The sequence below is a fragment of the Beta vulgaris genome, chromosome 3 (genome assembly GCF_026745355.1).
Source record: "Beta vulgaris subsp. vulgaris cultivar EL10 chromosome 3, EL10.2, whole genome shotgun sequence".
Classification (NCBI taxonomy): Eukaryota; Viridiplantae; Streptophyta; class Magnoliopsida; order Caryophyllales; family Amaranthaceae; genus Beta; species Beta vulgaris.
The window spans coordinates 16,738,054-16,810,142 of NC_079204.1; the positions used below are offsets into that span (position 1 = coordinate 16,738,054).

At 33.9% G+C, this 72,089-nt stretch overlaps 3 protein-coding genes across 5 annotated transcripts; 1 reads left to right on the forward strand and 2 right to left on the reverse strand.

Moving 5' to 3' along the window:
- Positions 1 to 22,149: 22,149 nt before the first annotated feature.
- On the reverse strand, positions 22,150 to 27,913 carry LOC104889011 (stearoyl-[acyl-carrier-protein] 9-desaturase, chloroplastic). Its single transcript, XM_010674137.4, has 3 exons — positions 27,585 to 27,913; positions 24,088 to 24,592; positions 22,150 to 23,048 (listed from the first exon to the last, which is right to left on the reverse strand). Exons 1-3 carry the CDS (start codon positions 27,716 to 27,718, stop codon positions 22,488 to 22,490), a joined length of 1,200 nt encoding a protein of 399 aa, XP_010672439.2. The 5' UTR covers positions 27,719 to 27,913; the 3' UTR covers positions 22,150 to 22,487.
- An 8,723-nt stretch (positions 27,914 to 36,636) lies between these two features.
- On the forward strand, positions 36,637 to 40,187 carry LOC104889012 (uncharacterized). The gene is made up of 3 exons (XM_010674138.3): positions 36,637 to 36,839; positions 36,942 to 37,079; positions 39,654 to 40,187. Exons 1-3 carry the CDS (start codon positions 36,711 to 36,713, stop codon positions 39,840 to 39,842), a joined length of 456 nt encoding a protein of 151 aa, XP_010672440.2. The 5' UTR covers positions 36,637 to 36,710; the 3' UTR covers positions 39,843 to 40,187.
- Positions 40,188 to 41,096: 909 nt separating this feature from the next.
- LOC104889013 (hypothetical protein) lies at positions 41,097 to 45,037 on the reverse strand. Of its 3 annotated transcripts, none has more exons than XM_048641201.2 (2): positions 44,700 to 45,037; positions 41,097 to 41,558 (listed from the first exon to the last, which is right to left on the reverse strand). In XM_048641201.2, exon 2 carries the CDS (start codon positions 41,512 to 41,514, stop codon positions 41,323 to 41,325), a length of 192 nt encoding a protein of 63 aa, XP_048497158.1. In that variant the 5' UTR covers positions 41,515 to 41,558; positions 44,700 to 45,037; the 3' UTR covers positions 41,097 to 41,322. The 3 variants fall into 3 exon arrangements, with proteins under 3 accessions (XP_048497158.1, XP_048497159.1, XP_010672443.2); XM_048641202.2 differs by having other exon boundaries at positions 41,097 to 41,553; positions 44,675 to 45,037; XM_010674141.4 differs by having other exon boundaries at positions 41,097 to 41,553; positions 44,700 to 45,034.
- Positions 45,038 to 72,089: the final 27,052 nt, after the last annotated feature.

Genomic DNA, 72,089 nt, shown 5'->3' on the forward strand with positions numbered 1-72,089 from the left:
CACGACAAGAGACAGGCTCTTGTCGCGAGTCGAGACATAGCTCGCGAGTCGCGAGCTGGCCTGTCGCGACGAGCATTGCGAGTCGCGATGCTGCTCGCCTGTGCGCTGCGATGCTGCTCGCTGCCTGTGCGCTGCTTGTGCCCCATTCTTTTGTCGCGAGCCACACTTATGCTGTGCTACTGCTCGTGTGTTTTTGCTGCAGCATGGTTGGCTTTAACCACCAAGACATAATATGTAATACATATATTCTTTCAAGTAATATCTTGTACTTGTTGCTAGCGAGCATTCCGCGAGCATTGCTCACCTTGCGGTTTAGTTATTACTTCAATACTTATTGTTTACTACACCATAAACAATCTACGTGAATAGTTAACGTAACTTGAACAACGACACCATAACCAAGTTATACAAGTGATACGTTACATGAACTCAATCAACCAAATACTCTAAATTATCCAACAATCCTCCCCCATTTAGAGTATTCTAATAGATAATAAGCACTAAACATCATCAAAACAAACATCTTATGCATAAATGAAAGTGTATAAAACTTGAACTTTCATATAGTAAAGTACACATTCCAAGTATCCGTATCCAATTGGTGTCGATAACGATTGAACCAATTTCAATACATAATGGAAACCCGAAGATACAATACACACAAGATAAATTTACTTAAACTCATTATAAACCGACACATAAAGCCTTGTGTCCATATCTATTCATAAGTGTATCAAAGCTATGCCCCAATAGCTCCTTGAAGCGGCTAAACTTCACACTTACATAGGTAGATCTCTAAAATACATGCTACTGTGAAAAGCACAACAAGAGACCTATTAAGATTTACAACCTCCTTATACAACACAGTTATAGAACTATAAACTTAGGATGATAAAAGTTCTACAATCATCTAAATGAAGAAATTAATCTTATTGAACTTAAGACCCAACGTCATATTGGGCGTTAAGTTAAGATTCCCTCATTCGTGATTCTCGAGGGGCTCCAATCCTAAACCGATTGCCATCCTCTTTACATTATCTCTAGCCAAGGCCTTTGTAAAACAATCCGCTAGATTATACGTTGTACGTACATAGTCAACAGTGATTACACTATCTTTGATAAGTCCTTGGATATAGCTATGCCGCACACCAATTGTCTTGACTTACCATTATAGACTTGACTATATGCTCTTGCCAAAGCAGCATCGTTATCACAATGAATCGCTATGGCGATATCGGTTTTGGCAACAAAGGAATCTCAATCATGAGATTCTTCAACCACTCCGCCTCTTTGCTTGCGGAAGATAAAGCAATGAATTCCGAAGTCATGGAGGAATCCGCTATGCAAGTTTGTTTCTTGGAAGCCCAAGATATAGCACCTCCCCCAAGTAGAAATACCCATCCACTTGTAGAAGATGATCTTCTTTTGTGAGATCCAACTTGCATCCGAATACCCTTCTAAAACCGAAGGATACCACTGTAGGATAAACCATAGTCCTTGGTTTTCCTAATACCTTAAACACGACGAATAGCTTGCCAATGTTGTACACTAGGATTACTAGTATACCTACTGAGTTTGCCTACCGCAAATGCGATATCCGGCCTAGTACTCGTCATTGCATACATCAAACATCCAATCACCCTTGAATACTCAAGTTGAGATACAGCACTACCTACATTAGGTAGTAATTTCTCACTAGGGTCCATTGGAGTTGACACAAAAGAGCAACCACTAACATCGAATTTCTTAAGAACCTTTTCGATGTAGTGAGATTGAGACAAACTCAATTTACCTTTGCTTCTTTTAATTCTAATTCCTAGAATGACATCCGCCTCCCCCAAATCTTTCATTGAGAACTTAGACGATAGAAAAGATTTAGTCCACTCAACTTGGGATAAATCAGTTCCAAAAATTAGCATGTCATCTACATATAAGCAAATCATCACCATGACCATTGTCATCAAATTTGCTATATACACACTTTCTGAATTGTTCAATTTGAATCCATTAGACAACACTACCTCATCAAATTTTTGATGCCATTGCTTAGGTGCTTGTTTTAGCCCATACAAAGATCTAATTAGTTTGCAAACTTTTTGTTCTTGACCTTTGACAACAAATCCAACCGGTTGTCTCATGTAAACCTCCTCATCTAATTCTCCATACAAGAACGCAGTCTTGACATCCATTTGATGGATCACAAGATTATGAATTGCTGCAAGAGAATCAATAATCTTATAGTGGAGATTCGAGCTACAGGTGCATATGTATCGAAATAATCGATACCCGGCTTTTGAGAAAAGCCTTGTGCCACTAACCGGGCTTTGAACTTGTCAATAGTTCCATCGATTTTCATTTTCTTCTTGAAAATCCATTTGCACCCTATTGGTTTACATTTAGGAGGTAGGTCCGCTAAAACCCATGTGTTATTCCCCATGATTGAGTCCATTTCATCATCAATAGCTTCTTTCCAAAATGAAGCATCTTGAGATTGCATGGCCTCATCATATGTTAAAGGATCCCCTTCCACATTATAGACATATGGAAATTTAGTCAAAACACTATCTCTTGATCCTTCAACCAAATATACATGAAAATCCGGGCCAAAAGATTTCTCTTTCCTAACCCGTTTACTTCTCCTTGGTTGAGTTGATGTAGATGCAACATTTTCATCTAGAATTTGTTCATCTAACTCTTGATCATTAGTTTGATCAATTTCTTGAATTTCGGTACTTGGAGTTATTCCTTTGGTCTAGGAACCGATGAATATCTATTTTCATCAAAAATTGCATCCCTTGACTCCACAATAGTGTGAACCGACCAAAAGTCGTTTTGTTCTATAACATAGAACCTATAGGATTTGCTATGAGAAGCATATCCTATAAAGATGCATTCAACTCCTCTTTCACCTAACTTTTTACGTTTAGGTTCCGGCACTTTCACTATTGCCCTACATCCCCAAACTCTAATGTAACTTAGATTTGGTTTTCTTTTGTACCATAATTCATAAGGGGTACTTTGTTCTTTTTCATAGGAACACGATTAAGATGTAACAAGCGGTTAAAACCGCTTCACCCCAAAAACCATCACTCAAACCCGAGTAGGATAACATAGAATTTACCATTTCTTGTAAAGTTCTATTTTTTCTTTCCGCTACACCATTTTGTTGTGGTGTATAAGCCGCGGTTGTTTCATGTATTATTCCTAAAGCTTGGAAATAACTAGGATTATGAAATTCACCACCTCATCGGTTCTAAACCGTTTAACCTTGTCACTTAGTTGCAATTCTACTTCATTTTTATAGATCTCAAATTTTTCTAGGGCTTCATCTTTAGTAGACAATAGATATACATAACAAAATCGTGAATGATCATCAATAAATGTTACTATATATTTTTGTTTCCTAAAGAAGGTGTACTATGAAAATCACAAAGATCACTATGTACCAAATCAAGCAATTTAGTATCTCTTTCCACATTATTAGGGAAAGAACACCTAGTTATTTTGGTAAGCATGCATGTTTACACTTCTCAATACTTGGATCAAAAGCAGGAATTAAATCATCCTTAGCCATAGAATATAATTTTCTATAATTAACATGACCAAGTCTTAAATGCCAAAGAGAAGAATTATCATTAATAACACACACATTGTTCACTAAAGCATTTGAAATGCTAAGTTTAAACATACCATTACACAAATAACCAAGTCCAACAAACAAACCACCCTTAGATAATATAAATTTGTCCGACTCAAAAACCATTTTAAAACCTATTCGATTCAAGATAGCTCCTGACACTAGATTACGCCTAAGTTCCGGAGCAAATACAACATCTCTTAACACTAGAGATTTGCCGGAACTAAAGACCAACTCTACTTGTCCTACACCGAGAACTTGAGCTGTAGAGTCATTCCCCATGTATAGAACTTCTCCATTGTCCACCTCCTTGAAGGTTTTGAATGAAGACCGCTCCTTGCACACATTCTTGAAGCTCCTGAATCGATATACCATGAACAATCATCCTGTACACAAAAGATTTCAGAAATCATACACATATAATTCAAACTCGAATTACATGAAAGTTGTGTACAAGTACCTTGTTTGGCTTGGGATTGGCTAGACTCGCCTTTCCCTCCACCTTGCTCATTCTTTTTGTTCATTTTCCTCTTCCATAGGAAGCAATCCTTTTTGAAGTGTCCGGGCTTGCCACACTCCCAACAACCACGTTGTTGAACACCTCCACCATTCTTAGGCTTCTTAAATTGTTGCCTTTGGTGAAATTATTAGCCCTCTTCTTAGGATTTGAGTCTTTGAACTTTCCATCCTCCACCATGTTAATGGTAGAAGAATTAGGATTTACCTCCTTTTGTCCATCTTGAACCCGAATGCCCTCTTCAATCCGAAGATGAGCACCCAATTGTTCCACATTTATATCATCTTTCCTATGTTTAAGAGTATTTCTAACATCCTTCCAACTTGGTGGTAATTTGTCTATTATTGAAGATACAATAAAAGTTTCATCCATACTAATATTGTGTTGTTTAAAACTTCCTAAAATCCTTTGAATTTCATGGAATTGTTCCATCACAGGCCTTGTTTCATTCATCTTAAAGTTATTGAAATTACTAACTAAGAACTTCTTACTAGATGCATCTTCGGCCATGTACTTTGACTCAAGGTCATCCCAAAGCATTTTAGCGGATTCATAAAATTGATAAACATCAAATAAAGTGTCAGACATACCGTTTAAAATGTGACCACGACATATATAATCGTCATTCTCCCACTTGTTCCTTCTCCTTGAGGCCTCCAAAGTTTCTCTTCCACAAACTCGGGTTTTGGAGTACTCAAAACATATGCCACCGAAAGAGAAGTGAGAAGAAAATGCATCTTCTTTTGCCATCTACGGAATCCCACACCCTCAAACTTTTCAAGTTTCTGAAAATTCGCAGTCATTTCACGTACCGTAGCCATCTTCGAAAAATATCACTTTTGGATTGTTAGAACTAGAAAAAGGGTGAAGAAGATGAATACAATGAACTACGAATCTTCTAGGCGTGTGTAGACACTTTCCCAAAAGTGATATTCCGACCCTATACGAAGCACGGGTTGCACGGAATTCAATTTCGAGATACAAAGAAGAACAACAAGAGTCACGCTCGTATGAATCTTGTAAAATGAGAATAAGTTTTATGATTTTGTGTTTGATGATCAATGTTCTCAAACTTGAGAGAGAGTGCTTGTTTTTGAGAGAAATATTCTGAAAAACTATCCTTCATCTGTGGTACCAAACCACTATTATACACGCAAAATAACAAAACCGTCAAAAACCGCACAAAATGCACAAAGCCACGACAAGAGACAGGCTCTTGTCGCGAGCTGGCCTGTCGCGAGTCGCGACAATGCTCGTCGCGATGCTGCTCGCCTGTGCGCTGCGATGCTGCTCGCTGCCTGTGCGCTGCTTGTGCCCCATTCTTTTGTCGCGAGCCACACTTATGCTGTGCTACTGCTCGTGTGTTTTTGCTGCAGCATGGTTGGCTTTAACCACCAAGACATAATATGTAATACATATATTCTTTCAAGTAATATCTTGTACTTGTTGCTAGCGAGCATTCCGCGAGCATTGCTCACCTTGCGGTTTAGTTATTACTTCAATACTTATTGTTTACTACACCATAAACAATCTACGTGAATAGTTAACGTAACTTGAACAACGACACCATAACCAAGTTATACAAGTGATACGTTACATGAACTCAATCAACCAAATACTCTAAATTATCCAACAGATAATTTGTGAAAGAGCATTAATTGTAACATTTTGGTTGAATAAACAAAGGAAAAAACAAAATTCAAGAAGCAAATAAATGATGGGACACGATTTTTCTAGACAAATTACAGAAAAATGTGGAACTAAATATGGAAATGGGAACTATATTTTGGGACATCCAAAATGAAAATGGAAACTATATTTTGGGACGGTGGAAGTATAATACAACTTATTTTAGCATTCATTTATCTAGAAAACTGGTTTTTTTTTATGGGAAAATAAACGGGTTTGTGGGTCAATAAAACGTGATCCTGACTATCTAAGTAAATGGAGTAGATGAGTTGTATATATAATCAAACAGTTGAATTGGGTCCACCTATTTAATACAGGTTTGAAAGTTTCAACCCAACATGTTATTATTGGGTTGGATGGATTTTTGCCAGTTCTAATTTATTACGCTCCACACACTTCTAGAAACAGCCCCACTAGGAACCTTCCTGCATTGGGATGCCCTCGCTAGTAAGCATCAGCCAGCATGTAAACACTAAACAGCCTAGTCCAACCTAACTGAAGCTACTGTCAAGGCATTGCCCCCTTCCAAGGGTTTTACAGTACTGCTTACATATACTTCATGAGTAAAAAAAGAGAGGAGATAATATTATCTCTGTTTTACCTAGCTATTTTTTACCCTTTCTAATTTTAGTAACTTTTCCTCCAATACACAACAAGATTATGCGAGAGTAACACGTGTTGAGTAAAAAAACTAATATGAATCCGGTACACACTAATTAGTGTACACTCGATCCATATCACATGAGTTTAGGATAGTGTATGTTAAAATGATATAGTGTATATTAAAATAATATAATATATGTTAAAATGATATAGTGTATGTTAAAATAATATAGTATATGTTAAAATGATATAGTATACCTATGAGTATATCTATTTTCATATAGTGTACCTATGTAATATAGTATATCTATTTTTGATATAGTGTATGTGTCTGTAATGCGTTTAAGTAAATATTTTCCTATAGGATATAGTGTACCTAGTTATGATATAGTGTACCTTTGTATGATATACTGTATCTATTTTTTATATAGTGTATCTATTTTTGATATAGTGTATGTTTCTGTAATGCGTTTTCGATCACGTGTCTGGGCCTGGTCCACACTATTTTTAGTGTGAACCGAGTCCATGCAAGACGGATTGCGTGTGAGATCCTCTAGAGTTTTAAAATAACTCTACACTGTAGAGTTGGTTAAATATCAGTCGTTGATTAAGAAATCAAAGACTTGTATTTTCTTTCCCGAAAATTCCCCCTATTTTTCCCTCGAATATCCTGTCCATATCTTTTCCTTTCCCACTAATCATGAACCCTTAATTTTATAATATATGGTTAGGATTCAACTCTACTTTGTAGAGTTTTCATAAAACTCTAGAAGGTCCGGACCCAAGTAACACATATAACAACCACCTGGTGTTAATTACTCTAGCAGGAGAAATTTTCAAGTTCAAATATTCTAACCATTAAACTTCTGATTCACATGATACCTAAACCACTCCCAATCATCATAAGAGATCATTAGTTCTATAATTAACCATAATTCCTCCAAATAAATCCTTTCAACTAAAAACTCAAAGATTGACTTCTATCATAAACCCGACTGAAACGAATAGAAGGTGCTTCTTTTACCCTCTTTAGTGCCCTCTCTTTTACACTTCTAATTCTTCGTGGTAAAGTGCATACAAATTGCGGAGCTTTACGCCCATCAGAAGAGAGGTCAGTGAGCTTCTCAACTTGCCAATAGCCCACCAAAACCTGAATGACATCTGCATAATCTCTAGCCGCGTAAACTCCAAGCCGCGCAGCAACCGCAACAAAATGATCAAACAGATTGTAATCATGACCATGAAAGTATTTTGTCCTCGACTTTAATGCAATTACTAAATAAAACATGGATCATATTATGGAGATAATAAATTCATTAAATTGGATCGTTTATACGTCTTGCCAGAGAATACTATAGAACTTCAAGTTAGTAAATAGTAAACCCGAAGCTCAATTAAATTGATCCTACAAGGTCACACTTAAACAATCTGGGTCAACAAAAGAAAGACCTAGAACCTATGAAGGACTCAAGGGGTGGCCGGCCAAAGAGAAGTATAGTGAGAGGATTCCTAACCTAATTTGTTCCTAAGTGGGGGAATTATAAAATAGTGCAGTAAGTTTATTTTCTCTTATTATTTTCTCTCTTTCTTCAAAAAGTCACGAAATATTTCTCCAAGAAATAGAAGAGTTCCTCTCCCTTCCACCTAGCATTGCTGCAACATTGATCTGGATTGGTGAACCTAATAAAGGAATTCCAATTACGGTTCTATCTCCGGATCTCGAAGAGCTTTGTGGAAATCACGCACCTAAGGTTAATTCTTAACATTATGTGATCCTTGAATATATATCCATGAGATTCTGTTTTAAGTTCTTATCAATGTGATTCATGAAATACCACATATATTACTTATATCCTACAGTGGTATCAGCTTTAGCCTCTTGCATATAATATTTGGTGATAATAATTAGATTTATTTTGATGTGTATGACTAATTATAATTTGATTAATGGGAGAAATTGAATTATGTAATAATTTATTTAATTAAATTAATTAAATGGAGATTTAATTTTCTTAAATTATGCTAATAATGGCCAAAAGTTTTTTAATTAATTCGACCTAAAAAACTTTTGCAATTTGAAAATAGATTTGGTTTGGGCGATTTTTTTTTATAAAATCTAAAAACCTAATTTTTGAATTTGAAAAATAAAATAAAATGGATTGGCCGAAATTTTTAAAAATCTAAAACCCTAATTTTTGAAATTCAAATTTAAATTTAGATCTCAAAATTCTAAAAATTTCGTGAATAATATTCATGTTGCTAATCTAATCTTTCATATTTAGATATTTTATGTATGAAAAGTAATTCATGTAAAAAGAAGTTTTATGTGAATTAGAGATTAATTTATGTGAATAATGCTAAAATTAATTAAAATGAAGATTTTATGTAAATTTTGAAAATTATATTCATATAATTAATCTGATTTTTCATATTTAAATTATTTATGTATAACAAATTAATTCATGTAAAAGGATTTTTATGTGAATTTAAGATTAATTGATATGAATAGCCCTAAAATTAATTAAAATGAAGATTTAAATTAATTTTAAGAATTAGGCATAAAGGAGTGTATGTTTAATTTATTTGGATCACTAAATCAATTTACAAGAAGTTGTAATTTAATTTAACTCCCACAAAAACAAAAACAAAAAGGAGGGAGGAGGAGCAGCCACGGCTGGGTGGCGCAACCATCGGCTGGTGGGGCCACGGTGGCTGCTCCAGGTGGTCGAGGGTGGGAAGTAGCAATGTTTTTTTCCAAAAATTAAATTGGGAAAATAATTAAAACAGATTTTCAGAAGATTAAGTAGATTTTCAGCTAAATAATTTCATAATTTATTCTTTAATCTAATTAAAATTAGTAGGCTAGATTTTCTAGCATAGAATCTTTAGGTGGTTAGGTTTTACTTAAATATTTTATCCTCTTGCTTTGATTAAGAATATTTGAATGCCTAGTGTAGGCATAAAAAATGTTATTATATGCCACATCACGCATTAAAGTCAAATGTTGACTTTTGTTAATAAATGATCATCTAAATTAATGAATTTGGGCTCACTATTATACTTGCCCTATTTTAATTAAATCATTTATTATCAGGTCTTGGACTCATTAAATCAAAGTTGGACTATGTAATAAAGTTATGTCTATGAGGCCCAAGAGGCAGGACAAGTGGAAACCCTAGGGTTCCCCTAACTCTATATATATAGAGCTCATCCTCATTTGTCAAGAGAAAAAACAGAAGACTAGAAAGAGAGAAGAGAGAGAAAGCTGCTCCAGAGTTCAGAAACTCTCGCAGTCTACACATCAGAATCAAATCATTCAACCTAGAAGAAGAACAACAATCATCAAAGTCGTTATGTTCTATAAACCATATTTGAAGGAGATCAAGCCCGGAGACCCTCATTCAAGAAACTCAAATCATTCTTGGAGATCGAATTAGTGGATATATATATTAGAGATTGTACTCAAATTTTATATTAATAAAAGGGAAAATTTCAAAAAACTACCTTTTATACTCAAAAAATTTCAAAAAACTACCTTTTAAAAATTTTCTTTCAAAAAACTACCTTATATAACAAATTTGTTTCAATGTACTACCATTTTGTCATAAATGAGGTTTGATCACCAATGATTAAGTCATCGTAAATTGCTTTACTTTCTTCCCCTCTCGTTTCTCTCTTCTTTTCTCGCTGCCCCGTTGGCAACAGCACCTACGGTGACTGTCATTTATTGATCAGTATTAAATATAAACATAAAGTGGTAGTATATTGAAAGGAATTTGTTATATAAGGTAGTTTTTTGAAAGAAAATTTTTAAAAGGTAGTTTTTTGAAAAAAGTTGGTTATAAAAGGTAGTTTTTTGAAATTTTCCCTTAATAAAATTATCATTTATTCACATCTTTTAATTCTATTTTGCACACATATAAAATTTGTGTTTACAAATTTTTGGCACGCTCCGTGGAACAATCTCTACCACTCATCTCTTTCTCCAAACAAAGTTCAAATCTTTTCCAAGCAATGACACCAAAGAAAAACAACTCGCATCCTGATGTGGAGAACACTGATCAAATCCAACGGAGATCCCTGACTCTGGGTGATTTTATTGATGATGTAACCCTTGGTTTCCGTATTAGGGGTACGAAGAAGGCTGCTATCAGGAGTGATGCTTCCAACTTCCGAGCGGCATCTATACGACTATACCTACCAAATTGCACACTAAACCAGGTGTTTCATCCACTTCAAAATCATCAATGGCGCCACTTTTCCTTGGAGCGCGTAAAGTTGATGTACTCAATGCAAACCCTTTCACACATGAAAAGCCAGATGATGCTCTGTTTGAAGGGTTCTCCTCGAATCCCCTCTTTCAACCATTCAACGTGGCCGACGATAATTATAGTAAACAATGGTTCCTCCTCTACATCACATCCGTCAATTCTACATTTGTTCAAAGCAATTCAAGAACCCAACGTTGCTACCGTCATGGTACATGAAGCCAAAATACTTGAAGAACAATTGGTCGAAATGAAGAATCTCATCCAAGGATGATGAAGGATGGAGAAGAAAAAGATGCCTAGATTGTTGCCTTGTAGAAGAAGCTTGAAAAACACTATAGTGAAAGTGATGCGGATGCCGACAGCAATCGAAGCCGCGGATCCAAACATAGCTCAAAGGGTGAAAATTCAGAAGGTGATGCATTAAGTGTTCAAAGAATCCGTGATATGGTAGCCAGTGCGCTCAAAATGCAATTGGTTGGAGATTCTCATGGCAATCATCGTTATATAAATCCATATACCAAGAGGATTGACAAGATGAAAATGCCAAGTAATATCAAAATAGGTTTAAATGATACAAGTTTGTTCTATAATAACATATAAATGTGTAATAATGACACAGAAATAAGGCGTTGACAAATAGTATCATAATAGGTTTCAATGATATAAACTTCCTCTATAATGATAAAAAGACGATAATTAATAGCACCGAAATGAGATATAATGACATCGAAATAAGGAGTTGATAAATAATATCAAAATATGTTTAAATAACATAAAAACACAAATGAGATATAATGGCATAAAAATGAGCATTAATAGCACCCAACTGAGATATAATGACACTGAAATTAGCAGTTGATGTTACCAGATGCAACAAAACAACGTAGGTGCATTAAAACAAGAATTTGGTCATACTAGATGCATTAAAACAATGCATGGTGTTTCCCAGTTACCAGATGAAACAAAACAACGTAGGTTGTTTATATTCCTTTGAAATTTACGAATGCAAATCTATATCGGAAGAGATCAACACATGTTGTTTATCAACGCAAAGTAAAAGCCCAAAATGCATCTGGCCCAACAAAAAAAGACCAATAATTTGGTCTTACTAGATGAACCTAAACAACGCATGGTGTTTATCTCGACTGGGTGTATGGAGAACATACCATTAAAAAGAAGTAACAATGATGTATAATCGCGATATATTGACACAAAAATATGAAGTTAACAAATAAGATCAAAAGTAGATTTAAATGATACAAGTTTGATCTATAATAACACGAAAACGCGTAATAATGACACACAATTGAGTAATAATCACAGGAAAATAAGGAGTTGAAAAATAATATTAAAATAGCTTAGATGATATAAGTTTGATCTAGGTTTCAGTGATAACCACTTGCTCTATAATGGCAAAAATATAAGTAGTAATGACACCGAAATGATAATAATGACATGGAAATAAAGTAAAAGCTCATAATGCATATGGCCTCGATAATTTTGGTCATACTAGAAGAACTGTAACAACGCACGGTGTTTATATTCCTTGGAATTTTTCAAGTTTGCTCTTTAATGATATGAAAATGAGTAATCATGACAAATAATAATATCAAAATAAGTTTACATTATATAACAGAATGAAAGTGATGGGTTGTTTAATTTGGGGCTAAAATTAGAGGAGGTTCAGTCAAATCCTAGGGTTTCGGTTGAGAAAAATGAATCTTCAACAATCACTACCTGCATTTCAATTAATATCAACATAGGTTTCAATGATATACACTCGCTCTATAATGGCATGAAATTGACTAATAATGGGACAGAAGTGAGATATAATAACACCATAATACGGAGTTGACAAATAATATCAAAATAGGTTTAAATGATACAAGTTTGTTCTGTAATAACATAGAAATGTGTAATAATGATACAGAAATAAGGCGTTGACAAATAGTATCATAATAGGTTTCAATGATATAAACTTCCTCTATAATGACAAAAGGACGAGAACTAATAGTACCGAAATGAGATATAATGACACCGAAATAAGGAGTTGATAAATAATATGAAAATAGGTTTAAATAACATAAAAACACAAATGAGATATAATGGAATAAAAATGAGCATTAGTAGGACCGAACTGAGATATAATGACACTGAAATCAGCAGTTGACAAATAATATCAAAATAGGTTTCAGTGATATACACTTGCTCTATAATGGCATGAATATGTCTAATAATGAACCGGAAATGATATATAATGAAATAGTTTACAAATAATATTAACATAGGTTTAATGATACATAAATGATAGATAATGACAACGAAATAAAGAGTTGACAAATAATATTAACATAGGTTTAATGATACATAAATGATAGATAATGACAACGAAATAAAGAGTTGACAAATAATATTAACATAGGTTTAAATATTACAATTGATCTCTAAAATACTATTAAAAAGAAGTAATAATGATGTATAATCGCGATATAATGACACAAAAATATGATGTTAACAAATAAGATCAAAAGTAGATTTAAATTATACAAGTTTGATCTATAATAACACGAAAACGAGTAATAATGACACACAATTGAGTAATAATCACAGGGAAATCATGAGTTGAAAAATAATATTAAAATAGCTTAGATGATACAAGTTTGATCTAGGTTTCAGTGATAACCACTTGCTCTATAATTGCATAAATATGAGTATTAATGACACCGAAATGATAATAATGACAAAGAAATAAAGTAAAAGCCCATAATGCATCTGGCCTCGATAATTTTGGTCATACTAGAAGAACCGTAACAACACACGGTATTTATATTTCTTGGAATTTTTCAAGTTTGCTCTTTAATGATATGAAAATGAGTAATCATGACAAATAATAATATCAAAATAAGTTTACATTATATAATAGAATGAAAGTGATGGGTTGCTTAATTTGGGGCTAAAATTAGAGGAGGTTCAGTCAGATCCTAGGGTTTTGGTTGAGAAAAATGAATCTTCAACAATCACTACCTGCATTTCAATTAATATCAACATAGGTTTCAATGATATACATTTGCTCTATAATGGCATGAAATTGACTAATAATTAATGGGACAGAAGTGAGATAAAATAACACAATAATACGGAGTTGACAAATAATATCAAAATATGTTTAAATGATACAAGTTTGTTCTATAATAACATAGAAATGTGTAATAATGACACAGAAATAAGGCGTTGACAAATAGTATCATAACAGGTTTCAATGATATAAACTTCCTCAAAAAGACGAGAATTAATAGTGCCGAAATGAGATATAATGACACGGAAATAAGGAGTTGATAAATAATATCAAAATAGGTTTAAATAACATAAAAACACAAATGAGATATAATGGCATAAAAATGAGCATTAATAGGACCCAACTGAGATATAATGACACTGAAATCAGCAGTTGATGTTACCAGATGCAACAAAACAACGTAGGTGCATTAAAATAAGTATTTGGTCATATTAGATGCATTAAAACAACGCATGGTGTTTCCCAGTTACCAGATGAAACAAAACAACGTAGGTTGTTTATATTTATTTGAAATTTACGAACGTAAATCTATATCGGAAGAGATCAACACATACTGTTTATCAACGCAAAGTAAAAGCCCAAAATGCATCTGGCCCAACAAAAAAAGGCCAATAATTTGGTCTTACTAGATGAACCTAAACAACGCAAAGTTTATCCCGACTAGGTGTATGGAGAACATACCATCAAAAAGAAGTAACAATGATGTATAATCGCGATATATTGACACAAAAATATGAAGGTAACAAATAAGATCAAAAGTAGATTTAAAACAACATACGTAGTTTCTCGCGACTAGGTGTGCGGAGAATTTATCAACGCAAAGTAAAAGCCCAAAATGCATCTGGCCCAAAAAAACAAGCCCCAAGAATTTGGTCATACTAGATGAACCTAAACAACGCATGGTGTTTATCCCGACTAGGTGTATGGAGAACATACCATTAAAAAGAAGTAACAATGATGTATAATCGCGATATATTAACACAAAAATATGAAGTTAACAAATAAGATCAAAAGTAGATTAAACACAACATACATAGTTTCTCGCGACTAGGTGTGCAGAGAATTTACCAACGAAAAATCAAAGCTCAATAATTTGGTGTTACCAGATGACACAAAACAACGTATGTTTTTTATATTCGTTTGAAATTTACAAACGCCAATCTATATCGCAAGAGATCAACGCATGCTTTTTATCAACGCAAAGTAAAAGCCCAAAATGCATCTGGCCCAACAAAAAAGGCCCAATAATTTGGTCTTACCAGATGAACCAAAACATTGATCTGGCCCAACCAAAAAGCTCTAAGAATTTGGTCATACTAGATGCATTCAGAACAACGTATGGTGTTTCGCTCGACTTACCAGATGAAACAAAACAATGTAGGTTGTTTATATTCCTTTGAAATTTACAAACGTAAATCTATATCGGAAGAGATCAACACATGCTGTTTATCAACGCAAGTAAAAGCCCAAAATGCATCTGGCCCAACAAAAAAGGCCCAATAATTTGGTCTTACCAGATGAACCAAAACATTCATTTGGCTCAACAAAAAAGCTCCAAGAATTTTGGTCATACTAGATGCATTCAAAACAACGCATGGTGTTTCGCTCGACTAGATGAAACAAAACAACGTAAGCTGTTTATATTACTTTGAGATTTACAAACGTAAATCTATATCGGAAAAGATCAACACATGCTTTTTTATCAAAGCAAAGCCCAAAATGCATCTGGCCCAACAAAAAAGCCCAACAATTTGGTCTTACCAGATGAATGAATCTTCAACAATCATTACCTGCATTTCAATTAATATCAACATAGGTTTCAATGATATACATTTGCTTTATAATGGCACGAAATTGACTAATAATGAGACATAAGTGAGATATAATAACACAATAATATGGAGTTGACAAATAACGTAGGTTGTTTATATTCCTTTGAAATTTACAAACGTAAATCTATATCGGAAGAGATCAACACATGTTGTTTATCAACGCAAAGTAAAGGCCCAAAATGCATCTGGCCCAACAAAAAAGGCCCAATAATTTGGTCTTACCAGATGAACCAAAACATTCATCTGGCCCAACAAAAAAGCTCCAAGAATTTGGTCATACTATATGCATTCAAAACAACGCATGGTGTTTATCAACGCAAAGTAAAAGCCCAAAATGCATCTGGCCCAACAAAAAAGGCCCAACAATTTGGTCTTACCAGATGAACCAAAACATTCATCTGGCCCAACAAAAAAGCTCCAAGAATTTGGTCATACTAGATGCATTCAAAACAACGCATGGTGTTTCGCTCGACTAGGTGTACCAAAACAACATAGGTTGTTTATATTCATTTGAAATTTACAAACGTAAATCTATATCGGAGGAGATCAACACATGCTGTTTATCAAGGCAAAGTAAAAGCCCAAAATGCATCTGGCCTAACAAAAAAAGCCCAATAATTTGGTCTTACCAGATGAACCAAAACAACGTACGTGTTCTATAATACCAGATGAACCAATAATACGGAGTTGACAAATAATATCAAAATAGGTTTAAATGATACAAGTTTGTTCAATAATAACATAGAAATGTGTAAACTGAAATCAGCAGTTGACAAATAATATCAAAATAGGTTTCAGTGATTTACACTTGCTCTATAATGGCATGAATATGTCTAATAATGAATCGGAAATGATATATAATGACACGGAAATAAAGAGTTGACAAATAATATTAACATAGGTTTAATGATACATAAATGATAGATAATAACAACGAAATAAAGAGTTGACAAATAATATTAATATAGGTTTAAATATTACAATTATTCTCTAAAATACCAGTAAAAAGAAGTAATAATGATGTATAATCGTGATATAATGACACAAAAATATGAAGTTAACAAATAAGAATAAAAGTAGATTTAAATGATACAAGTTTGATCTATAATAACACGAAAATGAGTAATAATGACACACAATTGAATAATAATCACAGGGAAATAAGGAGTTGAAAAATAATAGTAAAATAGCTTAGATGATACAAGTTTGATCTAGGTTTCAGTGATAACCACTTGCTCTATAATGGCATAAATATGAGTAGTAATGACACCGAAATGATAGTAATGACATAGAAATAAAGTAAAAGCCCATAATGCATCTGGCCTTGATAATTTTGGTCATACTAGAAGAACCGTAACAACGCACGGTGTTTATATTCCTTGGAATTTTTCAAGTTTGCTCTTTAATGATATGAAAATGAGTAATCATGACAAATAATAATATCAAAATAAGTTTACATTATATAATAGAATGAAAGTGATGGGTTGTTTAATTTGGGGCTAAAATTATAACAACACTATAATACGAGTTGACAAATAACATCAAAGTAGGTTTAAATGATACAAGTTTGTTCTATAATAACATAGAAATCTGTTCGGTAGGGCCGGGCTAGGGTTCGGTAGCGTATTTTCGGGCCGAGGCTCTTTATGTCGGGCTGGGTCCGGGCCATATTGGCCCGAAAACGAGGTGGCAGAATATTATTTATGTTTGATTCATTCAACTTCTTCAAGTGAAATTCGTAATTTGAAAGGAGTTTTCTTCATCCTGTCAATTGTTGGTATGGCATTTTTGGTATAGTAAGTTTATTAATTACAACATGAAATATCAAGGCATTGGACTAACATAAATTGTCTGATATAGCCCTGAGATCAACTTCCTCTATAATGACAAAAAGACGAGAATTAATAGTACCGAAATGAGAATAAATACTAAAAATATGGGGTATGTCCCATTTCTTTACATGTAGTTTAGGTAATAGGTTTCCACTCATACTTAATTTCAACCTCTATCACTTGATCAAGTTCATTGATAAATTCAATCTTCTCAGGTAATGTCTGGTCAACTTGGACCTCAATCAACATTTGAGCAAATTGCAATTTCTCTCGTTTGATTGTACCTTGATCAAGCTTAATTGGCTTACCAATTAAGATAACAATCTTAAAAATACACTACTCTCCCCAATATTTGAATCCAAATTTCAATTGAATCCAAATAGGTAATGTCTTAATTTCATTACGCTGGATATCAATTGCAGAATCACATGCCTTCAAAATAACAGGTTTATGATCAAAAAATGGAGTAGCACCAGTCAATACCAGGTCACATTTCTCCATTGTTTTAAAACGCACAACAAATATCCCATGCTTCACCAATGCAACCTTATCAACACCATGAGCACGCCAAATTCTCCTTGCGAACCCCTCCTAACATGATCAGGTGGATTAGCTCCAACCACATAACAATACAAAGCAAAGTTCCAAAAATCAATTTCAGGTTGAATCTCATCTAATCCAATTCTAACAACCTCAGGTTTATTCACATTCAAAGTTTGATTCGTAGTTCTAGTATTATCATCAAATAGAATTGGAATTGGATACCTCCAATTTGAGCATGATTAATCTGTTCAACTACAGTCTTCTCCTTAGAACGATTGATCGTTGCAAGCCAATTAGAAAAATCACCCTTAGTTCTGATTGCTTCTGCATTTCAAGCAAATATGATCGAGGAGAAAGGATTTCTTCCTTGATTAATTCAGTTTCATTTTCAAACTCTAAAATGGAGACTCCCATTAGTGCATCCAATGACTTCATCTTTTTCATCGAGGATCCAAGACTAGGTCCTGACTTCTTCACACGACCCTTTTTTCGTCGGAATACTGGACTTCATCATAGCTCTAATTGTTTTTCCCATGGCAATCAGCGTACAAAGTAAGTGGAGAGAAAAAGTCCAATTTTCTAGAAGAAAAGATTTTTATCCCTTAATTTTTCCATTAGTTACTTTAGAATAACCTTTTTGATTTATGAGTCATGTTAGTGACACTATATAATGCAAGAATGTCTTGGCCTAGTGGTTAAGATTGAGGTGTTGTGTACGATAGGTCACAGGTTCGAATCCCCCCTCCCCTTCTTTGTACTTTGTAACAATATGTAAATTTTTTGTTGATGGCACCATTTCCTTTTTTTTCGTTAATAGTTTTTTTTTGGAAAAATTGACAATAGAGGTCTGAACTTTGGGTGATAATTTTTAAAAGGTTTGAACTATTGATTAACCTGTGTAGGTCCCAACTTTAGGGGGTCTTAACTTTTAGCGGGCCTCGATGACTTAAAACTGAAGATTTTTTTTTAAATCTCACCTAGTTCCTACATCCCTTCCTCAATTAACCCTTCTGATGTGACCTAAGTTTTACAGGTGATGACCTATTAAGCAAGTTTTAAGTCACTAAGGCCCGCTAAAAGTTAAGACCCCCTAAAGTTGGGACCTACACAGGTTAATCAATAGTTTAGACCTTTTAAAAATTATCACCCAAAGTTCAGACCTCTATTGTCAATTTTTCCTTTTTTTTTTAAACACAAAATAGGGAATATATTAGCATATTAGCAATTTACACCATTATTTTATAGCAGGCCATACCTGGAATGAACATTAACAAAATTATCCAGACGGCAAAAATCCAAAATATTCAAAATTAAGGTCTGCAACAATTAACCTAAGCCATCAGATTCACCAATTCTTGCATAATACATTGGAGAGGAAAAGTATGAGTGGTTTTTTCGACCTCCATGTTCATCCCAAACCTTGCTAGCTTATGAGCCACCATGTTGACATCACATTTAGCATGGAGGAAGATCACCATCTAGTTAGATTTCAATAGCTTAACAATGTCACAAATGATTACGTTTAGTTGGTGGTGGGGATATTTCTCCGCCCTGTCCATCATGATCTTCAGCGCCTGAGCATCAGTTTCCACCTCTAATCTGCTGATATTATGATCCTTGGCCAGTGAGAGACCTTCTCTGATTGTAACCAACTCTGCAGCTGCTGGATTAATAGCATCAAACTTAATTGAGAACCCCATAAACCATGAGCCATCTCACTTGACGATTTGCATTTAAGGCTAATGAGGCAAGTAGTACTAAGTTTTGTCCTCACTGAACGACATATGACCAAGGTTTTGTGCAGTCAAGTGGAGGAGAGAGGACATGCCTTAATCATGGTCGATGCCTGGTGGATAGCAAGGACATGTACGGGTCTTGATCAAGCTTTCTGAAAACTTGCTTTAATAGTCGGAGGATGATAGTAGGTGTCACGACATACCAAAAAAAAAATAACTAAAATGTTAAATATTGTTCCAAAATTACTTAAAAAGCACCCCGGTCCCACCAAATATTTCCAACTTTACCCTTTCCTTTTTTCTCTTTTCTTTTCCCAATTTACCACCTCTATCCCTACAGCAACCTCCTCCACCACCCACCAACAGGCCCTCACCCCACCCACCCTCCAACCCTCACCAACAGCCCCCCACCCCAACCCCTTGCAGCAGCCCCCTACCCCAACCCCTGCAACCACCATGAGCAAACCGCATAAACCAAATTACCCTTGTCCACCGCGAAAACGTCCGGCCTGGACGTTTCCGCTATGGTGGAAACGTCCAGGCCAGACGTTTCCGCCAAACAAGGGTAATTTTTTTTGTTTCGTTGGTGGTTATGCATGGTTTAGTTGGTGGTGTGTGTGGCCTCGGTGGTGGTTTGCGTGGTGGTTGTGAGAATGGAGGTGGTGGTTGTGAAAAAGAAAAGAAAAAAAAGGAAGGGTAAAGTTAGTAAAGTTTGGTGGGACCAAGGCAATATTAAGTAATTTTGGAGATGTTTAACAATCCCCAAAAATAAGTGTCTTATAAGGTGCATTAGGGGTGATCACAACTAGTACCCGGTCAAAATTTCGGGAATCAGACCTAGACCCCGTCATAACCCGTTCCTAAAATTTGGAACTGGGATTGGAATTGGTTGGACCAGGTCCTCATTTTCTTGAATTGGTCTTGGAACCATTTAGGACCAGTTCCAACACCGAGTACCCAGTTCTCTGGAAGTGTGATGTAATGTCGATTTTGATTAGATGTGACTTTCTAGAATAGGTCTTGAAATCGGTATGAACTGATTTTCGTATTGGGTATCTGGTACCCAATGGCATTCAAAAGCTAAATTGTTTTATTGTTAAGCTTAATAAAGACTAAAATCAGAATCATAGCATATATGTATTAGTATCCCTTGAAATAATTTCGGCCAAACTTCTATTGACGAGCATAAGTTTTAAGACTAAATTATTCATTATACATAAAAAATTCCACTAGCTACTTAGTCTGAGACCTGATTTCGTCAAGTGTCTAGATTTATCGGGTACCCAGTGGTACCGCGTCCAAAATTTTACTACCCAGAATTGGAACCACTTGCAATTGATTCCTCAGATATGGAACCAGACCCGATCCCAGCAGGACCAGTTCCAATTTCGAACCCATCGAGTCCAACCGGTTCTGGGTTTGGAACTGGGTACCCAGTTTTTCTACTCACCCCTAAGGTGCATAGTGCTACGAAAAATAAGAGTAGAGTTGAAGGTGCATTTTCTTCACATGAAAAAATATGAACTTATCTAAACTGGATTTATTAGGCGTGATTGACCCTTATTGGAACTTATTTTTGAGTGTTGTATTAGACCTGATTTGAACTTATTGAATCTTGAACTTATTATTTAAGGCAAAGGCACACCCTCAATTGATCTCAATAGATTAGCTTCTCTCATCTTCCTAGCTTAACAAATCTTACCTAGAGAGTGGAGACTATACTTCTATCATTTGATATCTTTGCCTTTTGAGATACAACTTTGTTCATCTGCAACCCACGGCCACCACCACTCCCTCTCCTCTGGTTTCAACCATAACTATCACAAATTTGGCGAGCAAACATACACTCAAATATAAGACCAAAAAAGCTTTGGTAATATTGATGTCCCAACTTTGGACCAAAATTAACCTCCATCATCAATGCAATTCGAATTCCCGAAAATGCCATGATGCTTCAATAACACCAGAAGAATGACATATCATCCATAAATAATTGGTGTCAACAATGGTAGGTGCCGTGGGCGTAACACCGAAGCTGGATGCTAGAATATGCATGGCCCGGCTGTTAAGACAGTTAGTTGGGCTTTATCTATTCAAAAATAATAATTTCGTATGGTATAAAAGGTATAAAGAATACATTATCAAATATATCAACTCTTCCTTGCAGTATTGCTCAACTTTTGGGGTTTTGCCCCTCCTTAGCACCAAAAGAAAAACACAGTATTGCTTATTTGTGGTTTACCCATGCAAAATATGATATAAACATGTCATGCGCCAGAAGAATTCTGTAATACAAAATCTGACCATTACAGAATGCCTCAAAGTCCTACAATGATCACGTACAGAGTAAGGACTAAAACATTGCGTCTTTAATGATGTCAAGCAAACAAAAATTAAAGCAACCGAGAAGAGCAACAAAGTAATACGCTAAAAGCATCACATATCAAAATTGCCATATTAGAGTTTATTTAGTAACAAAAGACCAGAGGACACATACAATAGGACCTATAAATCCATTTAAAGTTCAAAATAGATGTCTGCTACCCCCAATCATACCAAAAGTTCAAGATTAAAAAAAAAGAAAAGAAACAAACGTATCTACAACCAACTAGATTCCCTCTAAAAAACCAGTTTATGTCACGGGCACGTCTACTGGATCATCAGCATGAAAGACAACGTACCTCTAATGACCACGCCTCTGCCACAAGCAGAGCATGCAAATTCAATAGATAGATTTCGGGCGTTAAGAACTCAAAGCTTGACTTGTCTATCAAAGATCCAACTGAAAGGCATAGAAGGTGATTGCTTAGCTCTCTCCCGAGCCCTCTCTTCCAGCCTTCTGATTCTCGGGGGTAAACTACATACATAATCCTGAGCTTTTTGCCCCTCTGATGAGAGCCCAGTAAGCTTCTCAACTTCCCAACGGCCCACCAAAAACTCCAATATATCAGCATAGTCCCTGGCGGTGTAGACTCCAAGCCGCTGAGCAACAGCTGAAAAATGATCAAACAAGTTGTCATCACGGCCATCATACATGAGGTGAGCTGGCATAGAGATCTTCTTCTTCATCATGTCAGCAAAAGCAAGAACTGTTCCGTCAGGGTCGATTTCGAAGAGTTTTTCCACTATCTTTGTGTAAGCAGTTTCATGGCGTTTCTCATCTGATGCAATAATGCCACATATCTGTGCCATTTTGACATCGCCACACTCTTTGGCAAGCCTTGCACTGTTGCCATGGGAAACGAAGGTTGCCCTTTCTTGAAATGATGTGTATACGAAACCAAGATAAGGATTGTTTTCAGTCCTAGGATCCTGCGGCCACATCGATATAAAAGGTCAAGTGTGAAAACATAAAAAAACTGAAAGAATATATAGAGAAGCATAGCTTCACACATCAAACTAAAAGATAGCAAGCTAAGAGAAAAAAGTTTCTTTATAAAGGGTAATACAAAATGCTATATAAAGGTTTGAAATAGCATAGAACCTACGAAAAGGCACATAAGCAAGCTTAACTAATAATATCTTCACAATTCACAAAAGTATCCACATGTACAATATCTTATCTTAGCCAGTCTAAAAAATTTGGTACAGAGGCTGTTTCTGAGAAATTAATACTAAGTTCATGCTTTTTTTAATTTCAATTTTTAACTTAACTTCAAACATGTCCCAGCACATACATGGAGCTAAGCAGCACTTGCGCTTCATATAAAGATGAGTAGATCATATACCAAAACAGATTGTTCAGTTACATAATAATTGAAACATCATTTTCCAAAGATAAAGTCCATATTGTTATCCCCTCCCAAAACACACACAAAGAACAAAAGGTCACTGTTACTACATTAAGATACCAGCCTCTATTATTTCCCAAATAATCTTTCTGTTACAGACTAAGGGCTAAAAGTAAACAAATAAACTCCAGTGCTAAGACCTGTGAAAGAAAAAGAGCTAATATGAATGTGATGGAGAAAGAAAAGGAAAGTAAGAAGAAGAGGCCCAAAGTGCACATGGGAAGGGAAACCTTTTTCCATTTTAAGTAACAGGAAGATCTTTTGGGACATCCTAAGATGGTTAAGAAGAAGATTATATTGGTATATTTTCCTACAATAGTAAGAACACTTAAATGAACTTCGTCAAACTGTCCAAACCTTTCACTTATCTTACTATTTCTATCCCAGCTTAATGAAGTACAAGTCCAAAAAAAACATGTAGATATTAGATGAACTTTAATTTTTTTATTAGTAAGAACATTTCAATGACTTCAACAAACCGTCCTTTATTCTTATATTTTGATATGCAGGATGCAGTTCGCTAATTTTGAAATCAAGAATTTAGGAGAAAATAATCTCACCATTCCAGACCCAATCAGATATTGGATCGTTTTTTCGATTGGCTTCATGTCCACACGACCAGAAAGATAAAGGTATTTATTGAGAAGATCACCATGCCTATTTTCTTCGGCAGTCCATGCTCTTGTCCAAATAGCCCATGGAGTAGGACTTGCACCCGTTTCATCCTTGACTCCATCCAAAGTATTAATCATAGTCTGGTAAGTTGGAAGAGCTTCTTCTGTGATCATATCCCCAACCAAAACCACATAGAGATCATCTGGAATCTCCTTTGCCCTCTCTCGGAGCTCCTTGACCTCATCATAAAAACTCTCTGAAGCTGGGTCAGGAAGAAAATCTTGAGGCTGCCAACATTTCTCAACAGGCTTCAAATGGACCAGGAGGTCCTGTTCCGCCCAACTTTCCAGGGATTTGAATATCTCTATCTTTTCTGGTGGCATGGAATGAGTTACTTGCACATGCACCTCACGTGGAGGGGTAAAAGGCTTCTTCGTGCTTTCCACTTCTCTACAATGAGGAAAAGTAACTTCTTAGAATGAATACAAACAACAAAATCACACATTCATTATAATTGAATAAACCATAGATTAGAAAACAGAATATTATACTTGTATCAGATTCCAAATGCTAGCATGCCTTTCAATTTAGTAAGAGTGAAATGTGTGCGCTGAAGCACCTTTGTAATTACCACAAATGAAGACATTAAGAAACGAAAAGGGAATGCCGAGAAATCATTATTTTATAATCATAATGGCTTAAGTCTCTTTAGAAATGATTACCACCAACCAGCAACTAGATAACAGAATCCGGACAAGATCCTAACGAGTAACGACAACCAAGTTAAGAAAAACAAGTAGTTTGCACCTTAGCTTACCGCATGAGCCTCCAAAAAGATTAACCATCTCTCTAGGTCCTAGTATTCACAAGACATGCACATTAGAACAAGAATGGCTACTTAACAAAACAATGCCTCATTCTTCTTCTCCTTCTATTGGACAAGCTGAGGAAGAATTACCGAATACAATAAACATACTTGTGGGCCTAATAAGCAAATTACCCCCAAGATCTGGAAAAATATTAACCCAAACATGTGATTCTTCCTACTTTAAACTAGTCCATGATCTAGACTTAAATGGCATTGAGCCTCCAGAGGGGTCAAGTGGAAAATTATAAGCTCATTTTCCTGATACCACTATATATGAGAATCAAAAGTCCATCAACATTTCTGACACTAGTGCAAAACTGTAGTTAAGTATGTAAATTGCATTAACAATAAACACAATAAGCTTTTGATTCATGTCTTTCACAGGAGCAACTACCCATTGAGTGACTACAACTACCCATAAGAGTTTCATGTCTCAACCGGAAGTATCATATCCACCTTCCTTTAGAATAGGCACTTTAATTACTAGAATATTAAGATAAACGCGAGTCTCTATTGCAATTATACACAACTTATAGGATCAGCACAGCATTTTCAACCATAACTTCTGTTTGTTTGTTTCTTCCCCTCACAATGTTTCCGTTGTCCACAGAAGAACTTCCCATTTCAACATATATGGCTCGCTCAACCATCTAAACCACTGGATCATTGGCATAAAAGACTCAACAAGTGAATTATCTGGGTCAAATGTCTTGTAATCTTAAACCAGATAGTTGAATCCAATTCTTTTGTTCTCTTACTTTGGTCTATCAATTGCTATTGAAAACCTCAAAATTATGTTCATTGGTTGAACTGCTCTCTGATATCTGCACGTTGATTACAACACTTTATTCTATGATTGTCCCTATGTCTATTAAACATATACTATATGCAATTCTTTTGCTTTTTTTCTTGCTTTTTTTTTTAATCTTCACTTATGTATTTAACTCCTGGCCTGCTTGGCATAAAGCAAGAGAAGACAAAGAGATATTCTTATAATAATCACATGAGCCTCCTATATCTAAATCCAGAGTCCACGAAATCTAAAGCAGTTCAAGAAGATCTCGGATAACTCTAAACAATAGAATTGAAAGGGGAAGCTGAGTCCATCAGAATAGCAGGCCTTACAAACTAAATATATTGTAGAAGTAGAATTTAGTAAGTCCTCTCAGTCTCACATAGAAGACAAGGAAATTATAAGGTTCGGCAGGTTGTTACAGGATATCAGTGACTAATAGAAAGTAGTTCTTTAGTTTTTCACTTCAGATGATCTGCTGGACATCAGACCTTATGTGCAAGTATCCTTCTTTTTCAACAAAGGCCACTGTAGAGAAAGCAAAATTGTAAAATAAGGGAAATTTTGTTATCTTATCGAAGTAGGGGACGTGTTGTTTAGATTTCCAGTAAGCACATAGACCATTGAATGCTGATCATTCTTTCTACTTCCCTAACAAACTTTCCTAAATGATATATACTCGTCTTCAAGGAGTGGGCATAGTTTTATTGAATATATTCCCTAGAGAAAACCGAGGACTAAAAGATCCCCGGAACATCCTATTGTATAAGCCCAAACATTCTACTTGTTACTTAAACAAGTACACAACTAATCACCAAGAAGGCAACCATGATGTGCTTAATCATATAGGACAGAATCAATGTATCAACCTCTACAACCCATTTGGTGGAAGATTCAAACCAAGGCCTCAACAAATTTGTAAAGCAAGCAAGAATGACATAACAATGAAAATTACACATATACAATGACAACAACAACAATGTCAGAGCCTCGATCCCATTAGATCCGGGTTAGCTGCATAAGTCAAGATTTCATCTCTGGTGCTGTCTACATGAAATATCTACCTTCATTATCTTCTATCAACCAAATGAAAAACAAAAAAAAAATTCCAGCTTGATCCCCAACTACCAAAAAGTGACATCAAACATAAATAAATAATAAACCAATTTCTCGTGCTTCATGTTAAAGTACAATGACCACAGAGAACTCAGGGGAGACAAATCAGAGCAAACCCCCCCAACCACTAAAATTTTAACACCTATGGTATCACTACAAAGGAAAAAAAAAAAAAAAAAACTAGTCCGTCGTTATATAAGAAAATGATAATAATAAATAATCACTGAAAAACATAACAATGAGGAAAAACATATATGTAAAATAAAATATAAATATTTACGGAAATATAATAAATTTATTACTAATAATAAATAACAAGATCAGAAGAAAGCATCAGAAAGCAACAAGTTGCAGTTGCAGTGAATCTACTGCTCATTGACAAACACCAGATTGAAAAGGATGGATTTCAGAGATACCCACTTGAGAAATCAACATTAATAATGCAAAATTAACAAGATCAAGACTATAAAATTAAAAAAGAAAATGATTTTTAAATCAACAAATTGCATCAAAGAAGTCATAGCATGAAGATCAAAGTACCCATCTATTGTAAAACACAGATTATCAACAAAAATAAGAGAAACCCAGATTAATACAATCATACGAAGAGAGATTCAATCAATCAAATAAAGAAAATCAAGAAAAATAAAGGGAAAAAAACTGACTTAGGAGAAGAGCTACTGAGAGTAGAGGCCATGAAGAACTTGGGAGATCTGAGAGCAGGCATTTGACGGGAAGAGAAAGAAGGTAATCTACTACATTGAAATGGAGTGGAAACAGGAATGAGATTCAGAGCCATTGTTGGATTTCTTGCGTCTGCTGTTTTTGTTCGGCTCTTGGGTTTGCTTTTCTTGTGTCCACAGCCACAGAAAAGAAGTTGGAGAGAGAGAAAATGTCACTAGTTTTAGTAGTTTTTTTTTCCTTTGTAATTATTGTTCTAGGGTATCAAGGAAGTTCGAGTTGGGATCCTCACCATTTCTTTTTGTTTTTAAAACAAATGAATAGTCGATTTCTTAAAATTAATGGTTGGGGTCTTACTCTTGGGGATGGAAATTGATGGAAAGTAAATAAGTAATGGAGACAATCTTAATACTAGAAGTTTGCTTAATTTATTAAAAGACATTTAGAAGATATTAATAGGAATTAGGAAGATTAGCAAGTTTTGTGTAAGATTGTTTATATAATAAAGGTTGTGTAAGTTTACCTTATTTTTTTGTTATAAAAGGGTCATTGTTTAAGTTAAATGGGTCATTTGTAAAACTAAAGAGGTAATTTGTTGACAAAAGGTCACATCTTATGTTAACATGGTCACTTTTGCTATAAGTGGCTCCTTTAGATCATGTAATCATCCTCGTTTCACCATGAAATATGTTGAATTGGTCTTGTATGATAATTTATATAGGAAAATTTTCACTTTTAGTTTCCAAATGTTTAACATAATTATAGTTTCATATTGCCAATGGTGCACTGATTTAATTTTGGTGCCTAGTTATGATGCAGAAGCATCTACAAGAGCTAATCATCTCATCCAAGGGCCAAGAGAGATTCAATTCATGAGCTTGATCACTAATAACTACCCTAGAATGGTTATAGGTTAAGCCTAACAAAACTCACATGACCATTAAGAAGAAGAGAAATCGGAACAAGCACCTTCTTCATCCAGTTTTAGCATAGTCTTATTTTTGGGTGTCAAAAGCTTATTGGTTGGAGTTTTTATTTAATTTTTGATGCTTGACCAGATAGCTTACCTCATTGGTGAAGCATAAAGCTTATAAAGCAGCCAAGAACAATCAATTAGGAGCTTACCCACAAATGAAGAAAGTGGCTTAAGAAAGGCGGCAAAACTAGCAGCACTAGCAGTGATATTGACCTGATTTGGGCAGTTACTTTTACGTGGCTTTTCGAGGTGGTTCCACCTTGGTTGTAACCCACCTTAATTCTAGTTTCTATCCATATAGGTTTCAGCACAAGAGGTGGCCATTTACACCACTTTTGAGGTGGTTTTTGTTCACACTGTCCAGCTGGGCGATTTAGGAGTCGTATTTTACTTTCTCTTGTAATTTTTAATACTTTTTGGTTTGTAAATGATGCCATCTCTTATGTCATCATAGTAGTATAAATAGGGGATGTATGTAAGCTTGAAAATCATATTTTAATATAACTTTGAGAGTTATACACAAAAGAAACAAGAGTAACTTTATTTCAGCTTTTTATCGGATCTTCGATTTTGTGTTCCAAATCTTAATCACTTTAAAGGCTTTGTGAAGGTGTGAGGTGAGTTGAGTAGGTGTGCTTAGTAGCTTGTTTAAGTTTTAGGCATCTTATCTTGGTGGTTCAAGCTAAGGGTGAAAAATTGGGTAGTTGTTGCCTTAAGCAACTAGTTTGTGTGTGTGTGTGTGTGTGTGTGTGTGTTCTCTTTTATTCTTTTCAATTCTTTCCTATAATCTATCATTTTGTTTGGGCTCCCTTTCGAGAACCTGTGGTAAAATGAATTTTCACTGGGCTGCTCTCGCACAGAGTCACTTAACCAAAGGCCCAACAATCCCCAAACCCCCCCTCCCCCTAATCCCCCAACAAAATCCCCCAACAAAATTTAAATTTTTGCTTCCACCAAGATTTGAACCTTGGTTTCCCATGTGGGATATAGGAAGCCATACCATTGGAACCAAGGATCCTTGGTTCCTATAATGTATCATACTCAAAGGCCTATATCCCCATATACATCAAGTCCTGTATTAGTGACTTAAAGTTTATACTAGTTTAATTTTTCACTCGGATTCAGTAATTCCATATTGGTGCCTTGAGATTTATACTACGATATGGCCTTCTCAATTAAGCATTGTGTATTTTAACTCATATTATCCAATGAAATCTAACTTTAAGTAGATTATAAAAAAATAGAACAAAGAGTCCACCATTGGGAAGCATGTTTCATGTCTAAAGTAGGGAGGTTCACCCTTATCCAAAGCAATTTTGAAGCTTTACTTTCTTCATTTGCTCTTCTTCTCTGTTACCAACCGACATTGCAAAATCAACAGACAACCTTTGCCGAAGTGGTTGTAACGAGCGCAATGAAGCAACAAAGAGTTAAAGAACGATCGACACAAGAATTTGACATGTTCACAAACAATGTGCCAGCTACACTCACACAGTATGGAGAACTAATTTTATTAGCTTTAGGAGAGAGAGTATATATTTCAAAATCTAAAGGCAAAAGTTAATTATAGGGGAGAACCCCGTGCTTGATTAATCCTTGCGCCAGATAATTAATTCAAGATATAGTTCAACAAATCTCCACCATGACTTGAATTCTCTGCCGTAAAACAGATAAGAAGATGACAGATACATATTGTATCGGATGTCACAAAGAATAGCCATATGTGCCCAAAATCTCCTTGCCTTATAGTCCCCCTAAGGGCCTAGATTAACAGATTAATTACAACATTTAGCAAATCCAAACAATGTTGGAACTTGCCACGAGGAACCGACTTGGTGAACATATCAACAAGATTATCGATAGTACCTACTTTCATCACCTTATTCTTCTTCTCACTTCTCAGAATATGATATCTCATATATATCAATGTGTTTAGTCCTCTCATGATGAACTTGATCCTTGGCTATGCATATTACACTCAAACTGTCACGATATACAATAGCCTGATCGTGATGTAGACCAAGATCACTAACTAATCCTTTTAACCGTATTCCTTTTTTAGCAGCTTCTATCGACGTCATGGTGCTCTACTTCAGTAGTAGACAAAGTAATTGTAGCCTGCAAAGTTTCCTTTCAACTAACAGCAGAACCACCAAGATTAAATACATAACCAGTCGTTACTGTCAACATCTCAGCATAATCATGATCAGAGAGATTAACTAGTTACTAAACATTGTGTCATTCTCATACATGAGATCAGCATCACACATATCTATAAGGTAACGAAAGATTTTCTTTACTGCTTGTCAGTGTTCCTTCCCAGGTTATCCCATGAACCTACTAACAACATGTGCAAGATCAGGTTTAGTGCAGACCATAACATACATCAAGCTTCTAACTGCACTAGCATATGGGACTCGAGACATATAGTCCTTCTCAGCATCAAACTGCGGTGCAAGAGCATAAAACAGATGTGTATTTGAAGCACTAGGAGTATATATAGGTTTAGCTGATGACATGCTAAACCTTGATAATATCTTTGGAATGTAACCTTTCTATGTGACAAGAAAATCTTCCTCTGATATCTTTCCCTATAAATATCCATCCCCATAATATTTAGCGCAGCGCCCAAATCCTTCATCTCAAACTTGGCACTGAAAAGACTCTTCAATTTTTGAATATCATCCACCATAGACACAAAATACATGTGACCCCCAATAAATTTAACTCGAGAAAGACCCTAACAATCAGAATAGATCGATATAATCATGTGTGTCCTTTGTCCTATGAACAACCTTTGCAAACTTTGTTGCGATGAAATTTTCCAAACACACAATGCTCGCAGAACACCAGATCATGCACCTTGTGCCCACAAAGAAGATCCCTTGATATCAGTTTGTTGTAACGAACACAATGAAACAACAAAGAATTAAAGAACAATCGACACAAGAATTTAACGTGGTTCACTAACAATGTTTTAGCTATCCACACAACATCCTTATTTTAGACAAGATACCATCAATCAGAGTCTCGTGGTGCAGATCCAAGTGTGGGGGGGGGGGTGAAGAAGTCTTCAATCGTGCTAATTCATCTTTAAGAAGTTGCATTGAAGGGTCTTTTGGAGTTCTTAAAGCTCGATGGAAAATATTAGACAAAATGCCTAAATACTCACTCAAAGACCAAAATAGAATAATTTCCTCATGTTTCGCATTACAATATTACATTAGACGAAGCAAAATTGGTGATCCCACTTTTAGACTTGTTGACAAAGATCCTAATTTCGTACCTTCTGAGGGACTTGGAGATATTGAAGTTAATCCCCCACAATGTGTACAAGAATCGTCAACTGAAGAAATGACAACACTTCGTGATAACGTTACTTCTAGCTTGAATGACAGCTTGACGAGCCATAGAGTTAGACGTCAATCTTAGATTCTTAGATTATCTATTGTTTCATTTGGAAGTTACATCATTGTACAATTATGGTTTAATTTGTTATGTCACTAAATATTTTTCTAATAATGTACTGCTTAATAAAGAACGTTTATACATCATCATTAACAATGACAACAAGCGCCACTTACAATCATCTTCTAATTAAGTAGAATGATGATGAGGACAATAATGATGATGATGATGATGATGATAATAATAATAATAATAATAATAATAATAATAATAATAATAATAAATAATAATAATAATAATAATAATAATAATAATAATAATAATAATAATATTATTATTATTATATTATTATTATTATTATTATTATTATTATTATTATTATTATTATTATTATTATTATTATTATTATTATTATTATTATTATTATTATTATTATTATTATTATGTCTTTCGTATAAGTTGAATGAAGAAAATCAATGTTCGTAATGGTCATGTCATAGTGTAACAACCATCAACCAAAAGCCAATTTTACCAAATAAGTTCACAAAACAAAAATAGTCACCCAATCAACACAAACAGCCAATACAAACTGCCAGTCAAACTAGCCAAATAAAACAACCAACCACCTACCTCCAACAACCAATTACCAAACAATGCCTAAAATTTGGCCCTGTTTGGCAAATAGAGTTTAGAGTTTGCTGTTAAGCGTTTTAACTTTCTTTTCAGCAAATTTAACTGCTGATTTGACAACTTTTTTTTATAAATGTATTTGTAACAATTAACAGATTGCTAAAAAAGAACCCGGTTTTTGAAAGACTTGACCGTGCTTGGGTGAACAACCTTTGGATCACAACTTTCCCGGAATCGGCAGTGCATCATCTACAAAGACTAAGTTCAGACAATAACCCAATAATCCTAAACACTAAACCCAACATTCCCCACAAAAAGAAGACAACAAAAACCTTCAAATTTGAAACCTCATGGCTCCTTGAACCGAGGTTTGATCAGTTCATAATTCAAAACTGGGAAATTGACCATTCGGATTTTCAAAAGAAATTGGATAATATTTCGCATTTAATGTTAAACTGGGCCAATCAAAGTCAAGGAAATATTTTTAAAAAAAAGAAAAATTTGTTAGCGAGAATAAATGGTATCCAAAGGGCTATTGACCTAGACCCCAATAAAGCTTTCTTGATTGAGTTGGAAGAAAAACTCAGAAACGATCTTGAAATAATCCTGGATCAGGAAGAAAGCTTTTGGGCTCTGAGAGCGAGAACAAATTGGATTATGGACGGGGACATAAACACTAACTTTTTCCACACGTCAACTATTATCCGAAGGAAAAGGAACAAAATAGAATTCCTTAAAACAGATTGTGGGAGAGAATTATGGGAAGAGCAAGGGATTGAAGACCATATTCTGAATTTCTTTCAAAATCTCTTCACAACTGAAAAAATTTCCTCAAACAAAGTCCTTTTAGAGTTGTGCGAAAAGCAGGAAAGAAGCTATAGTTGTACGGAAACCCCTTCTCTCTTGGAAGTAAAAGAAGCCCTTTTTAGTATAGGAAGCCTAAAAACCCCGGGAAGAGACGGAATCCACGCAATCTTTTTAGAAAACTTTTGGGATACAATAAGTTTGGACTGCACTAATTTAATTCAAAAGGTCTTTCTCTCTGGTAAAGTCCCGGAAGAGCTCAACAAAACTTTGGTAGCTCTAATCCCCAAATCGGAAAATCCGGAGAGAATTTCTCAATTTCTCCCCATTAGCCTGGTTAACTCTTCCTTCAAGATCATCTCAAAAATCCTAGTGAAGAGAATGCGACCCATTCTATCAAAGATCATCTCCCCTAATCAAAATAGTTTTATAGCGGGTAGGGGAACGGACGTGAATTTTATTATAGCATCCGAAATTATGCACTCAATGGGTAAAAAAAAAAAGGGGAAAAAGGGACCTTTGCAATGAAGATAGACCTAGAGAAAGTGTATGATAGGCTGGAGTGGGACTTCATTAGAACAAGCCTTGTAAACCTTGGGTTTGACGAAAAGACCACAAACCTTTGCATGGAATGCATAACAACAACATCTACCTCCATACTGATTAATGGCCAGCCTTCGAAAGAATTCAAACCAACCAGGGGAATTAGACAAGGAGATCCTCTTTCTCCCTACATTTTTATAATCTGCATGAAAATGCTCTCCCGTCTAATCCACTTAAGTTGCGAGAATAATAAATGGAAGCCTTTTAGAGTTAGAGGGGGTAGCACGAATATCTCTCACTTAATATTTGCAGACGACTTAATTTTATTTGGGGAGGCAAATAACCAAACTTTGACTGCAATTACTGAAACACTTGACACCTTTTTCAAAATCTCTGGCCAGAAGACGAATAATTCTAAAAGCAAAATTTACTTCTCACCAAACACTTCCCATGAGATCATAGATGAATTTGAACAAGAGTTAGATGTTCTAGCAGCAAAAGACTTGGGAGTGTACTTGGGCTTCCCTCTCTCTAGCAAAATGCCAGCAAAAACGCACCTGCATAACTTAGTGGAGAAACTATCAAAGAAACTATCCCTATGGAAAGCAAATTCCCTTTCTAAAGCAGGTCGAGCCCTTCTGATCTCCACCACCCTCCAATCAATTCCTAGATATTTTATGCAAGGAATCCTGTTTCCGAAATCAATCACAAAAAAAATGGATAGTATCTCGGCAAAATTTCTGTGGGGGAATAAGGAAAAAAAGGGATCAGCTGGGTTGCTTGGGAAACCATCTGAAAACCCAAATCATTGGGAGGCCTGGGGTTTAGAACAAACGAGGACCTGAACATCCTAGGTTTAACTAAGCAATGTTGGAATTTGGATAATCAGAGAAATTGGGCAGCTAAGTTTATGGCGGAAAAATACTTAAGGAAAAAGGAAGGTCCGATTTCTTTCAAGAAGGGTTCATTCATATGGAAAAACATAGGGAAGGGCTGGAACTACTATAAGGATAGTCTAATCTGGAATCCGGGATCGGGAAAAGAGATAAATTTTTGGTATGATAAATGGATTGGCAATACCCCTCTAAGGAATCACCTAATCAGAAAAGGGAGAGGAATCAAAAGCCCTAGCCGAGAGATCCAGGAACAACCGAGTTAACATTGACTATCTTCCCCCAAATCTGCCGAGTGAGTTGAGAAATCTGGCCCAAGCTGTTATCTTAACTAACGAATCAGACCTCCTCTTCTCATCTTGGTCTTCCAAAGGAAAGTTCTCGAATAAAGAAGCCTTAACCTATATTCAAAGTTCTCGCCAAAAAAATCACGAACACTTACAAAGCGACTGGAGCATCGCCTGGAATGCTCCAGATCACCCTAAAATGAAATTTTTCCTTTGGCAAACGTGGTGGGAGAGAAACCCAACCGAGGAAAACCTGTTTGTCAGATCTTGCGCTCCTACCCCGGAGTGTCCTATGTGCTTCCACCCGAAAGAAAATATGATCCACATTCTTAGAGATTGCCCGAGAGTTTGTAGCGTTTGGAACAAGTTAAGTAGTCCTTCCTGGCCCAATAGCCAAAACCTCCGCGAGTGGCTAGGAGGAAATCTTGCTCTCAGTGACATACGTCATGGTCAAATACCCTGGAACGTCTTGTTCTCGTTTTCGATTTGGGAAATTTGGAAAAGAAGGAACAAATGGATTTTTAATAAACAAAGCGAAAATGAGGATTTTTTCATAAAAAACTTGACCTGGTTGGCCCAAGAATGGTTCTTTTCCCAACCAAACAATTCTCCTACAGGAACCCAAAACCCAACAGCTCAAAGATGGGTACCACCCCCCACTGGTCTGAATAAAATCAATGTAGATGCATCGTATTTGCCTTTGACTTGTGCTACAGGTATAGGAGGGTTATGCAGGAATCATACAGGAAGATGGATCAAAGGTTTCGTAGCAAAGACATACTGCAGAAATTCGAAAGAAGCTGAAGCTCAAGCTATCCTTTACGGCCTCCAATGGGCGCGAAAAGAAGATTGGAAAAACCTCATCATAGCGTCTGACTGCAAGCAAGCAGTAGATGAGATCAACGAAAAAGAAGACATTAAAGACTTTCTAACTAATATTAAAAAATGTTGCAGGACACTCCTAGAGCAGGACGGAGGAATACTAGTGCATGAAAAGAGAGAAGCAAATGGGCCAGCAGACGAACTGGCAAGAGTGGCTAGAACAGATTCTCGTAATGCTTTTGAGATTGAATGTATTTCTACCCCCCACCTGGCTTGTATTAAACTTATGAATATTGATAACTGTGAGGAACCGAACTTAGGTGGCACTTCTAGTGGTATTGTAATCTTAAACAGGGCTCTGACCTAATTATTAATATATTCTCGTCGTTTAAGTCAAAAAAAAATTTATAGCCATTTGTTTGTTTGAAATGACATTTATAGACATTTTAATACATATATTTAGTATTATTATTAAAGGCAAAAAAAGTCGTTGAACATTCTTTAACCTAATCTTCTAAAGAAAAAACTTCTTTTTCATTTTGAGAGTTTTTATTCCAAAACTCTCTTTAAAACTCTCTTTTACCAAACACCCTTTTAGAATTTTTGACTAATCAAAACTCTAAAAGTGATTTTTTAAGAGCATTGAGTATTGAGTATCAAAGATATAAATTAAACTCCAAATCCGCAAAGCAACCAAGTAAAAACCCTAAACCCTTCTTGCAAAGAAAGTCCCAAAGAAAGAGAAAGATGAACCACATTGCAGGTGCTGAAGAACAAATTGTGACGGAAAGATTAAGAAGAAAACTCAATGAAGTTAATTCATCTGCCCAAAAACAACTTTCTGGGGTTCAAGATCACATCAATTTCACTCTCCAGGTATTCTCGATTTTTCTGGGTATATTTTTTTAGAGTGAATTTCAGGTGTAAATGTTTCAGAAAATCCAAATAATTTACTTGCTCTGGTACTTTAATATTCAGCAAGCATACTTCAAATGTGCATATAGTTGCTTTGATAGGAGTCGAACACACGACGAAATAAGCAACTGTGTTGAGCATTGTAGTGTTCCTGTTTTGCAAGCTCAGAATCTTGTTGAAGGTGAAATGGCTAAATTTCAGGTATGCAATTGATTTATATTTTAGTAATTTAGTAGGAAGAAACTCATATTCAGGATTTTTAACTTTTATTGTTTACTGGAAATGTTGGAACTTTTTTTTAATGATTTTTTTGGGTGAATTTATCTGCATTATACACTGAGGAAACCTTTGACTGTTATAGCTGGGTTTGGATGGAATACTATGAATTATTGTTGTTAATAACTTTATATAGAAATTGGGATTTCTGTGGTTGAAGGAAGAAGCTCCTTGATTTGAGATATTCGCTTGCGTAATAAGAGCAGCTTCATGTTTGTTGATTATGTATTTGCAGTGTGATCCTTTTTGGTGAAATGGGTATCTTTTTGTAATGGTTTGAAATGAATGTGTGTGGAAAGGACTTGCTGATTTATGATTTTAGTTTGAATTAGGGCATTGGAGTATTTACAAAGAAAGTTATGCTGAATAAGCTCTGATATGATCCTCCTGTTTTGTGATCACTCTTTGTGGTAGTATTAGGTTTTAATTATAAAGTATCCAGTTCAGATTGACCCCGTGTTCTAAGATTAGGTTTGTTGGACAAACCATTCAACACGGTAGCAGAAAATATGTTAAATGGAACGGACACTCTATGTTATACAGGGGAATCGCTGCATGAGTTTTAGTAGTGTCACCCACCTGGAAGTTTTATGATTGTACTCACATATACATGATAGAATGAAGGGAAGTAATTCGTATCCCTTTGTGTAAGTTAACAAATTTATTGTCTTTCCTGTTGGAGAATACGAACTCTTGCAATTTCCTTCAGTGAACTGATCCTATAATTTATAGATCATGCTGAGCCACATTGTTTGATGTTCAGCATTTTGTTGGTTGTTCAAAAATACCAAATTTACGTAGAACTCAGAGCGATTTTAGTTAGTTCATGGGAGTAACCTATTGAAGCAATGTATCTTTGGCTACAACTAGCTGAACTCTGTTAACAATGTATAGGAGCTGCTCTCTTACTTGACTAGTGGAACGTAACTTGGTTTGTTTAGTCAGTGTTAAACTAGTATTGCTACATCATTATGTTGGTGGGTGATTGCAGACATTACTAAATTTTCTTGTATTAACAATTTGACGCGGATAAAAAGAGAAACAAAAGTGACTTTTATTGCCCTTTATTCTTATAGTCATAACATGTACCTTTGATATATAATATAAGATTCGCAAGCTCTGTATTCTTAATGGCTTTTGTAATTCAACCAATGTAGTGGCAATTGAAGCAACAAGAAACTCAACGATCAACCGATCAAGTTCAGCTTCCTTGTTAAATTACACCAGAATTGGTGGTTTAACTTCTTGTCTGTTAAATGAATGAGCTCTAGTGACCCATCTCAAATTCTTCATGAGGTCTTTGGCAGTTGTAGTAGCACCTTGTCCTCATGCAAGTTTAGGATCCTCTTCTTTGGTTCTAGAATATTGATAAATGGGCAACCCCCCCCCCCCTCTCTCACCCCCACCCGAAAAAAAAAAAAATTGAAGTATGCTCGAGTGTGAGAAGCAGTCCTCCTTATTTATTAAGGTTAACTAGATATTTTTTCTCCGTTATCTGTTTACTTAATTATTTGGTTCTGGAAAATTATATTAAGACAGCTTCAGCCTTCAAGTATCTTTTAATTGTGTAAGCATTGTCCTGATTCATTGGTCTGTTCATTTTCTGAGTGGCGCATCTTTGTAATATGAACCGGAAACATCTCTCATTGCTCTTTAGAAATATCCCTAGGGCATTCTTATGCCTCAGCAATCTGCAGGAATCTAAGATAAAGATGAGAGGAAAGCAAAAAAGGGCCAGGTCACTAAGTTTTTTTTTTTCTTTTTTTTTTTCTGTGTTGCTGTTCCATGACACCTCCAAGGAATCGAATAACCTGCTTCATATATTCGATCACTACATATCTTGTTTTCTTAACGTTCTGCGGTAGGCGTTGGCCACTTAATTTTACTTCACGTGTCTAATGGGGGCATTTTTGTAACCCTAATGTGTATAGGGCCTAGACCTTTCCTTTTTCAGGTTCAGCGAGCGCAAAATTTTATAGAGCTTTTCATATATATGCTTCTCAAACTGATGGTCTCTTTGCTTCAACGTATTTTTCCTTATCTTTTTTTTTTCTGAACATTTTTTCAACTTTCTTGAACTTTAATTTTATGAATGTTCCTTGTTTTTTCTGAACTCTTCAGACTAACTTTCTATTTTTTTCTCTTAACTTTTCAGAACTACTCTTTCCATGTTAATGCGTTTCAAAAAACAAAAAAAAAGTCTCTACATGTTAATTTTCTTATTTCTTTGAACTTCTCTTATTTTTGCTTAGATTTATGAACTTTTCTTATTTTTTCTTTTCGTAACTTTTCTAAAAATAAGTAAAACTAAGGTGTAGAGAACAAACCCTTAATAGTTTTAAAAAGTGCTCGCACCAACTCATGTTGTAACTGTCAGCTCTCAGTTACTGTATAATTAGCTCTGTATTGTGTAAGCATCTCTATTCTCCATGCTCTAGGACATCCATCATCTTTACCCAGATAATTGATACTCATTTACCATTGTTGTGGTTATTGTAGGAAAGGTTGCAAAGAGCTTTAATGGTGTGTCAGGATAGGTACGAGTCCGCAAAGCTACAACCTGGGCAATCAAATGCCATGAACGACCTCGAGTCCTGCGTTAATCAGTCAATTGACGACAATGTCAAGACTCTTCCATCCCTTGCAGAAAGATTGAAGACCACCCTTGGCATGAATGACAGTACTTGAGGTTGCTCTAAGGATTTTGTTTGACATTGTGCTTCGAAATAAATTTGGAAGACTTCGAGGATGTTGAATATATATAGTTCTCGATTTTTAGCTTAGTTGAGGAGAATGATTTACAGTTACATCGTTTTGCGAGCCATTTTGCACATTGGCATGTGGGTTATCAATGTCAGCTGCGTTGTTGATCTGCTATACTTATTCGCAAATGTACAAGCTACAACTCGGATGAGCATTAGATGATACACTTTTTTTTTCAGCCAAATTCGGAATACATTGCTAAGTTTGTCAAGTTCATGGATTGGGATTGTACATGACAAGTTTATTATGTATCAAGTTTCAATTTGACTATGTCAAGCTAGTGAAGTTTGGGAACAAGTTTTTAGTTGCTATCAAAATCACTTCATTATAGTTAAGAGCCTTGAGGTCCATTGAAGGTTGTAATATCTCAATTTCTCTCCTTTTTTTGCCAAAATTTTGACTTTTACACTTGCAAATGTATGGCTTTAATCATTAATAATTTTAATTATCTATCTGTCAAATTATAGACGAGATATTCTTTTTGAAATATCTATATGGAGACAAATCAACATTTTACATTAAAATATATAATTTATTTTCTTTATAGCTTTTTTATAAATGTTAATGAAGAAAAGGGAACTATATTTAAAAATTATCAAGTAGTATTTGATCACTTGACAAGACTTTAATCTTAGATCCTTGAGGTGTTGAATTCAAATCTTACCAAATGTGGTATTTGAGAGTAGGAATCAACTAATCCTCCCCTATACTGTTAAGCATCTAACCTATGAAGTACTCCCTCTGTTTTTTTTTATCTTTCTCACTTAGAATCTTGACACTATTCATGCATAGAGAGAATCTTTTCAATTGTTCTCAATTTATAAGAAAAAACATAGTCATGTGGGTCTTGTTTGATTCGTCTCAATTAGTACTTTATTAAAATTCAATCGTTATAATTTTTACTAATATATAATGAAAGATATTTTAAAACGTGCATTGGCAAACGTGCAAAGTCAAAGTAAGAATGATAAAAAAAAACAGAGGGAGTATATGATAGACCAAGAAACTACAAGAGATGTGGTTGGTTATTCACCTTATCAAACCTAAAATTATCAAAAGCCTTTCTTATATTTTCCTGTATGACTCAAACCTACCGCCACTGCATGCACTGCATGATTCAAAACTTTTAGACATTTGCAAACTTCTTCAATCCGGAAAACAAAATAGTCCTCAGCAAAATTCAACAGCACTTATTTCCTTATGCTATATACTTTAATTGTTGAACATTTTTGCTCATACTTTATCAGTCAAGCTACAGCCCGTGTAGAATCCTACATGTTTTTTTAAATATAGCAACAGCAAAACAAAACAGTTCACTTTAGAATCCAGCCAAAACTTAGTGCTACAAAGTTCAAAATTTTATCATCCACAGGTTGCCATATAAGTGCAGGATCAAGATTCTGTGCTAGTTTGCTTTGGCCTCATCATGGTGTTTCTTTTCTTCAAACTTATCAATGGCTACCTGAAGTTCATCAGTACCTCCAACAGCTCGCATGGTGTAGAAGTACACTCCAAAGACAAAAGTTGTCAGCCCCCCAGCAACTATCACATTCTTAGTTCTGGGTGCAAGGGCACCAAATCTTGAAGTCCCAGCCATCTTGTAAGAGAAATTTACTGCTTAGAGAAGCTCCCTGATCTGCACTGACCAATATTAAATCATTAGTCCCAGCCTCCTACGCTCAGAACATCATGTTCTTCTTCCTCACTTGCATACAACCATACATTACTAGTTTTTACATGCATGCGATGCGTGCGAACATACGTACAAAATTATTTTTTTAGGAGATGAAGAAAAGTAAATTAATTATTAATTATTTCTAATAAATTAGGAATATTTGAATTCTTGATGGTTTTCTTTGTAATATTTTTTTTATTTTTTAAATATTAGTAGTATTTTCTTAATTATTTTTTCATTAAAGGAAGTAGTTATAATAGAGATGTTATGAGGGTAAAATGGGGTTTCTAATATTTTGGTGTCCTACCCCTCTTCCCATATAAAATAGAGATACAGGCCTCTGCACTTTCTATGAACCCCAAAAAAGAAGGGGGGGGGGGGGACATTTCTTCACGACCTAAATCCAAGTCTATAAGAGACCATTTCATCTCATTTGCATTGAGCAAACAATAAGTGGACCTGGACTGACACATTCACACATATAGACAGATAGATAGAAATGAAAAAGGTCCAAGGGTATGAGTCGTAAAACAAAGAACTACAACTTTAAAATCTATTCTATTTCTCTTTTTTTTTTTTGGTTGGGATAGGGGGATTAATGAAAATCCTGCACATGACAGGTAATAGATTAACAGCGGTGCAAGTAACATCCGTATTTCCATGGCTAAGGCTCATCAAACAAAGACAAAGGGGAAGGGAACACACAAAGAAAATGAGAATACTTATATTGGATCACAAAGTAACACTAGCAATCCTGAATCCCTGATATATGATGCAGACTGACCAAGGCAGGGAAAAGTCATCAAACAAAAGAAACTGAAAATACTTATATTGGATGAGTGGATCACGAAGTAACACAAGCAATCCTGATAGATGCTGTGAATTGACCAAGGGCCCAAGGCGGGGAAAAGTAAGACGAAGGGGCAGGGAACACAGAAAGAAATTGAAAATACGGCTATTAGATCACAAATTAACACAAGCAATCCTGATACATGAGGCGAATTAACCAAGGCACGGTATAAAATAATAAAATTGAGTTAATAACAGGACTCGAAGCAGGCAAGGGACAATGGGTGGAGACTAGTAAAAAGAACAACTTATTAGGTATCTTTAAACAGGTTCGTTAAGCTGTTTATAGTTTCCAAAATAGAATGCATCTGGAAGCCGACAAGCTAGCTCAGCCACAAAGCTGTGCACATATTACCATCAAACAAAGAAATTGACACAGAATACCTAGTAAAAGTTTAATGAAGAATGTAAACCCCACAGGGAACCACCAACCCAGTAATAAAATTACTGAGGCCATTCCAGCACCAACACCTAATGAACCCATGGAGTACATAAAGTTCCACAAAATGCAATTTTAGGTGCATATGATATAAAACTCAAGATACTAGAGCATCAACGAATGAGCAAACAGCCAGAGTTTATCCATAAGACAAGAAGTAGCTTTGCAATCAACAACAGCTGATACTTTATACTAATAATAAAAAATTACCACAAATATAGAACATTAAACATATTCAAAGCAAAAGGGTCATACTCAAGAATCAATATGAGGAAAAGTGAAATTGTGATTGAAATTGAAAATTAAAGAGAGACAAATATACTGCCACACTCAGCTACAGCCATGAAAACGGCTTTGCCCAAAAATCATAATTGACACAAACAGAGGTGAGAAGGATCGAGTAAGAGAAAAGGAAAGAAAATTAGAGCTTAGGAAGGAGGGAGCTCTAGTTTCATGGAAATTTGGGTGGAACATGGGATCATTTTAGGGGCACTAAATAACTACAGAGTTGTGATTAGAAACCTTTTTATATTTAAACCCATATTAAAAACTATATTAAAGAACCACCATTGATATTTATAGTTTTTATTTATTTGATTATTTGATCATTTAATTATGCTACCTTGATCCTTCTTTTATCTAAAGTCCCTAGGACATTTAACACTCTGACATGGGCTTAAAGGCTAAAGCCACTGCCCATACAGTTTAATTATCAGTTAGAATCGTCAATATACCAAAACATGTGAAAATCTTTTTAGAACATTGAAACTTTATAATTAGTCTAGTCCATGAACCATGAACCCATTTCCAATTTTTAGGAGTAAGTGTCCACATCAAAAATTTGAGATATGGTTGGGCATACGCTTGGGTATTCAAATCAGACACAGATACTCATGTCTAACAATCCTATTTGTGTCCAAGTGACAATTTATAAGAACTATTGTACAACACAAGATTTCCAAATTTCCACAGTTTTTCACAAGTGATATGTACTGATACATACAGGAAGAAACGAATATATGTAAGGTAAGCTATCACTTAGAGTAGTTCCTGTTCTAGTTTTCCTAGCTGTTGCAGTATTACGATATTCTAATCAGACTACCATAACAAAACAAAAAGATCCATTTGACCACCTTTGTTAAATCATAAGAGGCCACACACCCAATCTAAGGTCCAGGCCTTACAATCATCCATACGAGCTATGCCAACATAATCCGCACCTGATAACATTTGACCTAATAAACCTTCCCTATCTCTATCCTTGATATATTTCATTGCTCAAATACAGTGGAATTATCAAGATAAACATGAAACGAAAAAATCACTCTTTTAAAGATGTCAATCACATCAATTTCAATATTGTACCAACTGACATCACATAAAACTAAATTTTTCCTGAGCAGACCCAACAATAGCACCAGCCAAAGGTGAGGCATCAACAAAACTACCACCTTTCCATATAAAATATTTGTTATATTAATATGATGAGGAGATTATCGTAGCTAATCATGAGGTATGACAAAGTTCATAATGTAACCTCGTCTTAATTCGGATAAGTTCAAATAAGTTCAGATAAGCTTAATTTAGCTCGGATAAGTACCGTTAAGTTCAGATAAGTTCAGGGTAATCAAGGTGAAGAAAATGCACCCTAATTATAAAAGCCGAATAACCTCAGGCAGTGGCGTATCCAAAGCGGTTTAATTTTTTTTGAACTCGCATACTAGTGAATTAAATTGGAAATTTCTCCCTGAAATAGTTAATGCTAAATTACAACTCTTAACACTTAAAACTTACAAATTATAATAGATAGTAAAATTACCTTCAATTTTTTGGAATAGGCGAAATATTCCTTCAATTATCTTCCTCGAAAATAACTGGAATTGATGCAGGAAATCGAACTTTCCGTAATATGTAATATGTAATCGGTAAATCAGTAAATCGGTAGAGAAAGATGGAATTTCTTTTGTAATTACAGCAAATTCTTCGGATTGTAAATTGGAGAGTTAGGGTTACGAACTCTTTTTTTTTTTGCGGGGAGGTTACGATCTTCTTCTATTCTATGTTTTTCTTCCTTTTTTTTTTTATAATTAAAATACTGGTTTTGAAGCCCTTTGCGCTGCACGGTGGTTGTTTATTTGTTTTTTTGGTTGTAAACTAGGTTTTAGACCTGTGCAAAAATGCACGGGAAGGGATTTGTTTAATAAGACAAAATTTCCAATGAAATGAATAATAGACAACAAATTTTCTAATGAAACAATAAATAAAAGTTATAATGAGAAAAATTACAAAAATGTGTATGAAGTTATACATTTTGGAACACTTCCTTATAAACAACATTTGTAGTTGTTTTGCACATATTATTCTCTTTATCACAAATAAGAATTTTAAGTCCTTTTTTGCTCGTAGCTCGGGAAATAGCGACATATAGCTGACCATGACGGAAAACATGACTTAGTGTTATTCTTGGGATAAATACTTTTTCTCCGACATTGCTTTCGGAAATAACAGTAACTTCCCGTGAATTGTGCGAGCTGCACAAGAAATTATTTTTATATATAAATTGAAGATTTTAAGAAGTTTGTCCTAAAATCATGGTGGTGAATAATAACTTGTGATTTAAAATTTAATAATCATGTATTGAGATTATTTTAGAAACTGACTTATAACCCGTGTGTTTAGCAGTTGTGTACTTAATGTAATGGTGGATTACATGACCCACATATATTTTTAAAAAGAGTTGATAGAAATAGTCTTTGCTCTGTCTATTGCTTCCCATAGTGTCTCAAATAAAATTACAATTCGCACTACAATCACATTCAACCATACATCGGCTTCAGCAACCACTTATGACAGTCTTATTATGCCTTCTTGCACCACCAATGCATCATATTTGGCCACCACTGGTCGCTGCCCGCTAAGCCATGGTTTTAATTTTATACTTGTGCAGCTGCAGTATTTTATTTTATAAATTTAAGATTTTATGTTATTTCTCCTAAAATCAGGGTGAAAATATTTAACCCATTCATCTATAAATTGGTGATATAAAATTTAGGAATATAAAAAATAAGTATATACATAAATATAAATTTTAATTTTCTATTAGACCCGTGCAAAATGCACGTAAATTTGTTCCATAAATCTAAGATTTTATGATGTTTTTCCTAAATCATTGTATGAATTGTATCTTGTGGTTTGAATTTTTTGTAATCATGTATTAAAATACTTTGAAAATGGATTATGACCCGTGTGTTTAGCAGTTGGTGTAGTTAATATCATTGTGGATCGCGTGAACCCGTGCATAATGCACGGGAATTATTCAGCTTAATAAGAATGTTTATATATCAGCTCCTTGAGAATATATTATAAATGATTCTTTACGTCTACTCATTCAAAATCTTTTTGTATGATAAAAGGACGCCTTTATATTAATTATAAAGTTGTTTAGCAGATACATAACTGATATGTTTTTGAAGATTTGTTTATCTACTACATTAATCGTAGTATTAGACATTCCATGTTCTTCCTCATAAATTAATACTATTAGGCATTTTTTACTCCTAACTCTAGAAATGGCTACGTAAAATTAGTCATAGCTGAGAACTGATCTTGGAGATACAAACCCACCATTTGATAGAGACTGTACTTAATTTTTAATACTGTCAAAGGAAACTGCCTTTTTTGAAACATTATAGGTAATTTTGTTTCATCTAACAGAATATCATACGGTGTACAAAATTATGATTTTTCTTTAAAAAATTATAAGCGAATAACATAAAGAATTATGATTATCATAATTATCATAACTTACTAATAGAAAGTGGTCCTACTCGACCTAAATGCACACTAAATTAAACCACATCTCTATTATGCAACTTAGTAAAATCAGAATTTAGCATGTACTATTTTTCGTATTGTTTTGCCCTACTCAATGTAAACCAACCTTAAATATAAACCACCCTCATCCATTTAATTTTATTTCCATAGCCACCCCACTAATCATACAATTAACTTCAAATTGAACAAAAATATTGACTTCAATTTATACTTGACATTAACCTATCGCCTATCTCTAGAACAAAGGGGTATTATAGACATTTATTTAGTTCCACTATAAAAATCATTATCTGAATATATAGGTGTTAAAGAAATTTAACACGCCAAGTTTGGATTTGTCAATATTTAAACTTATAGTATGATTAATACGATTCGATAAGTGTTTCAATAAAATAACCAACCCATTTCTTTACATTTGAAAATTTCATGTAATAGAATAGATCTAGTTCGATCTTGGTTATGCATTAGTTCTAGGTGATTATGCTCCACTTATGATGAAACTAATTTTAATTATGTTATAATCTTAACATATATTTATTGAGATATAAAGAGTTTCCTAACTTTCTTCCTTCTTTAATATATCATAATTGCATAAATGAAATCTCATAATCATCTACAAACTTTATTTAAGTTATCAAATAGTTACCTATTTTTCTTCCCATTGAGATCTAAAGAAATCCTTAAATCTGAACCATAATGTTATGATGTTATCAACTGAACTTTCCTTTGATCTTTTTTGTTTTTTGACTAAAATTATCTTCATAATCTTTTGTGTTCCTTCACCAAGTGATATCTACCATTTTGTTTGATGACTCAATTTTTTAGCTTCATTGAAAAATTCTCTAACTTCATACCATGTGGCTTCAAGGATTTTGTTTTAGATATAGAGATATTATAATTCAAAAAAAAATTAAATACATACTTTATTTAATGGTTGCGTACAAATTTAATAAATCTCAATAGTCATTATTAACATCCATTTCAACCAAAAATCACGATTTTCAAAATTATGAGTAGATAAAGGAAAGTTAACACAATAATCTATTATATTTATAAATGTGATCAATTATAATGAAATTTAAAAAAGTTATCTAAAATAAGTAAAAAAGTATACCTATAAAAAACATATAAATATATGAATAAAACAATGTAAAATAGACATGCAAAAACATCAAATATCATAGTTTTATAATGTGTATTTCAAGGCCTATCAATTTATAAATATTATGTAGAAATTATTGTAAAAAAGTTATCATTCCAACTCGAACAATAGCCTCAAGGTTGTTGCACTCTAAACATCGTGTAAATAAAAAACCCATCTTATTAATGTAATCCCACGATACGCTTAGCAAGCTTTCTATTGATAACTTTTGTAGAACTTTGTCATCCTCACAAATAATATTGAGTGTCTTGCAACTATATTAAAAGAATGTATGATTGTGTATAGACGTTATTTATAAATAATTTGAAAACATATGAATAATTTGTTGAACATGTATCGTACCTTAGTTTGCACCTGAATAAATCGTTGATAGAATAAGCTCCAACACGTGAAATAATATCAACGATAATTTCTTTGGGAAGACGTTCTATTAATTATACATATATTTTGATATTGAGGCTTCATAGTAAGAATTAGTTTAGACTATTTGGCTTTATAAAATTTCAAATCATATAAGTTGTGTAAATAACTTATTTATAAGTACAATAAATTTAGGCATCAAGAATACATTATATATATGTTGCTCTTTATGAAGTATATATTATTAAACGTACCTATATTACATGATTTTTTGTACAATAAATTTATTTTCATAAGATTTATTTTGTGAATGTTCATTTTCCTAAATAAAATAGATCCTAATATATGCTAAATTTTAAAAATGTGCAATTATAATTATTTACCTTTTAAAACTTGTTAAAATGTATATTTTACCAAAGATATGACTTATTCAAAATAAATTTGAAAGGCAAGTTTTAGTTGACAGGTTTTTTTACATTTACTTATTTTGAAAAAAACAAAAATCGCCTACTAATCAACTCTATTTTTAAACTATTTTAATGCTTGAGTTCAAAAACAATTTCGTTTACCAAGCAAATAATTATTTTCTCCAAAAAGTAAACCTTTTTTACTACTTCATATAATTTAATGAAAATTACATTATTGTTGTCATCTACATGATAACTAAATATAACTGATTGATGTAGTACGAAATTAAAAAAAACTTACATTTAAAAAACAATTGCCTATATATCGATGAGACAATACGGATACAACACTTAAACAATATATTAATGAAATTTATTACAAAATAAACATCTAATTATAATTATGACATAAATGATAAGAAGAACATAAGTTCTTGATTACATTTGCAAGCATTTACATACTATGCTAGGTTTATCTAAATATTTATTTGTTGCATTTAAAACGAAACGAAGGAAGTATATCCTATGAATAACAACTACTTCTAGATGGGAGGGAGTATCTCAGAAAACCAAAACAGCATCACCATACACCATTTATACGCAACAATAATCTTCGAAATCACAGTTCTTATAGAGCTTGCAATCCTCAACTTCCCAATTTTATTCCTTAGCTAACTGCCTATAAAATCCTCACCCGCCTTTGGTCTTGATCACGTAATTTCGCCAGAATAAGCTTAGCTGAGTGTCTCTAACCATGAGTTTTAGTTCAACAAAGCATTCCTTAATAAAGAGTAGAGATTATTCTTCCCATTTTCTAGTCCAGATACGGGCAGTGATGAAATACGACTCCTACATTGAAACATTGTTTTTCATGCTGCTTTTTGTTTCATCAAAAGCTAAGTTACTACCTTCACAAGAAGACCTAAATGCATCTCTTGTTTCAGCTATTTTTGCATTCGGAGATGTCTTGATGTTATTGTTGTTTCCCGGATAAATGATCAAATTTCTAAATCGTAAAATCGCCATAACCGTCAGATTAGACAAAGCTTTAAAGTTGCCATTGTTGTGGTGCTAATGATAAAGATGAGGGAGAAACAATAAATGACAAAAATAATAAGCTTGCGTACAATGAAGTTGAAGGGAAAGTATATAGTATATTGCATAGCGCCTTATCAAAATAAATTAAATAATAAACCTACAATTACTTTTCTTCTAACATTCGAGGAGAAGAGAGACAAAGATCTTAGTATAAATAAAAATGCTACATATTCCATGTGGTGAGGTATATCAGGTTGAATGTAATTTTAAGGTTATGCAGTGAGTAGTGGTAAGCTATGATATCATGTCTATTTATACTTGTAATTTTGTACATAACATAATTTTTATTAAAATCCCAAAAATAAGGTTGATTGACAATAAAAATTCAAAAATAAAGATTGATTGAGATTTTAAAATTCTTTCCATAAGTGACGTTTTTCGTATCAATCAAATGAATCTAATTTGGCAATGATTTAGTATTGATGATGTATATAAAGATTTGATGATAATGATGCCAAAATTATATGCGTGATTAGGCAATTTAAGTGTATCAATTACATAGATTACGTGATTGACATAACTGTTTCCTTAATTATATAGATTACGTATCAATTAAAATCTGTAATTGACGTCAATTATATAGATTACTGAATCAATTATATGCGTGATTAGGCAATTTAAGTGTATCAATTACATAGATTACGTGATTGACATAACTGTTTCCTTAATTATATAGATAACGTATCAATTAAAATCCGTAATTGACGTCAACTATATAGATTACTGAATCAATTATATGCGTGATTAAGGGAAGGGATATCTGTGATTATGGGAATTTCACACTCTTTGATTGCTTTGACACGTGGACACTCTCATTGAGCTTCGAGGAATACTGATCAACGGAGCATGCCACATCATGCCACGTGGGGTTGAAAGCTCTAACTTTGCGACACGTGGCCTGAAGGATTCTACTTTATATATACATATAGATGAGAGTTTTCAAGTCCATTCTATTTATGTATATAACTAGTTATTAGGCCCGGGCTATGCCACGGGTAAGAAAAAAATTTCATTTATTAATATATTACTTTATGATAATAACACTAAATACAAGTTAGCCTAGTAATTAAAACTTTAGTATATATATTTGAGGTCTCGGGATCAAACCTTATACTATGCACTTTCTTAATTTTTTTATTGTACATGGATTACATGAACTAAACTTCCCTAGGGAGAGCGCCACATGGCACATTTTCTTGTTTTCGCACGCCTTTTAATATATTTGTATAGATTCGAGTTTTCCTCCTTTTTGCTTTCTATTGCAACAATTATCATTTTGGCTAGTTTCATCTATTGGAATGAATCCATTATACTTCTGATATAAAAAAAAATTATAATTGACAATATTGTTTTTACTTTATGTTAATTAAATCATCATTAATTACTCAACTTACCTCATAAATTTATGTTTACTTTATTAAGGATTTACTTATTTCCTACTCAAGTTAATCAACGGGATACCTCTATCTAAACTACCCATTTTTTATTTGCATAAAACCATTTCCAGACCTATTGTTGTAGTAGAAAAAGAACGGAGAAAATATTTGTCATTATATATTAATTTCTTATATTTTTATTGCAATATATAATTTTATATTTTTAGCATTCAATTAAATATTGTAGCTAAGTTTATTATTAAATGGTATCTCATTAATTGGTATGACTAAGTTAATCTAACACAATTTTAGCATGAAAATACCCAAATGATACCTTAAGAATGTATAGGGTACTTTCTCGTCAAAAAAAAAGAATGTATAGGGTACTTGTTACGTAGTGCTAAACTCGTAAAACAGTACTACTATCCCCAACAATAGGTTCTTTAATAGGAAACTTGTGCAACAACACCTGGACCCAAACCAGAACCTGAGCTCCACTTTCGGACCTGCATAAAGGAACCCACCATGGAGGTTTGGATGGTATTTCCCTCTTCGAAACTTAAGTCAGGTATCAAGAGTAGAAAAGGAAACTTTTAGATAGAGAAAGTAGAGAGAGAGAATTTATGGCAGAATAACACTACACTGCTCTGAAAAACGTACATTTTCCTATTGAAGATGGTATGTGTTTTCCTATTGACAATGATCACGATGGGTAGTTCATGATTTGTATATGGTAATTAATGATATTAGAAGAAATATGAAAAAACATTATACTTTGGTTGTCATTTAGGACCTGTTCTACCCAATTTATTTCCTGTTCAGTTCAATTCATTTCATTTTAGTTTAATTTTGTTCAGTTCAGTTGCTATCAGTTCAGTTCAGTTCAATTTAGTTGCAATTAGTTTAGTTCCTAATTTATTTCTCTGGTAATAATTATATTATTTAATAACTTTTTTTTTATTATTTAATACTCCCTCTGTATTTTTTTATCTTTCTCACTTAGAATCTTGACACTATTCACAATTAGAGAGAATCTTTTAGATTTTTCTTAATATATAAGAAAAAATATAGTCATGTGGGGTCTTGTTTGATTCATATCAATTAGTACTTTATTATTATTTAATTATTATAATTTTTACTAATATGTAATGAAAAATATTTAATGTAGAATAAGAGCATTGGCTTACGTGCAAAGTCAAAGTAGGAAAGATAAAAAAATACAGAGGGAGTACTTTTTAACAACTTCTTATTATTTTATTTAATAACTTATTATTATGAATTTATTATTAAATTAAATAATATTTTTATCACGGTTCTTTAACCAAATATCCCCAACAAATCACGAAATTTAACATATACCCTCAATGTTCCATATATTAACCATATACCCCGGAGTTTTCAAAACTGTGCACCATATACCCTTTTTGCTAATGGACATTAACTCGTCGTTAGCTTTATTTACTATTTTGCCACTATTAACCACTAACCCAACTCTAACCCCTAACCCAAACTCTAATGCTTAACCTAACCCCGAAACACTAGCTTTTATTTAGGTGGTTAGGAGTTATGGTTAGAGGTTAATAATGGTAAAATTGTATATAAAGCAAAAGTTAACTGAATGTCCGTTAGAAAAAAGACATTTGGTGAACGTTTTCGAAAACTAAGGGGTATATGATGAATATCTGAAACATTAAGGGTATATGGTAATTTCGTGATTTTTCGGGGTATATGATGAAAAAACCGTTTTTATTATTATAATTATTATTAAATATTTACATATTATATTATTAAAAACTATTATTGGCGTCAATTAATTATTATATTATATTATATTATATTATATTATATTATATTATATTATATTATATTATATTATATTATATTATATTATATTATATTATATTATATTATATTATATTATATTATATTATATAATATTATATTATATTATATTATATTATATTATATTATATTATATTATATTATATTATATTATATTATATTATATTATATATATTATATTATATTATATTATATTATATTATATTATATTATATTATATTATATTATATTATATTATATTATATTATATTATATTATATTATATTACATTACATTATATTATATTATTTATTTGCTAAATTATATTTATTAATTTAGGATATCTAATCATTATTATTAGTTTTATAATAAGGTTTATGCTGAATTTTGAAAAGGTTCAAGGTATATGATGAATAAAAAAAATTATTCGAGGGTATTTGTATTATTTATCTTCTCATTTGAAATCTTGCTACTATTCATAATTAAAGAGAATCTTCTAAATTAATCTCAATATATTAGAAAAAAATATAGTCAAGCCAATTTGATTTGTCTCAATGAGTACTTATTAATAATCAAATCGTTATAATTTATGTAATAAAATAAATTTTAGCTCAAAGAAAAACATTGACAAAACGCACACAAATAAGGTAGGAAAGATAGAAAAATACAGGAGTGTGTTGTAAAAATCAGAAAGAGTTCGTATTGTGTCGGACGAGTCCGACACAATATTCTCGTCGGACGACTTCAGGTAGTCTTCATTTTTTTCAGTTAGTCTTTTTTTTTCAGTTGGTTTCAATTTTTTTCAGTTAGTCTTATTTTTTTTAGTTAGTCTAAATAAAAGTAAGTTACCTCTAGATGAAAGTAACTTAGGTCTAACTGAAAGTAACTTAGGTCTAACTGAAAGTAACTTAGGTCTAAATGAAAGTAAGTTACCTCTAAATGAAAGTAACTTAGGTCTAACTGACAGTAACTTAGGTCTAACTGAAAGTAACTTAGGTCTAAATGAAAGTAAATTATCTCTAAATGAAAGTAACTTAGGTCTAACTGAAAGTAACTTAGGTCTAAATGAAGTAAGTTAGGTCTAAATGAAAGTAAGTTAGGTCTAAATGAATCCATTGTATATATGATTTTGTAGCAAGAAATTAGAAAACAAAACCTACTTACCTGTTACCTTGTGCTGGTTTGAAGATTTTTTATATAATCAACAGCAAAATCCAGCATATCTGCCGTGTTGGTTGATGTCAGAAATGTAACTCTTTCTGTTTGTAAAGCTCTCATGTAACTCTTTCTGTAGCTTGGATTTAAAACTCTCATACTCACTCTCATGTAACTCTTTCTGTTTGTAAAGCTAAAATTGTAAGGCTACCCCAAACCCTACGGTAAGATCTTGGATTTGCAATGACGGAATGAAAGAGTACCAAAAATTATATAAAAAAAGACTGCTAGTGAGGAGAGAGAAAGCGCCAGAAATGTGGTTGAGAAACTGAATAAGCTTGCAAATAATGTTGAGGAGAGAGAAAATAAACAACACAACAAATTTTGTGGAAAGATGGAAAATCATTCATACCCGTCCGACGGAAAGTATGGGTCAGACGGTCTGACCCAATACTTTCACAATCAGAAAACAATAATTCTATAAATGCACGATATTATTCTTATCTTAATTTTACTGGTTAGAAAAAATATCACAATGTATTTTTAAAGATAATCTATATTATGTTTGACACTTGTTGCAATCGTACGACATATAATTCTTATATTTTAATATTCATATAACCTTGATGATTGTGTACACTATAACTAAGAAATTCACACAATTCCAAGAGTAAATGGACCTTGATGAGAATTAAAATTCCTTTAGGGGAACCACAACATATGTATTGTCAACTAATGCAACACACTCACTCATTTGACATGACATATATTTAGTTGGTAAAGAGTTTACATTTACCATCTCAAGTGAGTTGTCACAATCGTTAAATGTATCAATAGATGCTCCAATAACAAGGCATATCAATAAATTTGGATCTACCACTTCTCGAATAGTTGAAGCTCTTGCTTTATGAGAAGGTCCTCTCATTACCAAAAGTTTAAATATTCCTTACCTTTTGGTTGAAGGCGATAACCAAGTCCTTATCAGCATCCCTTAAGGGAAGTTTAACTGCCCCTGGAAACTTGACTATCTCATAAAGAATATTCTCCAAATCAGTAAAGGATTACAAACGGTCAAGTTCGCACACATATTTTGAGAAGCAAATCAAGTTGTTGATCATTTATCAAAATTAGGGTGCACTCTGCCTAATTCAACAATGGTTATCAACTCGTCAACTGACATGAGTCTTTTCGATCTTATCAAAAAGGGTCACTAAACGTAGACCCACAACCCTCATTATCATATATATCCTCTCTAAAAAAAACTTCTCTATTTAAAATTTTCTCTCATCCTCCTTCCTAACAACTGTTAGAGGAAAAGAACTTATAGAAGACCTAATTAACAAATTTTAATTTGATAATCAATGGACGATAATTTTGACCCAAACGAATTTCAATCTGATGTAAGTTATTTAGTTTCTTTTTTTCCACGATTATGCAATTTATGTGCAATTCTCATGAAACAATTAGCCTTATTTCGTGCAATTTTCACGAAACAGATTAACCCGATTCGTGCAAATTGAACGAAACAGGCCAATATGTTTCTTCCAAATAACACAAAACAAGTAAAGTTTTTTCGTGTAGCTTGAAAGAAACAGGCTAATCTATTTCTTCCAAATTGTACGAAATAGCTGAATTGTTTTCATTGGTCTTGCATGAAATCTATTAACTTGTTCATGAGAATTTTTTTTTACTACAAATCCCCATAGAAAAAATTTCTACTACATAGAATTAATATAATAGATGCAATTTATAAACGAACGTTAAACTATCAATTGGTGATTTTGACATCTCCTAAAAGCAGCTTTGCGGATTCATCAAACCACAAGTCGTTCCAACAACATTATCAGCATAAACGAGCTGGTTGATTATTGTATGCGAGATCTATGTCATCCAATTTAATACTACTATTTGTAAAGTGATATTTTGAATTGATGGAAATCAAGTTTGACAACAATTGGTGTGCTTAATGATCCATGAATATCTTGATAGATTACGTTAGTGTTTTATGCAGTGGACCTTCCATCTAAAGACTAATGTATGCTTGATTATTAACATAATCTTGTAGATGCAAATATCCCATATGTCCACAAAATCTATACCTTGCATGGATTCAATGACTAAAAGAGTTGCGGCATTATGAATATATACAAAATAGTGGCGTGGATTGCCTTCAACTAAAAAACAACTATTACTTATTATTTTGAGAAAATTTTCACAATATTATCAACACCAATGTTACTGGATTATGTGTATTGCCTTCACTTTGAACAAATTAACACCAATAATGGTTGATTGTGAATTTCAGGATAATTCGAATTGCATTTTATATTTTCGAATGACGCTACAATGACGAAGATGTATTGGATGGAATAAAGTCCAGAGTGGGACTTAGAATATGGCCTCACTTTTATAGGTACCCCTAATTCTTAAAAAAAAATCCATTAAACAACAAAGTCACGTTCCATAGTTCTCTTGAGTGTTTATCTTTCATACTCCTTAGTTTTCTGATTTTTCCCCAAAACATCTCAACTTCCTCTATTTCTCTCTTCGTCCTTACCTTTTTTCTCTCTTACTCTCTATCCTACTTATCAGTCTACCTTTATGAAGCTATATCACTCAAAAATCACACTACAATCTTAATCCATTTCTCTAACGTGAAAAATTAATCCCCTCTCAATTCACATCTCAAAATTCATATATTGTATTTTGCTTAGTTTCTCAAGGATTTCGATTTCTCAAATATTTGAAACAGAAAATGCAGAAAGAATTAGAGCGAAGAAACTGATGAAACTTGCTTCTAGAACAATTTGTGATTTCTACCAAGATGCAAAGTTGAGTATTTAGCTTTTTTAGTTAGGAAGAGTTGAGTGCTAAAACTTCTAGTTTATTCTAAGGAGTCCACGAAGGAGTAGAGCAATGCAGATGTCTTTTTTTTCAAACTCATTGGGCAAACTAAAATTTTATTCTTCAATTTCAGTTAATCTCTCTTGACCCAAAGAACCCATGTTTGCAAGGTCTGTGTAATACCCCATATTTTGAGTATTTATTCAAGTAATTCAAATATTAAGCAAAGGGTATTTTAATAACTTTACTCATTTTTTAAATTATTTTGGTGGGAGATGACGCCAAAATTAAATTTGTTAAACTTTTAGTTTTAAATCATAGTCAAAATTTTATTAAATAAGTTTCAATTTTTTTTTTTTGACGCAATTCTATAGTGAACAAGGAAGGGGCTTTGTTTCCTAAAACTTCCAAATTGATGATGGAGGCTACAGATCTTGGTTTACTCTCCTAATTTATTGGGAAGATTTCATTTTGGAAATTAAATACTACCTATTCTACTCCTATAAATACCTCATATCTTAAGCCATCTTTTCCACACAAAAACTTTAAAGAGTCCATACTCTCTTACTTCAAATTTCTTCCTTCTCTTTTTAATCTATTATAGTTGCATATTTCTTATTCAAGCTTCCATTCTCTTTGGTTTAAGAAAAAGATTTTCATATCTCTTACTCAAAAATGTGATGCTAATGATAAGTTATTCATGATTAAATTTATGATTAACTTCATGTGATAAGTTACTTATTGGTTGGTTAGGAGATAGCTCAAGCATAAGAATAAGTGAAGATACTAGTATACCCTTTGAGCAAGATCAAGGTATGCATTGTAGGCGTGTTTTTATTTTGCCTACACGGGATGAGCGCGTATTAGATTTGACTACCCCACTATTAAGGTTTTTTGTATTGAAAACATTTTTGAAGTCGCCAACAATTTTTTAAAGGAAGCATCATAAACCTAATCGGATATTAGGAAACCGTTAGGGACAAAATATGGACTTATTCAATGTAGATATCCCCATCTAGACTCCATATATGGTCAAAGTGAACCAAAGATTGAGTTCGGGGGTGAAGGTACAACACAACAGGAACTATGTTGCCTATTGCTGGCCTCTACTAAATATCGATTCATGTGAATTTTTATGCAAAAGAATAACCAAACAATGTTTTAAGCACTCAAAAAATAATTAGTTTAGGCTGGTTCAGGAAACACACAAAAAGACTATTTTTTAATGATATGTTATTATGCAAACAATATACAAGGAACTAACCTAGCAGGTTGTCCAAATTAATCTGATAACATTAGAACAGTTCTTTAGGTCTCGATTAACAAAACTAACATGTGGGTGATAAAGGCAATAAAGTAGGACAAATCATATAATATGCATAGAATAATCAGGCAAGCATATAATAATATATAAATATAAATAAAAAAGAAGGAAGGATTGGAATATACAGTAGGATTAGAGATCTACATCATGAAAGAAACGGTTAGTAACTTTAATATAAAATAGAGAATTTATTTAAGGACCCTCAGGATTATACCGTGACTTGGGTCTGCGAGATTCACAACTTTCGGGACGAGCAATCGTGAAACCTGAAAATCTGAATGTCTGAAAGTGTAGATTAAATGTGTTTGTATTTGAAAGTATGAATTTTGTCGGGAGGTTGTATGATTCGTAGAAAGGTTTATAAGATATTTGTCGAGTTCAAAGTATGTTAATATGAAAATCCCTTTTGTTTCATTTGTACGAATATCGATCCTATTTATAGGGAAAACGACACTGCACCGCACGCGCCGCCAATTGCGTCTGGCGCAGAATGACGTGTTAAGCGCATGACACAACATGTCTAGTAAGAAGCGTACATGTGCCACACGTTTTGAAAAAGATAAAAAAGAAACTCAGCGTCTCGCGTAGATAACTGCGCTTGACGCAGGTGTCTGCATGAGTCAGAAATCCCCGTGTCAGGTGCAGACTAGTGCACCTGGCATAGGTGGACAAAGTTACGCATGACACACAGACGTGCACCAAGCTCAAGGCCCTGTGTGTACCAGCCTGGCTCATAACGTGCCTTTGCCAGCTTTGTTTATAACGCGTCTCAAAAGATTTCTTTTATCCTTTAATTACGGAATCTAATTTTACGGAATAAAACCTGCTTTTAACTATATAAAAAATATCTTTTGAAAATATTTATTTATTAAAATAAAATAATTAATTGTTATTAAACAATTAATTGGGCTTTTCAAAGAATTGGGCTCCAAATACAATTAATAATCATGAATAATTAATTAGGCTTTAATAGGACTTTAACATATTAAAAAATGGTTTCAAATTATTTTTCAGACTGCTCTGCCCTTCGTCCGGACCAATTAAGACCATAATATCTTTCATCATTGTATCCTTAAATGGGGAACCACGATTATGTGTCTACAGAAGCCCCCACTTTGACTGAGTTTCAGGAAACCAAAATCCAAAGTATACGGTGTCGGGACGGAGAACAATTCTAAATGCTCTGCAGTTTAGAAGTAATCTACGGTCTCTGCAAAACAAAGATAATATGTAGGACAATAACTACAAGTAATCTTATTACCAGCAGAAGATTATGTTAGCAGATAGGTGCAAACAACTTAGATAAGCCCATAATGATGCAAATTTGCAAACATAGATTCTCTAAGGATGCATCAGACGCTATGCAAGGATTAACGTTATGAAAAGCTAAGGGATGACACATCATGCAAGGTTAGGGTTATGCAAGACTAGAATGTATGCAATACAAGGTCAGGATTTTGCAAATAAAGTTAGATGATCTAGATATGTAGAATGATAGAATGATCAAGATTAATAAAATGATTTTTGAAAATCGTTTTTAATTAATAACCGGGGTCCGTAGTAAACGAGATCCGCTGATTACAACTTTTCAGGAATTGGATTTGAATTGGAGGAACCACCACACATAGGATTCCCCCACTTTGGGTGAGCCGGCCTTGAATGAAGCTTGAGCCTTAATTGAAATGTACTTGATCAGTCTTGAACGTTGAAAGTTGTCACTGGGGATTCTTTTTTGGGAAGTTGACATAGGCAAAGTCAAATATCGCTAGAGACCATGGAATTGTTAGAGTGTCTTTCAGGGAAAAGAAGAGCTTCGATTGAAATATAAAAAGGTAAAAAATTTTGTGACTCAAATGGATGTAGGTGGGAAATGGCTTTAAAGAGGCTAGGTTCAGACTCGAGTCTATGTCAGATCTAGAAAGAATATGCTCCTAAATTCTATAAAGTCAAATCATTAGACCATGACTAATTTTATTTTATTGAAGCAGTCGGACCTCGAGATGAGGATTCTTACGTATCCTTGCGGAATCAAACCATTCGTAGTTCTGGATCTGATTTGTTTATTTTATACTTCCTCCGTAACAAAAAGATTGCAACATTTGGGAAGGACACTGTTGACCCTTGAGTTTTGAAGATGACCTAACCACAAAAGACATAGTATATTTTATTTATGTTGTTGCAAGGTAATTCATGCTCGAGCTAAGAGAATACTTGATTGAAGATTAAAGCGGAGAATTAATCAAGATCGAAGTAAAGATGTTCGAGAATGAAGAATCAAGCATGGAATGAAGATTAGAATACATTAGGGTATTTATTAATCTTCTTGTTAAGGTTGAGTAATAGCTTTATTAAGTTCGTGGTGAATTCTCAAAGGAACTTGGTTCTGTTCCCATGAAAGGAACAGACCTGGCACTATAGGAACAAGGCTTAGGAACAAGACTTAATAATTAGGGAACAAGACTTTAAAACTAATTTAGGAACTTCTAAGTGACTAATATTGTGCGCCTAATGTAATTGTGTGCCCAATATAGTTGTTAGAGTTTTTAGGGATAATTTGACTAAGATCCATAATTTTAGGAAGTTAGTTTAAGTTTGTTAGGAAAAGATTTTAAATAGATTTTCTGATTTTAAAATAATGATTTTCAAATCTTATCTTTTTAAAATATATATTTTATCTTTTAATTTTATTTAAAAGATTTAGTTTTCGAAAATATATTATTTCCGGTTTTTAAAATTTTCGGATTTTTCGAAATAAAAAATTGTTTTCCGGTTTTATAAAAGATTTTGAAAAAGATATTTTTCCTAAAAACTAGCTAAAGGATTTTATTTATTTATTTCCTAAATTCTAGCTTACACGCCTAAATGATTTACTGCTTCAGTTTATGGAGTTAGTGGATTTAGTGGCTAAGTTAATTATCCTCCAAGTATTTAATTAAATTAAATAAGATTAATTATTCTCCAAGTTTGCAAAACCACGTATTGTTACTGCTTCTATGAAGTGATAGTGGATTAGTGGATGATGTACATGACTTGAAATAAATTAATTTATTAATTAGAAATCATGGAGAACATGTGATAATGGTCTAAGTTAGTGGAAATCATGTCTTGTCTTAAAAGTCTATAAATAGGCGCCTAATTCACTTGAGAAAAATTGTGTCTGACTTAGTTAATTTGTCTTAAGTTATCTAAAGTGTCAGTGCCTTTCCTTAAGAGAATTCATACTTACATTAATCGAGTTTTATTACTCTTCCATTGTTTTACAAAGTGTATTTTTGAGAAAAAGGGTTTGAGTGAACTCTTGTAAGTGTGAGAAAGCTTTGAGTGAAGCAAGAGAAAGAGAAAGAGAAAGAGAAAGGAACTTCGAGTGAAGTTTGAGAGAAAACGTCAGTTGTTGGGAACTGTCGTTGGGAACTTGAGTTGAGTGACTTAAGTTGAGAATCGAGAGAAAAGTAATAGGTTGTAATCAGAGTTGTTTTGGCCTATTATAGTGGAAAGTTGTTTAAAATCCCTTGTGGTCGAGGTTGTTTCTTCCTACTAGGCCTAGGAAGTTTTTCCTCGTAAAATCTCTCGTGTTCCCATTGTTTGTTCCCAAGTTTACTTTTAATTCCGCAAAAAGTAGTGCTTATTCTCTCACTATAATTCACCCCCCCTCTTATAGTGCTCATATTATACAACAATTGGTATCAGAGCGGGAACTCTAATATTCAGGAAACCCTGTTGAGTTCAAGATCTTGAAAAATATGAATACTAGAGAGAAACTGGAAGAAGGGTACTCTACGCAGAGGCCACCAATGTTCAATGGTAAGTTTTACACTTACTGGAAGAACAGAATGGAGATCTTTATCAAAGCCGACAATTACCAGGTATGGAGAGTCATAGAGGTAGGTGATTTTGAAGTCACTACCACTAATGACAAGAATGAGGTAATTCCTAAATCTATATCTGATTTTGATAAAGCTGATTTCGAAAAGATGGAAATTAATGCTCTTGCTATAAAATTGCTTCATTGTGGTCTTGGTCCTCATGAACACAATCGTGTCATGGGATGTAAAACCGCAAAACAAATTTGGGATCTTCTTGAAGTCACTCATGAAGGTACGAGTGAAGTTAAGAGATCAAAAATAGATCTTTTGATGAACCAATATGAACTTTTTCAAATGAAATCAAAAGAGTCTATCCAAGACATGTTTACACGCTTTACTAATATAATTAGAGCTAACATCTCTTGGTAAAGTGATTACATCTGAGGAACAGGTACGAAAGGTCCTAAGGAGCCTTCCTAGGGATCGTTGGATGGCTAAGGTAACTGCCTTCAGGAAACTAAGGACTTTACTAAGTTCAATTTGGAACAACTTGCTGGTTCCCTCATGACTCATGAGTTGCAATTGGACAATGAGAATGGAGATATGTCCAAGCAAAAGTCGATTGCCTTAAAAGCTGATGAAAGTGAAGGCTCAGAAACAGATGAAGAAGAATCTGCTCTCATGGTCCGAAAATTCAAAAGAATGTTTAGGAACATGAAGAAAGGTGATTACAAAGGTAAGAATAAGAAATATTCTAACAAACTTGTTTGTCATAAGTGTGGCAGTTCTGAGCACTTCATCAAGGATTGTCCCCAATGGGAACAAGAAAAAGGCAAAGGAAGGGAACAAAGCAGAGATAGGAACAAAGAATACAAAAACTCCTATACTCGATCTGACATGAAGAAAGCTATGGTTGCTGCATGGGGAGACTCTGACTCTGAGGAAGAAGATGATCCTCAACCAAATGAGGAGACTGCAAACTTCTGTCTTATGGCTCTTGACAATTCCGAATCTGATGAAGAGATTGAATCTCTTGAGGCAAGTCTAGACACCATCAAAACTCGTCTTAATTCTTTAAGTAAAGAAAAATTATTTGAGTTTATTGTTGACGCTGTAAATGATTGCAAAGATGAAACCATTAAACTAAAACAATGTCAAAATGCTTTAAGTGTAGCAAAGGAACATACCTCTTGGCTTAAAAGTGTTCATGTTGATATTGAGAAAAGATTTTTCGAATTGTTTGACAAAAATCTTAAATTAAAAGAGGATTTCGAAAATCTTAAAAATGAGAACTACTTGTTGAGCCTTGAGTTGTCACAACTAAAAGAGTTTGTTCCTGAAGTAAGTTCATTTGACATTAAGTCAGTTCCCTTGCAAAGTTTCAAATCTGAAATAAACGAATTGAAAAATCATGTTTCATTTTTGGAAATTGAAAATAAGGAACTTGAAGGGGAACTGCACCAAATGAGAAATGAAAAGAAAATGCTACCTATTCCAAACTGGATTAAGAACCCTCAAACAAAACGAACTGAAGGTCTTGGTTTTAATCACAAAAAGAAATTTGAAAAACCTAAAAAGAGAGTTGATTTACCAAGTGATAAAGTTTGTATGTTTTGTGGGAACACTGGTCATTTTAGGAACTCTTGTCCTAAAAGACTTGGTCGCATCAATGAGAACTTGGAAACAAGTAAAGTAATTTGGAAAAAGAAATCTATTGTTCCTGAAGGAAAGGAACCCAAGAAAGATTGGGTTCCTAACTCTAACAATTAGTTTTCTTGCAGGTTGGAGTGAGGGGGAACAACACATGGTACCTAGACAGTGGTTGTTCTAAGCATATGACTGGAGATAAATCAAGATTTCTCTCACTCTCAGCCTACAATGGTGGAAGTGTGACTTTTGGTGACAACAAGAAAGGTAACATAGTTGCCATGGGCAAAGTTGGTAAGTCATCGTCACATTCCATAGAAAATGTGTTTCTAGTTGATGGATTAAAGCATAACTTGTTAAGTATTTCCCAATTCTGTGATAGAGGGAACTGTGTGAAGTTTAATAGTGAAAAATGTTTGATAGTCAACAATAGCACAAAGGATATCATTTTGGAAGGAACAAGGAAAGGGAACACATATGTTGTGGATCTCAACCTTGTTCCCAAAAACAAATTCACATGCCTTAGTGTTATTGATGATGATTCATTCTTATGGCACAAGCGTCTAGGTCATGCTAGCTTTTCCTTGCTTGACAAACTGCGTTCTAAAGAACTAGTTTTAGGTTTACCCTCTACTAAGTTTCATTTAGATCATGTGTGTGATGCATGCGCAAAAGGCAAGCATGTTAGGTCCTCTTTCAAGTCCAAAATGTGGTGAGTACCACAAGACCTTTAGAGTTAATACATATGGATTTATGTGGACCTATGAGGATACAAAGTAGAGTGGAAAGAAATATGTGTTAGTAATTGTAGATGACTTCTCTAGATTTACTTGGGTTATTTTTCTTTCTAGCAAGGACGAGACTTATGATGAGTTCCTTGTCTTTGCAAAGAAAGTACAAAATTTGAGTGGTCATAAGTTACTTCACCTTAGATCCGACCATGGTAAAGAGTTTGAAAATTTAAGTTCGATGACTTTAGCAGAGACAATGGATTAGATCACAATTTCTCAGCCCCTAGAACACCTCAACAAAATGGTGTTGTTGAAAGGAAGAATAGAACACTAGAAGAGATGGCTAGGACTATGTTGATAGCTAGTGGACTTCCTAAAAACTTTTGGGCAGAAGCTGTGAATACTGCTTGTCACATTATAAATCGAGCCATGGTAAGACCTTTATTAAATAAAACGCCCTATGAGTGTATTTTGGTAAAAAGCCCAATATTACATATTTCAGAACATTTGGATGTAAATGTTTTGTTCATAATAATGGGAAACAAAATATTGGAAAATTTGATGCTAGAAGTGAAGAAGCTATTCTTAGGATATTCTTCTAGTAGCAAGGCTTATAGAGTGTATAATAAAAGGTCTATGTGTGTAGAAGAAAGTGTGCATGTTATTTTTGATGAAACAGATAAATTTGATGCAAGCACACAGGTTGAAGATGACTTCGAAATAGGATTGACAAAAGACCTAAGTCTTATTGATGAGACTTTGGAAGACGAAGTCATGGGAACAAAGCCAAGGGAACAACATCCTGTTCCTGTTCCCAATGAGGAAGAAGAGGAACTAAGTGATGATGCACTAGTGAATGAATCCACTATTGTTGAACCTGGTTCCCAAGTACAGGAAAATGAAGATGATCAAGGAAACCAAGTTTCCATCCAGGATTTCCAACCAAAGCCTTGGAAAACTCATCGTTCCCATCCTGTGGAACTAATAATCAGTGACATAAATAAGGGAACTCAAACGAGATCTCAATTGAAAAACTTTTGTGCTTTTCATGCTTTTCTTTCTATGTTGGAACCTAGGAATCATGAAGAAGCTCTCACTGATGCTGATTGGATCGTAGCAATGCAGGATGAACTTCATCAATTTGAAAGAAACAAAGTTTGGCACCTTGAACCTAAGCCTAAACATAACAAGGTTATTGGTTTAAAGTGGGTGTTTCGAAACAAATTAGATGAGTTCGGAACTATCATAAGAAACAAGGCCAGGTTAGTTGTGAAAGGATACAATCAACAGGAAGGCATTGATTATGAAGAAACTTTTGCTCCAGTTGCAAGATTGGAAGCAATTAGAATCTTCATAGCTTTTGCTGCCTTCATGGGTTTCAAATTGTATCAAATGGATGTAAAATGTGCTTTTCTAAATGGTTATCTTAATGAGGAGGTATTTGTAGAACAACCTCCAGGTTTTGAAAAATAAAGAATTTCCTAATCATGTCTTTAAGCTTGACAAAGCTCTTTATGGGTTAAAGCAAGCTCCAAGAGCATGGTATGAAAGACTTTCTAAGTTCCTTCTTGAAAATGAGTTTAAAAGAGGAAAATTGGATCGAACCTTGTTTTTAAAATCAAAAGGAAAACATTTATTAGTTGTTCAAATATATGTTGATGATATTATATTTGGTGCTACTAATGAATCTTTGTGCAAGGACTTTGCTAATCTCATGAGTAAAGAATTTGAAATGAGTATGATGGGTGAGCTCAACTTCTTCTTGGGGTTGCAAATCAAGCAAACAGAAGAAGGAATCTACATCATCAACAAAAGTACATAAAGGAACTATTGAAAAAGTATGGTTTGGAAGCATCCAAAGTTAATCATACACCTATGGGAATCTCAACCAGATTGGATGAAGATTCTATAGGAACAAGTGTGGATCAAACCAAATATCGAGGTATGATTGGCTCATTACTATATCTAACTGCAAGTCGTCCTGATATTGCTTTCAGTGTAGGGATATGTGCAAGGTTTCAAGCCAATCCAAAGGAATCTCATCTCACAGCTGTGAAGAGAATCCTAAGATACCTCAAGGGAACAGATGATTTAAGCCTATTCTATTCGAGGAGTGATACCTTTGAATTGAAAGGATTTGCGGATGCTGACTATGCAGGAGATCTGGTCAATAGAAAGAGTACATCAGGTATGGTTCAGTTCCTTAGTCATAGTTTAGTTTCTTGGAGCACCAAGAAGCAAAACACAGTTGCTTTATCTACAGCAGAGGCTGAATATGTTGCAGCAGCAGCATGTTGTTCCCAAATGCTATGGATAAAACAACAACTACGTGACTATGGAATCTACTTTGAATGTGTTCCCATCTATTGTGATAATACTAGTGCTATTAGTATTTCTAAAGATCCCGTACACATTCAAGAGTCAAACACATCCATATTAGGCATCACTTTCTGAAAGATAATGTTGAAAAGGGTCTTATTAAAATGGAATTCTGTGAGACTGAACGTCAAATTGCAGATATCTTGACAAAACCCTTAAATAGAGATAGGTTTGAGAAATTGAGACTTGAACTTGGCTTAATCAAATTGAAATGATTGCTACATTATTCCCCTTTGTGTTAATTCTTTGGCATTATGTCTGATGTGCATTTTTGATGTTTTTATTTGCTTAAATACATCACAATTCTTATATGATTATTTCATATGTATAAGTAAAAATGTCTGAAAACTGCTCACCAATGTCCAATAATATTCCCCTTATTGTTCATAGGACAATTCTATGCCTTAAGTGATAACAAAGGATTAAAAGAATTAATGGAGTTCCAAAGTAGCAAAATTTCATTGTTTCCATTCACTGTTCCCAAACGCTGTTCCCAATTCCCAGCGTATTAGAGTTAGATTTTTTTTCTTTTCAAAATTCGAAAAACCAAAAATATCTGTTCAGATTTTATCTCCTAAAAATCTGATTTTTCCTTATATCTCTCAAGTTAGTTGAAGATATTTTTTTGAGATTTTTTTTAAACACGTGTAAATACACGGTTTTATGTTATTCTTTCCTTAAATCAAAACAAATTTTTTTCCTTCCTTCTCATAAAACCGAAAATTACTCCACAAAATATGACTACCAAAAACACTCATCACTCTCTCTCCTCCCACAAAGCCGAAAAACCCTCTCCTTCATCCTCAAAATTGAATCACCAACACCCATGGATATTTCTCCCAATTCTTCATCAAGAATTCTAAGGAAAAGGAAGAAACAAGAAGAATCGGTTGAAATGGAGGTTGAAGAAGCTCATGCAACTAGTGAGGGGGAATCAGATGTTCCCGAGAGAGGAACAACTCGGGTTGTTCGAAAAAATTCCACGGCAACTAGGTATGTGCATGGACTTTTTATTGATGTTTCTTGGTGCAAAAGAGTAAACTTTCGTCAATTACTTAATATGATTAAGTTTCAAGGTTGGGAAAATCTTTTTGTGAAATGTTATGGAAATAGTTTGATTCCTAAATTGATGGACGAATTTTGTGAAAACTTTTCCATGGATGAAGAAGGAAATTGTTCCACTTGGTGAAAGGAACTCAAATTGATTTTAATGCTAAAATTTGGGTAAACTGCTTGGTGTTCCCGTGAGAGGAACAGATGTTTATTTCAAGAAACAACGTGGTTCTATCCATTTTCGGACATTTCCTTTGATCAATTGATTGTTAAGTATGGTGGTCAAAAGGGAAAAACATTTCTTGATACATCTTCTTTCCCCTTATCACAAAATTTTGTTTCACATCCTCAAGAAAGCTTTATTGCCTCGTCTTTCCAAACGTGCTCAAGTTAGCATGTTGGATTTAATTTACATTCATTGTCTTGCTTCTCACAAACACATAAACTTTCCTTCCTTAATGATTCAACATTTGAGTCATTGCATTGAAAATGGATTTGTTGTTGGCTATGGAGCCTTAGTAACCGAAATTCTACTTAAGTTTAAAGTGAAAATTTCGGGAACTCAGTCCATAAGGTGTCCACGGGAAATATGTTGAATGTGCGTGCCTTGAATAACTTAAATGTTTGTGTTGTGAATGGAGAAGTTATTAAGGGCGTGCTAATCTTGATGATGATGAGGATGATGATGAGTGGATGATAAGTGGAAGAAGAAGAAGAAAAAAAAGTTGAAGAGAAGAAAATCAAAAAAAGAAAAGAAAAGAAAAATCAAAAAGAAAAGAAAATTGAAAAAGAAAAAGAAGAAACTAAGAAGAAAGGGAAGAAGGTGGTTGATGAGGTGGTGAAACCGGTTATGAAGAGCACTAGAGCTAGTCAAAGGGTTCAAAATATGAAAGTGCTTAATTTTCCTATCTTGATGCCGAAGAAAGTTGTGAGGAAGATGAAGTAAAGGTGATTGATAGGGAAGATTATGAATCTAACCTACCTCCTTCTAGGGAACCGACTCCTGTTCCCATGGAAACCAATCCTCCTTTTCCTCCATCTCCACAAAAATCTGCCTCACCCTCTACCCTAGCACCACAAGATGATATTATCCCTCCCTCTACCTCAAAACCCTCCTGTTCTGTTCCTAAAGCTAAGGAAACAGTTGGTGTTCCCATTCTAGAGGAACAACCTGCTGTTCCCAAACCTAAGGAACAAACCGCAAACCCAAGCCTTCTCAAGCTCCCTCGTCTTCTCAAAATCCTACCATTGGTTCTACATATACTCTAGCTCATGCTAGAAGGTTGGATTCTTTGTTTTCCTTGGTTATGGGTCATTCGGAAGCAATGATGGAGTTTGCTACGGAAGCTAAGGATTTAAATGGGTTGGTAAAAGGGGTTATGAGCAAAGTTGACAAAGCCTTGGATGGACAACAAGAGAATATGGCTCGGCTTGGTGAACTTTCTTCCTCCATTCAAGCTATGAACTCAGATTGTTGAAGTTGGAAGACATTGTGCTCAAGGGAAATGATACATTGGCCGAAAATCATCAAGAAGTGATGGCAAAGCTTCATGATGTGGTGGAAGAAGTAGAACAACCTCCCTCTCCTAAACATAAACTTTTCTCATTTAGCTTGTTTTATTTTGTGTGGGAACATGAACTTTGTTTAATATTTGTCTTTTCTATCCTTCTCCTTTAATCATGCTACAATGGAACTTCTTGGTTTGCTTAATTCTAAGTTTGATCTTTTTGCATGTGTGCGTCTAAATGAATGGCTAATATTCTTGGATTGCGGTTTTTGAGAGTTGAATGCTTTATTTGCTTATACTAACCAACTTATTTCTTACAAGTTTGGTGGTGTGATGTGTTTAGTGAATAATTTCATCTTTTGAAATCGTGGACTATGTTTTTGAAGATGCCAAAGGGGGAAAGATAAGGCAAATCAGAGTAAATTTTTTTTGTCATGATTATGTTCTCATATTTCGACTTTACAAAATAAAATAACGAGTCTATAATACTTAATTTAACTTGGTTACATACTTTGTTAAATTATTTTTATATGACTTTATGTTATTATTTTAGTATATGCCTTTTGTTGCCATCTTCAAAAAGGGGGAAATTGTTGACCCTTGAGTTTTGAAGATGACCTAACCACAAAAGACATAGTATATTTTATTTATGTTGTTGCAAGGTAATTCATGCTCGAGCTAAGAGAATACTTGATTGAAGATTAAAGCGGAGAATTAATCAAGATCGAAGTAAAGATGTTCGAGAAATGAAGAATCAAGCATGGAATGAAGATTAGAATACATTAGGGTATTTATTAATCTTCTTGTTAAGGTTGAGTAATAGCTTTATTAAGTTCGTGGTGAATTCTCAAAGGAACTTGGTTCTGTTCCCATGAAAGGAACAGACCTGGCACTATAGGAACAAGGCTTAGGAACAAGACTTAATAATTAGGGAACAAGACTTTAAAATAATTTAGGAACTTCTAAGTGACTAATATTGTGCGCCTAAGTAATTGTGTGCCCAATATAGTTGTTAGAGTTTTTAGGGATAATTTGACTAAGATCCATAATTTTAGGAAGTTAGTTTAAGTTTGTTAGGAAAAGATTTTAAATAGATTTTCTGATTTTAAAATAACTGATTTTCAAATCTTATCTTTTTAAAATATATATTTTATCTTTTAATTTTATTTAAAAGATTTAACTTTCGAAAAAATATTATTTCCGGTTTTTAAATGTTTCGGATTTTTCGAAATAAAAAATGTTTTCCGGTTTTTATAAAAATTTTGAAAAATATTTTTTCCTAAAAACTAGCTAAAGATTTTTATTTATTTATTTCCTAAATTCTAGCTTACACGCCTAAATGATTTACTGCTTCAGTTTTGGAGTTAGTGGATTTAGTGGCTAAGTTAATTATCCTCCAAGTATTTAATTAAATTAAATAAGATTAATTATTCTCCAAGTTTGCAAAACCACGTATATTTACTGCTTCTATGAAGTGAAGTAGTGGATTAGTGGATGATGTACATGACTTGGAATAAATATTTTAAGAAATCATGGAGAACATGTGATAATGGTCTAAGTTAGTGGAAATCATGTCTTGTCTTAAAGTCTATAAATAGGCGCCTAATTCATTGAGAAAAATTGTGTCTGACTTAGTTAATTTGTCTTAAGTTATCTAAAGTGTCAGTGCCTTTCCTTAAGAGAATTCATACTTACATTAATCGAGTTTTATTACTCTTCCATTGTTTTACAAAGTGTAATTTTTGAGAAAAAGGGTTTGAGTGAACTCTTGTAAGTGTGAGAAAGCTTTGAGTGAAGCAAGAGAAAGAGAAAGAGAAAGAAAAAGGAACTTCGAGTGAAGTTTGAGAGAAAACGTCAGTTGTTGGGAACTGTCGTTGGGAACTTGAGTTGAGTGACTTAAGTTGAGAATCGAGAGAAAAGTAATAGGTTGTAATCAAAGTTGTTTTGGCCTATTATAGTGGAAAGTTGTTTAAAATCCCTTGTGGTCGAGGTTGTTTCTTCCTACTAGGCCTATGAAGTTTTTCCTCGTAAAATCTCTCGTGTTCCCATTGTTTGTTCCCAAGTTTACTTTTAATTCCGCAAAAAGTAGTGCTTATTCTCTCACTATAATTCACCCCCCCTCTTATAGTGCTCATATTATACAACTGACACAGACTCCTAGGCAAAATTTGGTAATTGTAGTTAGATGGGTGAATTAGTGAAAAGTAGGAGAGAGAAAAAAGGAGGGGACCATTTGGTTTGTTGCCCATGTGGGGCATTTAAGATCATTTTTTTTTTGGAAAAATTTTCATTTTTGTCTTTTTAGGAGAGAAACACACAAGGCCCACCCTACTTTTTTCCCCCTTTTCTATTACCCGGTTCTTTTTAGGATTTCTAGCAACTGACTTAGGCGCCATTTATAATTGGTAGATTTATCTTAGGCGCCATTTTGGTGCCATTAAATGAAGCAAATTTCTGGAAACCAATTTTGTAACCTTAGTCATTAAGTAAAAATTCAAAGTTTCTAACCAAATTTAATTGTTTCAACCCTAATTACACCTCACCCTATATAAGGAGAGGAACCATAAGAAAATCAATGTTTGAATTCACAAAATATCATCCCACAATGGCTGAAGTATAGTCTGAAATTAGTCACTGCACACACTGTACAACTTTTCATCTTCTTGCAAGCCAAAAAAAACACCAGCAACAAAAGTAGCATCCTCAT

What these genes read in the sequence shown, in the direction of transcription:
- LOC104889011 (XM_010674137.4), bottom strand. Translation starts at nt 27,718, where the DNA reads ATGGCTCTGAATCTCATTCCTGTTTCCACTCCATTTCAATGTAGTAGA. An exon ending in CTCAGTAGCTCTTCTCCTAA is followed by an intron (nt 24,593 to 27,584) that starts GTCAGTTTTTTT and finishes TCCTCATTGTAG; the next exon opens with AGAAGTGGAAAGCACGAAGA. An exon ending in ATCTGATTGGGTCTGGAATG is followed by an intron (nt 23,049 to 24,087) that starts GTGAGATTATTT and finishes ATGTGGCCGCAG; the next exon opens with GATCCTAGGACTGAAAACAA.
- LOC104889012 (XM_010674138.3), top strand. Translation starts at nt 36,711, where the DNA reads ATGAACCACATTGCAGGTGCTGAAGAACAAATTGTGACGGAAAGATTA. An exon ending in ACATCAATTTCACTCTCCAG is followed by an intron (nt 36,840 to 36,941) that starts GTATTCTCGATT and finishes TTTAATATTCAG; the next exon opens with CAAGCATACTTCAAATGTGC. An exon ending in GTGAAATGGCTAAATTTCAG is followed by an intron (nt 37,080 to 39,653) that starts GTATGCAATTGA and finishes TGGTTATTGTAG; the next exon opens with GAAAGGTTGCAAAGAGCTTT.
- LOC104889013 (XM_048641201.2), bottom strand. Translation starts at nt 41,514, where the DNA reads ATGGCTGGGACTTCAAGATTTGGTGCCCTTGCACCCAGAACTAAGAAT.